This window comes from Salvia miltiorrhiza, chromosome 6, assembly GCF_028751815.1.
Source record: "Salvia miltiorrhiza cultivar Shanhuang (shh) chromosome 6, IMPLAD_Smil_shh, whole genome shotgun sequence".
NCBI lineage: Eukaryota > Viridiplantae > Streptophyta > Magnoliopsida > Lamiales > Lamiaceae > Salvia > Salvia miltiorrhiza.
The window spans coordinates 19560027-19631357 of NC_080392.1; the positions used below are offsets into that span (position 1 = coordinate 19560027).

The 71331-nt window shown below is 36.2% G+C and overlaps 6 protein-coding genes and 2 long non-coding RNA genes across 9 annotated transcripts; 7 read left to right on the forward strand and 1 right to left on the reverse strand.

The window, feature by feature from the left end:
* Positions 1–5942: 5942 nt before the first annotated feature.
* On the reverse strand, positions 5943–7682 carry LOC130990621 (protein FAR1-RELATED SEQUENCE 5-like). Its single transcript, XM_057914840.1, has 3 exons — positions 7378–7682; positions 7158–7272; positions 5943–7064 (listed from the first exon to the last, which is right to left on the reverse strand). Exons 1-3 carry the CDS (start codon positions 7680–7682, stop codon positions 5943–5945), a joined length of 1542 nt encoding a protein of 513 aa, XP_057770823.1.
* A 1043-nt stretch (positions 7683–8725) lies between these two features.
* On the forward strand, positions 8726–16383 carry LOC130990353 (protein Dr1 homolog). Its single transcript, XM_057914572.1, has 6 exons — positions 8726–9011; positions 9110–9170; positions 10965–11054; positions 12975–13069; positions 14286–14354; positions 16042–16383. The coding sequence occupies exons 2-6, from the start codon at positions 9116–9118 to the stop codon at positions 16204–16206; spliced, it is 474 nt and encodes a 157-aa protein (XP_057770555.1). The 5' UTR covers positions 8726–9011; positions 9110–9115; the 3' UTR covers positions 16207–16383.
* A 4988-nt stretch (positions 16384–21371) lies between these two features.
* Positions 21372–23807, forward strand: LOC130990354 (uncharacterized). Its single transcript, XM_057914573.1, has 4 exons — positions 21372–21544; positions 21792–21901; positions 22956–23181; positions 23270–23807. Exons 3-4 carry the CDS (start codon positions 22995–22997, stop codon positions 23737–23739), a joined length of 657 nt encoding a protein of 218 aa, XP_057770556.1. The 5' UTR covers positions 21372–21544; positions 21792–21901; positions 22956–22994; the 3' UTR covers positions 23740–23807.
* A 2358-nt stretch (positions 23808–26165) lies between these two features.
* On the forward strand, positions 26166–33427 carry LOC130990355 (uncharacterized). Of its 2 annotated transcripts, XM_057914574.1 has the most exons (18): positions 26170–26473; positions 26981–27079; positions 27737–27921; positions 28017–28121; positions 28499–28599; positions 28684–28762; positions 29496–29507; positions 29596–29661; positions 29805–29873; positions 29964–30020; positions 30690–30767; positions 30945–31042; positions 31120–31165; positions 31444–31571; positions 31744–31852; positions 32224–32286; positions 32564–32623; positions 33019–33427. In XM_057914574.1, exons 1-18 carry the CDS (start codon positions 26380–26382, stop codon positions 33196–33198), a joined length of 1629 nt encoding a protein of 542 aa, XP_057770557.1. In that variant the 5' UTR covers positions 26170–26379; the 3' UTR covers positions 33199–33427. The 2 variants fall into 2 exon arrangements, with proteins under 2 accessions (XP_057770558.1, XP_057770557.1); XM_057914575.1 differs by lacking the exons at positions 32224–32286; positions 32564–32623; positions 33019–33427 and having other exon boundaries at positions 26166–26473; positions 31671–31766.
* Positions 33428–44580: 11153 nt separating this feature from the next.
* On the forward strand, positions 44581–47898 carry LOC130990356 (G-type lectin S-receptor-like serine/threonine-protein kinase B120). The gene is made up of 5 exons (XM_057914576.1): positions 44581–44939; positions 45962–46172; positions 46296–46533; positions 46640–46790; positions 47299–47898. Exons 1-5 carry the CDS (start codon positions 44757–44759, stop codon positions 47674–47676), a joined length of 1161 nt encoding a protein of 386 aa, XP_057770559.1. The 5' UTR covers positions 44581–44756; the 3' UTR covers positions 47677–47898.
* A 3224-nt stretch (positions 47899–51122) lies between these two features.
* LOC130990357 (uncharacterized) lies at positions 51123–52803 on the forward strand. The gene is made up of 2 exons (XR_009090943.1): positions 51123–51239; positions 52652–52803. It is a non-coding gene; the product is annotated as an uncharacterized LOC130990357 (long non-coding RNA).
* A 2702-nt stretch (positions 52804–55505) lies between these two features.
* Positions 55506–57790, forward strand: LOC130990358 (uncharacterized). Its single transcript, XM_057914577.1, has 3 exons — positions 55506–55592; positions 56139–57261; positions 57361–57790. Exons 2-3 carry the CDS (start codon positions 56863–56865, stop codon positions 57589–57591), a joined length of 630 nt encoding a protein of 209 aa, XP_057770560.1. The 5' UTR covers positions 55506–55592; positions 56139–56862; the 3' UTR covers positions 57592–57790.
* Positions 57791–62332: 4542 nt separating this feature from the next.
* On the forward strand, positions 62333–62927 carry LOC130990360 (uncharacterized). Its single transcript, XR_009090944.1, has 2 exons — positions 62333–62631; positions 62706–62927. It is a non-coding gene; the product is annotated as an uncharacterized LOC130990360 (long non-coding RNA).
* Positions 62928–71331: the final 8404 nt, after the last annotated feature.

Sequence of the window (71331 nt, forward strand, 5' to 3'; positions counted from 1 at the left end):
GTCCGCCCAGTAAACTTCAAGAAGCAACTTGAAGTTATCATAACGAGTCTTCCACTCATGCAACTTGGCCACGTACTCTTCCAAAGGGATGGAAACTGCATGCACGCTTTGCACGCTGTATTTAATACGTTCGAGGCAGCGGCGGTTTCCAGCGTCGTCGTCATATTTCCACAATCCACGATCCTTTGCAATGGCGATGTCGTGCAACACCATGGTCTCAATGCGCCTTTCCCACGGAGATACGTAAAAGATGTCATCCTGATTGATTGGTACAAGGGGTAATGGTGGAGCCATTGATACTTCTTATTTAGGGTATGAGAATATAGAACTATGAGGCGTTGCCGAAAATTTAACTCAGCCACTTATCTATTTATAGGGGATTTCCAAAAACATACACGTATATATTCTTTTAAGAATATAGAACTTGATAAACCATGGCACTATTTGTAAGTGTAATAATCCAAAAGTGATATAATTTTGATTGCCGATCTATGTGCCAAAAGTTATAGAATTTTGATTGCCGATATATGTGCCGACAGTCAGGTGTACAGATACAACCTCGAAATCATTGCATGCATATAGACAATAGTGGTCATATTTTTTTTGTTCCAAAAACACTGTTATCGTTTGACTTGCCGATATTTGTGCCGAATAATTCAATTGACCAAATGCCAACTAGCATGCATAGTTCAAAATCTGCCAAATCTGCCGCGCTTTATCGACATACTCATAATTGTATATACATGAGGTTTGGTTATGCTCATTTATTTACCTTTGTGTGATTTAACGATATTAGTATATATTTAATCTTCGCATTTAATTTTCATGTATATTTTATGTTATCTTCAATATAAAATATATATACACACGGGTTAAAACATAAATTACAATACATATTAGAAATAACATTAAGCATTGCAATAAATTTTTTACAAATCCCAACAGTCAACAACTATTGCCTACTAACCGATATTTCCATAGAAAAACAAACAACATCAATTTTTCAATGAGAGGACTGCCCCTCTTAACATTAATAACTAATAATATTCCCATTCATATTCATTCTCGTCTACATATCTTCAGCTTCGGCCGGGGATTCATTTCCATGTGAACCCCCTGGGGTCGATGGTGGCGAGGCCTCGAATATGCTTTTAAGGAGAGGCCAATCACTTTCTCCTTCGTCGTAGTAGTATAGCATAAATGGTTTATCCTGGGATGAAAATAGAACTTAATAAACATTACACAAGTTTGATTATTCACATAAAGATTAAAATCCATTGAAGACATACCGCTTGTATATCGCGCCATGTGCTTTCGGTTGCAAGCACTTTGTTATTGACTCTGTCGTACAGTGTAGGATACAAAGACAAAAGCATAGAGAAAAGCCTATAACGACGTTCCCATTCATACAACTTTCGCTCATACTCCTCCAACGATATGAGAGGCTGATATCCTGCGTCCCTAATCGTCTTAATGTTTTCAAGGCATTGACGATTAGTCTCCACGTCGCCAAAAACCCACGCGCCACGGGCTCACTCCCAATGAAGATCACACAAAACGGACGTCTCCAGCTGTCTCGACCATGGTGGAATGTAGAATACGGTGTCTTGGCTAATTCGTCTAAAAGGAGGCGGAGGAACCATCGTAGTTATGCAGTTGTCTACCGTATGTGTTGACAAAAATGGAAATTATTTGCTTCTCTATTTGTAGACAAGCAAATGCATAGTTGAAGTGGTCAAACCTCGTGCAAACTGTCAGCTTGATTTGCGCATGCATTGTTTTCGATATCATATCTTCTAGAATTTAAGTCCAAAAACTGATAAGTATTTTATGGTAACTTTTGGGGCGTTCAAGCTTCGTACTTATTTAGTGCGAGCAGTAACATTTTTATTTATTTATTCTGGAAATACTACACTTAATGATAAATATATAATATTTTGTGACATCCATGCAGTTGCCTTGAATTTCGGCCGAAATTCAAGGCACGCCACAGTCAGTGTACATGCATACTTCAAATCATCTGAAATTGCCAATGAGAATGTGATAAGATGTTGCCTGACTGTGTTGAATAAAAAAAAATATTCATACGATTTCATCGGAACCATAAACAACGTATAAAGTTACATACACAGTAGAGAATAGTATTAAACACTAGATACATCGTCCGATCCGGCGTGCGAACCAATATATTCATAAGACCCATAACCACTATCCGTATTACTGTAAGACCCATTAGTAGGTGCCTCGCCATCATACGAGCCGTAGCCACTAATTTGCGTATGATCGAATGACGCATTACCAGTACTGACGCCTACAGCGTGGTCCACCGGAGCGCTTGTAACTTCTTCGGATGAGGTACTCGAGCTTAAAATCAAGTTGGTTCTACCAGGCGGCGAATGACTCGCAGAGTTGATTTCACAACATGAGAACAAACGCTTCAACAGTTTGAAGTTTAACTCCCCTTCAATAATGTAGCGACGATATTTTGGGTAAACCTACAACATGGTTTAAACTCCGACAAATATAATACGTAACATGATATAATACCATAATATATGGAATATAAGTAAATGGTAAAACCTGGCAATACATTTCCCAATTGAAGTCACTTGCGATGACTTTGTTCGTACGCTCACAGTATTGAACTCCACCTTTGCTAATAATGTTATGGAAATCAAAGTAACGCGCCTCCCACTCTAAGACTTTTTCCGTATATTGATCCAAAGTGATGTTGATATTCCATGGAGAACGCGAAAGACGAGCTTGAACTCTCGCAAGAGCATGTTCGTTGTACTCAGGGTACCCGTTTGCCCATTTCCCAGCGTCTCTGGCCGCATTGAGATTTTTTAACACTAATGTTTCAACTGCACGAGACCATGGAGCCACATAGAAACAACAATCTTGATCAATTGGTTGTGGAGCCATTGTGTAAACATTCAAAATGCATGCTTGTTTGTTTTTTTTTTTTTTTGGGGCTGGAGTCCATAAAAAAGAGGTATATTTGTACCAGACATTTAATGCAATACTACAGTTGACTACATGCAGAGCTCTTACCATCTTGTTACTGAAAAAAGGCATAAGGCTGCAGCCGCAGGGGTATTGTTTGATTTTTAGCGTAGCCTAGACTTTTCCACACATTTGGGTCAAACTGCAATAGTGTCTTCAAAAGTAAAAGCTGTATTGTGTCATCGAAATTTGTCGCCTAATAATTTTGCCAGCGATAATGGTCAATTTGAAAAGACAACACTGCAAAGTAGTAGTAAAAAAAAATGCTAAGGCAACATCCTCAAAATTTCAAGACTTCGGCAACGAGAGATTTGGCAACCTACGAAAATAGTCGCCAAACGAAAAAGTGACTTCGTGGAACGAATTGGACGAATGAAATTTATTCGGCAAATAATGAAAGTGTTAAGCGCTAGTAGGTAGGCCAAACTAAAAATATAGATCAAATAAAACAACAAAAAGAGGGAATATTCAACATCTGCCGAATATATTCGCCGAACAAGGAATACACTTCGCCGAAAAACCTGCCGGAGTTTTACTGTTTTCAGCATCTATAAAAAGCATTGCCATCTCTTCATACTGAACAAGTCATAGGGCTGCAGCCGCAGCAGGCTATTGTTTGTTTTTTTGCTTAGCGTGGTCTTTTATAAACATTTGGGTCAAAATGCAATAGTGTATTCAAAAGTAATAGATGAGTAGTCTCATAAAAATTTGTCGCCTAATAATTTTGCCAGAGATAATGGTCAATTTGAAAAGACAACACTGCGAAATGGTAAAAAAAAAAAAAAAAAAAAATTGCTAAGCCAACATCCACAAAATTTAGAGACTTCGGCAACGAAAGATTTGTCGACCTCCGAAAATAAGCGCCGAATGAAAAAGAGACTTCGGCGAACGAATTGCACGAATGAAATTTATTCGGCGAATAATGAAAGTATTAAGCGCTAGTAGGTAGACCTAACAAAAATATAGAAATTCAGCAAAATAAAAATATAGATCAAATAAAACACCAAAACGACATAATATTCGACAACTGCCTAACCTATTCGCCGAATAATGAAGACATTTCGCCGACAAAGCTACCGGAGTTTAACTGTTTTCGGCAACAATAAAAAGCATTAAACAGAGCTTTAAATATATTCGCAATTTTTCCACGAACATGTACCTTCTAATGATATGTACACTTATAGATTCAAAAACAAAAAAGTTCAAGGTATTTGCTATAAAACTCCTCAAATCCTTGAAAGACTAAAGTTCAAGTCCAAGTCCTGCATCAATACAAACCAAATTTTTTTTAATACATTACTAATAATTACAAAAAGAGAAAATAATTATAGATCTAATACATAATCAGTTCAAACCTCATAGTCGTCATCCAGATTGGGAATTACTGGTTCTTCATTATCAATAATATTTACATATGTCGACAATTATGTGAAATGTAAATTAGACTCTCGAAATTAATCAACAATATACATAACTACAATTAACTAAAAAATTCAATATCAGAAAGTACAAGAAACATACCCTAGAATCAGCATGAATCCAACCAAAATTTTCATCCCAAGTATCATATGGGACATCAATATCATGAGAAGCCGATGGCATAGCGAAGGGTGCAGGATTACTAACATCGTCGGAGTTGTGCAACTTACGTTTCTGAGCTGGACGCCTTTGGCCACCTGTCAAAATACGCTTGATGATACAAAGATGAGAATAATAGTACAATATATTCTTACGACACAAAACATGTAAAATATATTTGACCCCACATGCTTTCTTGCGTGCTATTTGTTGATTAGCCTTGCCTTTAGAGTCGTCAGTTGGAGTGGGATTTACAGGTTCTTCACCAGTAATAATTTTCGCATATGCCTACAATTATACCAAATATAAATTAGGTAAAAAATTACACACAAGGAATTTATAAGTAGTAATAAATAAGTACTTGAATATCACAAAGTACAGGAAAAATACCACAGAATCAGAATGAGTCCATGGAGAAGTAGGTGTGTCATTAGGATTAGCAGTACCCTGAGAACCACATGGCATATCAAACAATGTACAGTTCCTAACATTGTCCGAGTGCTGCAACTTACGTTTCTGAGATGCACGAGTGTCACAACCTGTTACATACAATTGATTGTATAAAAATGAGTACGGAAGATGAGAATAATAGTACAGTACTACAATAAAATCTTCTACATCTATCCTGCTTGCTTGTCCGATACTTTTCGGCCAATGCCAAAAATTTTCGGACAACTCACCTTGGGCAAATATTTCGGCGCGTGGGAAAAAAAATCGGCAAACGCGACAAATTTTCAGAAATTTTCTAAAATTGTTCGGCATATGCCAAAAAATTTCGGACAACTCACCAACTTTCTTCTTCTGTATTTTTTCCTTGCCCTTGCCTTTAGATCTATCCCAGTGTCTTTCAATTCTTGAATTGGTTTCACCACGTGTCTTTGCCACTTTCGGATTTCGAAATGCAACACCTCCTTTCGGCAAGTTAGGCTTTTGTCTTGCCGACACATTTGAGGCTTCTTTCGAACCATAAACCTCCTCACGCAATGATGCTAGGCGGTTCATAATAAGGCCACGCTTATCAGTATGCATTTTTGCATATTCGGCAAGCTCATATGTGGACCGCATCAAGTGATTCACAAAGGCCAAACTGGATATATGCAGCTCCGTATCATTCTCTACAGCGTTGCCGAAATCTACATTCATCGAAATTCTATTCTTCGCCAGCCGAGATAGTCTGGTCAACAAATATTGTTTTGGAATGCTTTTCACATTCATAAGATAATAAATCTTGAAAATGTGAGAACACAGAAATCCCGCTGTTTCGAAAAGACGACACGTGCAGCTAGCAAGCTCACTTGATCTATTGAATTTAACAAGCCTCGGATTCCCACCAGAGTTACCAGAAGACACGGTGAATTCTATGTCATCAGAGAAGCATAATTTGATGGCCCTTTGATTAAATCAACGTTCATTGAATAACTAGCCTCATGCTCCAATTTTCGAAACACACTTCGTGTCAAGAATTTAGCTGCACTATTCAACAATTCATTGTTTTGCACAAATAACCTTGGCATTCCTATACAGAGTGCATCCTCTTCAGCTTCTTTTCGCCGCCATTGAATTTGTACTTCTTCAAACTTAAGCACAAAATCATGTAATGATATGCTTGCACTACAAAGGTTCTTAATAACCTTGTTTGTTACCTCACTACGCGATGTTGCATGTAGGCCGGCACAAAATCGCTGATTTGTAAAGACAGAGGACCACCTCTTTTTCAACCCGTACATGGTATTAAACCATCTATTCTCTTCAAGCCTGTATTCATCAATCATACACATCCAAGTTACTTCAAATTCATCCTCAGTATCACATCCATTCATACAATGAAACCAAGCTTTTTTGAAGAATGAATTCCCATTCAACTTCCCAAAATGCGATGGCGCGTTTTGGTTGATATGCCACTGGCATAGACGATGACTAGCGCTCGGGAATACGAAATCAATTGCATTCATAAGCGATTGGCATTGATCCGTAAAAATTATGTCCGGTTGTTTCGAATGCATAGACTTCAAGAAAGTGGAAAGTAACCATTCGTAAGATCGAGTGGTTTCATCAGATAGGAAACCAATTCCAAACATAACATTCTTCAAATGATGGTTCACACCAACAAAAGGAACACAAACAAGCTTGTATCTGTTGGTCCGATACGTACTATCTACAGACAACACATCTCCGAAATAATCGTAGTCCAAAGAGCTGCGAGAGTCTCTGAAGAAAAAATTCATAAGTCGCCCTTCATCATCTACTTGAAAGTCAAAATAAAAGAATGCCTCACTATTCGACATCTTGCTGAAATATTGAATAAGGCTATTTGCATCACCGTTTTCCACTTTTGTCTTCATCTTTAAGCCATTAATGTGATTATAAGCATCCTTCCGTGTAAACCCACAATTTTGTGGCCCGCCTGACTCCTTCTCAATGAATGCACAAGCCCGAGAGATGCCAATGCCTGCTGAATTCATTGCTTCTATCAAAAGTTTCTTACATTTAGACACAGAACGGGCAGACCGTAACAAATACGACTAGCCAGAGGGGAATAATTCATGATTGTGTTCTCTGTACCAAGAACTCACTTTCCATGGCTGATTACGTCTGCGTGCCACCCTTAGCTTTGCCTTACACATGGTCTTTCGATCTTGCTTCTTGTAAGTAGCCATCCATCTATCCAATGATGTCTTCGTTTCACTCCTACCATGGCAAGAGCAAAGAAATGTTTGGAAACTACATATTTTAGTATGATTAAAGTAACCTTTGTTATCTCTTGTCACACTAAACCCCTTCAGTCTTGCATACTCGCAATATAAAATATGAGCTGCTTCGGATTTTCCAACCTCTAATACCATCTCAAGTACATCAATCCTATTAAGTAGATCGACAAAATTGGCACAATCATGCTCAACATGTTGCTCATCTTCAACATTTTCCTCAACTTCTTCAACGCTTTCATCCTTATCTCCGTCTCCAACATCTGAATTATCATCACAATCTCCTTTTCCATTTACAACATTATTTTCATCAAAAAATGCTTCCTTCCTTGACGATACTTCATCTTCATCGCCAACATCATTAGTTGGATACTCGTTCAAATTAAAATCCATCATTAACCTATAATGACACAAAAATCATTCGCAATACGAACAAAAGTAATTCATATCACTATAACAAGGCAATCGCCGAAATAATTCAAAAGCTGCCGATACTTTTAAAAAAAATCATAAATAATTCATATAGTTGCCGAAACATTATAAGAATTGCCGAAATAAATGGAAATCTGCCGACATATTTCAAATATTGCCGAATTAATCCAATAACTGACGAAAATTTTTAAAATTGCCGAAATAATTCAAAAGCTTTAATTATATAGAAATCATATATCGGCATGTTTTTCGGCATGATTATATATAACTATTACACAGAATTACGCATTTGAAAGAAAAAAACTGCCGAAATTATGAAAAACCCATGAAACATGCAACAAGATAAGAAAATCATCATGTTGAGTTTAAAAATAAAACTTACGAACATCATATTATAATAATCATGAATAACAATGGACGAATCTAATTAACAAAACATAAAATCAGCAACAACAGCCGATAAAAATGGAAAAAAAAAAATGAAACTTCAAACGTGGATTAAGAACATAAAAATTCGCCGTCCTTACAAATCATACAACAACCTGACGATTTAAATTCCAAAATTCGAGCTTACGGAGCTTGCGATTTAATTTTGATATGAAAACAATGAAGAGTTTCAAAATGAGCTGATAGATTCGTAGAAAAGAAAAGTAGTCGAAGAGTCTCCTAAATATATCAATAAAAAAGTGTCATTCCAAAAAAGGCGGCAAAAATACAAATTTCTAGGTTGGGCGAAGGTTTTGCCAGCATAAGTTGCCCAATTCTGATGCCGAATTATAACGTTCCCCGAGAACGTAATGATGACTTCACGGAAGGAGTTAACAGCGTTAACTCCTCTCTACAAAAGAAAATTCAAAATTCATAAATAGGGTAAGGACACGTGTCGACTATCAAATATGAGGGTGCCGGGCACCTATGTGCGCCATAGAACTTACCATTTTAGGTACATAGTCAAAACACAAAACCTTAATTAAGCTAGTATTTTGACCCATAGTTTTCAGATCTTTATTAATGAGAATCGATTGCCACACACGCCAGGGTTAGCGCGTGGCGAATCTTGATTGACTTAGTTCGGTGAAATCTTTGCCCTAGTCGCCTGTCAGGAACCTCTCTCTCTCTCTCCTCTCTCTGACTCTCTCTCTCTCTCTCAAATCGGCCATGAGCCACCGCCTCCGACGCCGGCAAACTACGTCACATCTCTCCATCGGTTGATTGCACTTCGAAAAATATCGTTTTTCATTTATTTATATCTCGTCGTGATCTTGCAGATTCACCGCCTTTTATTCTCAGGTAACAGGAAACTGATTTCGTCTATTCTGTCATTCAATTTACCTAAGTGTATGATCTTCGTATATAAATTTACTCTGCGATTTGTTTCGTTTCTTAAGGTAAAAATGGAACCTATGGACATTGTTGGCCGAACGAAAGAGGATGCTTCCCTTCCAAAAGGTTTTCCCTTTCGCCTGTAGCAATTCAATTTTGCCCCATTTTTATGAGTTTTCATGAATTCTATTAAAAAAAAAATCTACTAATATATCTAAAGTCAAATGGACGTTTTCCTATATCCAAACGTTCGAAATAGATACATATATTGGTTGAAGATTTTGGATGGTGTAAGGTTTTGAAAAAGTCTAAATTTTGCAGCAATCATCTTTACTTGATATAGGGTTAGAATTTCAGGGTTTTTTTTAATGGGTCAGCTGTGTCTTACACTGTTGATTAGTATGCTTTCTAGAGCTTCGCCTGTAGCTGCTAGCAGTCACAGGCCTGGTTCTGTCATTGTATAGGAGATTTGTGTTGAATGTTTTACCAAGTTTGAAGTTTTGTTTGGTTTTTCTAATGACTTCTGTAATAGGTGGTTTAGTTGGGTTAATTTTGCAATCGAATCGTCTGAGCAGCTTGTATAATTAGATACCCTTATGCCCTCCTACATTTATGGAGAGTAATTGTAGTTTCTAACAAAATGTTGTATAAAGACAATTAATTGCATACATGTTTTTGTCCATCGATACATTTAGATTGCTGATCTACTAGTAGCTTTCTTTGTTTGTAGTTCTGGTGCTATATCCTATTCCAGAATGCTTGAATAATACTCCCTCCGTCCCCTAATAAGTGTCCCATGACATCAAAATACACATATCAAGGAGGGTGGTAATTTTACTCTTGTTACCCCCTAATTATTGCATGGAAACTGAAAAGTAAAAAAATTGCAATGCTTATAAGGGTAACATGGGAAGTTTTGTAGTATTTTACAATGGATTTTTGAAATAAGACACTTGTTTAGGGACAAAATTCATTTTGAAATAGGACACTTATTGGGGGATGGAGGGAGTATTGATTTAAAGGTCTTCAATACAGGACTGCTGATATTGAGGGTAGGTACTGCTGTATGGTTTTTGGGGATGATCTAGCAAGAGGAATAGGCTAAGCCGAGCATTATTTTGATGACTTGAGTTCATTGAGAGAATTTAATATGTTGGAGATGAAGTTGTTAATCTTTTGGGTATAGATTGGTTCTAGAAGCAAGTAGAAATGAGAACAGACTTTTGAAGTGCTTTGCATCCATATTTGGAGTTAGTACAGGTTCGACTTATTTGATTTGTTAGGCTTCTTTCTTAAATATGTAGATGTTTTAGAATTAGGGAATTTTGATTCAATCTAGCCACTTATGGGTACTTCAGATTGTGGACTATAGGGGAACTTGTATTGTATTAGTCAAAACATATAGCCTCTAAAGTCTAAATCAGTTCCTTGCGAGTATGGATTCCTTTTCCACCATCTTCTTTGATTACGCCACTGAGAGCTGCCTTTTCTTTTTCTCATTGGTTCCTGATTGTTCTTGTGCCATTATAATCCAAACCTGGAAATGCATCTACTTAAAGTCTTATGCATCAATAGTTGGCATTCCCATTTCAGGATATGTATATATGTCAAGAGAAAAGTATCTAGCTTTCTCTAGAGAAGGCAGCTTTCATGTTCAATCAATACTTCAGACTGCTTAGTTGGAGAAAGATGAGTTATAGGTCTCTATTTGTTCAAGAATTATGATAACATTTAATCCAAGTTACTGATTGCTAGCAAGGATGTCAAAATATTTAGTTTGGAATATGAAGTTTGTCAAGGTTTCTTGGTGAAGCAATTCTGACTACGTTCCACAACACTCTTGTTATTTTTTGTTTGAATCTATGCACATGGGATTAGTTATTTATTTGCTTATAAATAACAACAATAATTCCTTTTCAGCAACAATGACAAAAATCATCAAGGAGATGCTACCTCCAGATGTTCGTGTTGCTAGAGATGCTCAAGATCTTTTAATTGAGTGCTGTGTAGGTATGTAGCCAGGACTTTTTCTTATTTTATCATGTATTTCTTTGTTATACTAATCAGGACTAATTTGCCAGTTATATTATTAGTAGGCCATGCAGACTGTAAAATCAGTAACGATTACTTTTTATTATGAATTGCAGTAGTCTGATTGTGCATATTATCAATTTCTGAATGAAATTACTGGTTCTGAATATGTAATTCGTTTATATAGTATTGATGTGGTGGAATTTCAGTGTGTACAAACATAAAACTCTGGGGATGGACATCTAGGATGTTTTACTTGCGTAGATATAATTGGCTGATTCCAACTTTTTTTCCTATCAAAATATGTGCTAAGGCCATAATGAAGTACTAGACTGATCATTACCACACCTAAATGCAAATCAGATGGTCTTGAAAGTAAACAAGCAACTTCTTATATAAGAATGAATACTCTCATTGCAACACTTGTTGCATTTTATGGAACTTTATTACTTTGTTAGGGTTGGGGGTGTTGCTCCTTCTTGCGAGTCTTAAGGACTGCCAATTTGATTTTAGGAAACCATTTTGATGAAGTAAGATGTAAGTAGCTTGCGAACTAAGTGATTAGTTGAGAAAGTGAAGGGTGATGACAAACAGTTGAACAGAAACAAAGAATGAGGAATAATGGAGTTCTCACAACTCTCAAGCTTGCACCTGCCCAAGCAGAAAAATCGTTTGCTAACTTCTAATATTTAAAATCATATCTGAAATAAAGCATATGAATAGTCCCAACTCCCTACCCATGCAGGGTCCAATGATTAACAACCTGACAGAAATAACCATAAAAATTTGGGTTATGAAAAATATATATTGGTAAATAGGGTAACTTCTTGGTATGTCTCTTCTTCATTTATACACCTATTTTGAGAGGCCACAAATTGATGATGACTTTCAAAAGTATCTACTGCAAATTATATTAGTGAGATGTTTATTAAGTGATCTAGGGGCTTAAGTACTTGATTGAATGGATAAAGAATTTGACCAAAGGCCTCAAGTAGCTGCATTTCCTCTTTTTTGTGAATCCAGTTTGTTTAATATGATGACCATATGAATTGAATAAGTAGCCAAGTCTTCTTTATGTCGTTTGCAACTCTATTGACAATGGACCTAATTGTCTGCTATGACTTTTGGATTGAAGTCTAATTGATTTCACTAGGCTGAAGAAAACCAATAAATTAGACGTAAATAACAACGTACTGCAAGCTTACAATTGCAGCTAACTAGCACCATTATGGTTCAAACTACAATCATTTTAAAATTTATTCGAAATAGCTTCATCCATTAGAGGCACCAACTTGTTCTGCTCCAGATATATCATAAGGTCCTCATCAATATGCATCTAAAATGCCTTCAAAATAGCTTCATCCATTTGAGGCATGGACTGATTCAGCTTTGTATGTAACATAAGGTCCTTATTGTATGGATTTCGTGTACCTAGAATCCTGGTTTTTGGGTCCATTACCTTTCCTGTACACCGCCTTCAATTCCCCTTCGGCTTTCACAGCTCAAGTGCTTGACTCAGCTTATTTGTTTCTAAGTCTATTATTTTATCCTTAACAGTATTTATTGTGCATTAACATTTAACAGGTTCATTGGTTAATTTACTTTTTGCTGCTGCTCATACATTTAACAGCCATGAGGCCGCTTGGTCCTAATAGTGGATATTGTCTTACGTTTCTTTTTTTTTTTTCTTTTTTTTTTTTCTGGATGTTATCCGATATGGTTCATTGCTTATTATTAATAGAAACATCATTTTGCTCTTAGCTTTGTGCAGATTATAATGGATTTAATAGTATTATTTTCACTTCAGTCCCTGTCTTATAGAAGTGTCTTAACAGATTGTAGCATGAGGTGCCATTTTCATGTCTGATGGTAAAATGAAATCATTTTTTCTTCTTGCAGAGTTTATCAATCTTATTTCATCTGAATCAAATGAAATCTGTAACAAAGAAGATAAAAGAACAATTGCACCAGAACATGTGCTCAAGGCTTTACAGGTTTCTGCTCCGTGCACAATAATCTTCTTCTTCACTCTTTCTTATCATATTATGAAAATGTTGCTTTAATGCAGTATTTAAGAGTTTTTTTGTTGGAATTTGTAATAATTGTAGAATGCTGTGTTTTTTTTGGGGTGAAATGTGTTTGGGCTAAGAAATTTGTTTTACATAGTCAATGAAATTACACCAGCATATGGAAAAGGCTAGTTGTATTACGTTATCATTCTCCATTGCTGTTGAACTAAAAGTTTGTCAGCAGAATATATACTGCTGTGATTGCAGAACCCAAAAATTGCTTCAGGAGAGGAAACTGAGGCATGTGTTAATTCAGTCTTTCGATTTGAAAGGTCTACTCATTCTAAATAATACTGTTCAATTGCAGAAAATTGCCTGTGTCGATAATATGGTATTGTCTGTTGAGCACAGAATCTCAGGGAATAGAAGTAAAGCAAAAAAAAAGTCAATTCTTAGTAGGATCAATATCATGGTTCTTATGAAATTTGAATTCCCTGTTAGAATATGGACTGATTTGGAAACTTCGCATTTTAAAGTTGTTGGTTATCACTAGGAATTTTTTTTTCTAAGAACCTATTTAGGATTCTTGTAGAACTAAACCATCCTAAGAAATTTAGTAATAGGAAATAAAAGGACTTGGGAAACCATTGGGGTTAAGGTTTTGAAAAGTTTGGAACACTTTAAGTTCATGTATTAAGATACTCCACAATAGTATATTTTACATGTGAATATAGCAAGATGTGGTTGAGTTGACCAGCTAGGCTGTTATTCTGGGATCGCTTTTATTTTATATTGAATCTTGAATGTCAATTTGTCATTGTTGTGAGTATGTCTTTGTCTTCCCTTTTGGTTTGTGAGGTAGTAAGGAAGAAGGAGGTTGCTTTCGGTTGACTTGATCATTTGTGGGGTGCTGAGCCTTCTTTTTCCCTTGTCTTTTGTCTCCCTTTTTCTTCTTTCTAACCTGCTTTCTATTTCTGAAGTAGTTTTTATAGCCACAATTAAAATCAAGTATGGTTTTCCTGATAGTGTAGTTTGATGCTCAAGTGCTTGAAAGGAAGTTTGATTTGATTGTGAAACTGAATACATATGTAGAACCTCTGACATTGTGAATTTTTGGGGCGTAAGGTGTGAATTTACTACCCTCTCATTAGTTATTCTGACTGTATTTAGTTGTTAATGGCTATTGGAACTTTGGTTTCAGGCACTTGGATTCTCGGAGTATATGGAAGATGTTTATGCTGCATATGAGCAGCACAGGGTTGAGACTATAGTAAGCAGTACTTTCTTCCCCTCTCTGTATCTCTCTTGATTAGGTACACACGCACAGCAATGCACACGCATTGCAGGTCACACATACACAATACTGCCAGTAGATTTGCTACACGGACTCGTTTATTAGTTACGCATGATAAAGGGAAGAAGAAGATAGATATTTATGAAACCTAATATCTTGTTTGTTTCAAAAGCCAATGTCTTTGATAAAGCAACGACTCGGTATCTATCAACCACGTAATGTAATTCTGTGTCACACCTAATGTTATACATCATGCATGATGCAAATGATAAGCATAACATATATTTATTTATTACATCCAAGTAAACAATAAATTAAATATATATATATATATATAGGATGGTGATCCAGTCAGAATGCTATCTTTAGTGAGAAATGAATATATGTCAATATAAATCTACGAGAAAGCAGTTTGTAATGCACGAATAGCCGTAATTTAGTTAATATGGTGAAATTTTCGCCCTTTCCAAGATTCGAAACTCTGATTTGAATGATTATTCGTGCATTACAAGAAAGTTTATTCGTAGATTTTATTGACTTATTTATTATCAATTCTCATTCTCACGAAAGATATCATTCTCACGGGATCCTTTCTTTCACTCTCTCTCTCTCTCTCTCTCTATATATATATATATATATATATCTATATATATAGGGGAAGGCTATAGTATAAACACTTCTTAACATATAAAATACGGACTAATTAAAATGTATGAATTCTATGCAGAACACGTATGAATTTGCTATGTAAATGTATGAATTGCGAAAAATAATTTTTTTGCTACCTATGGGATTCGAACTAGGGACCATTATTTCATCCAACAAGGTGATGAATCAACCATAGATCTTGATGATCTAATGAATGGTTGAAAATGCTTCCTGTTTTATATTCTCCTATTTTATATTTATTGATATATTCTCATAATCTAATTGTTGAGATTTAATCTTTGGGCAATCGCAGTGCAAATTTCTAACTTTTATGTAGAATACATCTGAATTTGTTGTGTAAATGCCGGAATTTCGAAAATTAAACATTTTGTTCTCTATGGAATTTAAACCCAATACCTTTAATTCATCTAACAAGGTTGATTTGAATTTCGAAAATTAAACATTTTGTTTTCTATGGAATTCAAACCCAATACCTTTAATTCATCTAACACGGTGATGAATCAACCGTAGGCTGAAAATGGTTCCTATTTTATATTTTAAATAAATAAAGAGTTTTTATTTTAGCCCATCCATATGTGTGTGTGTGTTTCGATATTTGAATGCATCCGAGCAAACATAATATTCATACCTTACATAGTAAAAGACATCTCAAATTCTCAATCAAACATATCAGGTCTTAACCATATGACATATTGCCTAGCAAACTTCCCTACATGTATAAGAAAATTCCGAATCCAGAATGCTATCATTGGACCTTTAATATGCCTTGTTATGCTTCTCTATGTCTCTTGAATGATTCTAGACTTCTAAATTCAAAATGTTTGTGGGGATAGAGTGACGCAATTTGAACATAGATATGCTGTAGAAAAATCTGTCATGCTTTGGTTTCATTTTCTCTATTTTGAGGCTTCCCATTTCGCTAGTTGCATCAACCACAACAGACTCGATGGCTTGTAAAGCTCACAGCATGGTAACTAAGTGTTGATGGGTACAGGACACCATGAGAAGTGGTAAATGGAGCAATGGAGCTGAAATGACTGAAGAAGAAGCATTGGCTGAGCAGCAGAGAATGTTTGCCGAAGCACGTGCTAGGATGAATGGAGGTGCCTCTGCTCCCAAGCAGTCGGATCCCGAGACCGAACCAAGTGCAAACAGCTAACTCATTTAGATTGTCAACCACTTAGTAGGCTAGGACACTCTTCTCTCAGGACTCCGTCTTTCTTCTCGTATTGTGTACAAAATGCTCGTGGGAGTAATGTTGTGGCTCAATTTAAGTTAAGCACTCAGTGTACTGTATCTATATACAGATTTATCTGTAATTAAAATTGTTTCTCGAGATTGTGCATTTTTATCTTTTTGGTCTAGCAGAATACTGAGTCAGACTCTGTAGACAAAAACAATAGTAGCACTTGAATTATGTGTGTTGCGCAGGGGGCATATATTGCTACTGCCTTGAGCCAACCTAGCACTTGTTTAGAGTGGCTTTATATGTGGTTCGCTGTTTCAGAGTGCTTACCAAGGAAGATGTTTGCGCGTAGCTGTTGCACTGATTGTTACTCCCTCCGTCCCCGAACAAGTGTCTTCAGCCTTCAAAAACTGCATATCAAGTAGGTGCACAAATTTATTTTTTCTGCCCTTAATTATTATGGGGAACAATATGAAGGGTCTGCAAAATTATAGTGGTATTGTAGAATTAATAAGGTTAAATTTGATAGTTCAACATTGTTTTTGTATAAATTTTTTGAAACAGGACACTTACTTAAGGGCAGAGTGAATATAGTGTTAGTTGCCACCCTTGATGTCTCTTGCTTGATGTGTTATGATGATTTCTCTGCCTGAAAATTGTATTAAATTTTTTTTTGACTTTGGGGGAGGGAGCGGTAGGGTTTGAACCCTAGACCTCAATGTTCGTAGACAGGTGTCTCCTTGGTGACGAAAATTGTATTTAATTTTAAGAGTTCAGCATTTTAGCTATTAATCGCTAGGCATTAATTCACTAAACATGGTTTAGTTTCTGCTTGTGTTTGGACAAGTTATACATAGAACTTCTTTTGACTCGTCCCTAATCAACAAAACATCCACAAAGAATTTTCTCAACCTTCGTTTAACATAGGCAAAATAAATTTTGAAGTTTTTCTATTGCCCACCGCAGGTGTAGATTAGTAGTAAGTATAGGACCGATCTACGGTGATTTGGTGTAGTTTCTCTTCGGTCACTATGTAACAGATAAAAGGGAGAGCATGCGTGGTGGGGGGGGCTCAACCAAGCTTCCCCCAATAGGCAATACCGCGTCCCTCTGGTGCGCTCTGGGCGTGCTTCTAGACTCCCAGTGCGGAAGTAAATTTGGTTGGGCGCGTGCTTTGTTTTTAATTAATGTGGTTTGATTTTTTTTTTAATTATTTTTTTAGGGTTAATAGTATTTTATGTCTCGAACTTTTAGCGTTTTTCATAAAATGTCCTGAACTTTTATTTTCTCATAAAAAACCCCGAACTTTCAATTTTTTCCATAAAATGTCCCGATATACAAAATTCAATGACGAAAAGATGACAAAAAACTCCGAACTTTCAACGTTTTCCAACAATGGTAATTTCTAATATGATTTTTCAACAATGATGGTCCCCAAAATATTTCATTAGCAGAGATAAGTCATCTTTTCGTCATCGAATTTTGTATAGCGGGACATTTTATGGAAAAAAATTGAAAGTTCGGGACTTTTTAGGAGAAAATGAAAGTTTGGGACATTTTATGAAAAATGCTGAAAGTTTGGAACATAAAACACTACTCCCTCCGTCCCATTATTCATGGCCTGTTTTCCTTTTTGGGCTGTCCCATTATTCATGGCTTGTTTCCCTTTTGGGCTAAAATTAGGCCATAATTAAGAGCTTAATCACCCCAACATAAAACTCTAATCCTAACCCTAAATTCACTTCTTCCCAGATTTTTTTTTTCTCTCTCTCAGATTACCGCACTCATCTCTCTCTCTCCCTCCCTCTCCCTCTCTCAGATTTCTTTCCCATTATTCCTTCTCTGCCTCATGCCGCTAGCCTCCCTCACGTCGCCCCGCCAGCCACCGCCCAGCTACGCCTCCCCTCTCATCTTTTCCTTGCAGCGCCTCGACCTCCCACCTCTCCTTCGAGTCGCCGCCGCCTCCTTCACTCTCATCCGTCCGCCGTCCATCCCATCTGCCAGATCCAGCCGCCGTTCACTCTCACACCACCGCCTCCCTCTTAATCTTCGGCGAACTGCAACTAGAAGCCGCCGCCACCGCCGCCCCCTTCAAATCTTAACCCCCAAAGTTTTGCGCCTCCTTTTCCAAACCCTAGCTCTCGTTCCATCTATCTGATACTTTCTTCTCTGCCTCCCTTCACTGTTCTCATCATCTTCAATTTCTATTTAATTTGATGTTTCTTCAATTATGTTTTAATGTTTTTTTTATTAAGTATCTTGTTTCTTGGTGATTGATGGTAGATTGATCTCATTTTTGTTTATTCATATTTGTTGCTTTGTTGATTGGGAGGGGGGAGATGTTTTTTGGTGGAGGGAGACGAAGAATTTGGGTCAGAATCTTGTTCTTGTTGAGACGAAGAATTTGGGGCAGATGTTGAGCCTCTGTTGATCTTGTTGCAGCAGTAAAATTTTGAGGCCAAAAATTTGCAACAAAAGATTGTGTTGCTTTTGATAAATTTGCAGTAAAAATTTGTGTTCTTTTGATCTTGTTGCACCAGAAAGAACCACCGATAATTTTGGAGGAACAAATGCTCTTTAATTAACAATATTTAAAACTAATTAATCATAAATTAAATATGTGAGGCATACAACTTATCTACTAATATAACTCTCCTTAGTTCCCGTGCCGAAAAGAAATAGGCCATGAATAGCGGGACGGAGGGAGTATTAACTTTTTTTTTAATTATTGTTTTTTATTTAATGTAAGATTTGATTTTAATTTTAATGAAATTTTTATTATTACTAAATTAGATGTTAAAATTAATTGTATATAACAATAAAATTAAATATAAAATTGAAGAGTCAAGATGAAGGCTCTTCCACTATGTAAAATGAGCTCTTAAATGATGGGGGCTAATTTTAAGAGTTGATCCTGACTCTCCGCTACGGATGCTTATAAACGAATGTGTTTTGGTCAACATAGTTTACGTCTTGGTCAGCATAAGATAGAAAAGTAAATTGAAAATGCTAAAGTAAAATATCAAAATAAAAGACAATATGGATTATAGGCATTAAATTAATGAATATGTACTCGACTTGGCAATTGGTACAAAGATATTAACTACATACATGCATCAATCACTTATAAGTCAAGAACAACCCTGCCCCCAATTATCATGCGTCACACACATGATTGTCTTGTTTGAATCTATCCTTAAATTTAAAACCATGGTCAAAAGCATACCAAAGTCATACACCACCTGCCCATGTTAGTATACTTTCAGGGCGCGTTTCCTTTGATGAAAAATGGGAGGGAAAAAAAAAATCATATTTTTTGTACAATTTTTACATGTTTACTATGATAGAAAATTTTATCCAGATCAAGTGAAATATTTTCTCGGCAACTTTTTTTCACTCATTATCTCTCTAATGTTGAATAATATTATCTTTGGGTAGTGGTGTGAAAATGGTTTCCAACATTTTCTCATCTTTTTATCTCTAGTAAACAATATGATTAAAAAAGAGAAAAAAAAAATATTTTTTTATCCATCTTTTTTAATAAAATTTTTACAACCAAATTAAACACACCCTCAAACGTAAAAGAACTTTGCCTAGTCTACAATATGATTTATTGGTGATCTAATTTAATTAATTAACACGCTATTATGAGAACATTAAGGCTTATTTTGAAATTAGTGAGTAAAATGACGCCATTTTATTACTAGACGACACTATTTTAGTTTTACTATCAAACGACGTTATTTTTACTATCCAAGTCAGCATTAGCGAATCACGTTATTTACAAGCAAAATTTGGTCGAAGGAGTTCATCATGGGAAAAATCAGAATCAACTGAAAGTTCATGTATTTTACGCTAATATTTGAAAGTCATGGTCAAACCCAGAATTCACCAAAAGTTCATGAATTTTAGCGCTACTTGCCATTTATTTTTACTATCAAACAACGTCGTTTTTACTATCCAAGTCAACAATAGTAAGCCACGTCATTTACAAATCAGCAAAAGTTTGCCCGAAGAGTTTGCCGTGGGAAAAAAACAAAAAAAGAAGAATCAATCAAAATTTCATGTATTTAACGTTAATATTTGAAAGTCATGGCCAAAACTAAAATTCGTCAAAAGTTCGTGGATTTTGGCGTTATTTGCCCAATAATGAACATTACTAAAAAAAAAGTGTCACTCAACGAATTTATCTTTCATATTTTCCAAATCCAAAAGAAACTGTTTTGGCAGACATGGCCCACCAGAAAGTGAAACAACACACCTTGTGGCTGTAAATTCTATGCTACCTGGGAGTTCCCTGCACTCTCCGAGTAGATGTCTGCCACGTGCCTCAGCCTGTTTATCAATTTATTTAAATTTAAATTTGATTAAAAGTTAATTCTATTAACTCTGTCTTTATAATCATTGTAGGTAATTCTGATTTTCAAACTTTTATTTGTTCAAGGAGGACCTATCATTTATATTACGAGTGTTCATGGTATCTGCAATGAATTTCGGCAGTCAATTCTATATGCTTGGCAAAGTTTTTTTTTTTTAATCGGCAAAAGTATATTTAAAAGCAATTATATATTTTAACTTATAGTTGTGGGAAATATTAATTTTAGATATATGTCTATTAGGTAAAATTAATATTGGCATGTTTAATTAAATAAATTTCATTAGATTTTTTTTAAAATTAAATTTATGGGTTAATTTATCTATTCTAGGAGTATCTGTCATTCATATTACAAGTTCTTATGGTATTGGTAAAGAGTCTCAACCGCCCATTCTGTATGTCTGACCAACATTAGTTTTGTTCGAAAGATAGTATATATCTATATATTTATATAAAATAGTAAAAAGTTGGTGAAAAAATATATTTTCTCTCATTTTCCATCAAAACAAAACGCATTTGTAATATTTATAAATTTGAACTAAGAAGTCACTAATCACTATGCGATCAAAGTTGGGCTTATTTTTTAATACTAAGCTCTAGTTTGGTAGGCTCGCAGAGTCCTTATTGCTAATTTTACTTGATCATTTTAAACGTTTGGTAGCCTCTTAACACATGCAGCAAGGCCCGCTTGTAAACTAAAGCCCGGCCCTATTTTACTGTTTCCTTGTTATTCTGGAACTAAGCTCCCCCCCCCCTCCATTTCAAGGATTGCTACAGCCTACAGTGCTCAAGGTTATTTCTTTCGATACCATTTTTGCCCTTATTATTCAAATTCAAATGCTTCAAAATTCTCATTTCATCTGCGTCTGTATCCCTGTCAATTCTCCTCGTCGGCTACTGAGGAACATCCAATCGACGTTCGCGTGCATACACCAGGTATAAATTCTCATATGTATCGGGTCGTGCAATTTCCTTGGTCTGCATCCCACAAATTGAGATATGTAGATTTGTGTAAATGAATCATTTTTTCAGATGCGAAAACTTCTAGGGTTTTTTTACACATTTCCCCGATTTTATACGAATTGAAAATTTTTATGGTTTCATACTATGTTCTACAAATGTCTATTGGAGAACGGAATAGATGATTTATTCATTTCTGCTAATTTTTTTTTTGGCAAGCTAGATCTGGGGAAGTATCGCATTCGGGAAAGATCTTGTTCGTCCCTCATTTCAGCTGTGGGTTACTCATTGGTGGATTCACTTTCTTCTTCTTTTCTTGGGCAACTTTCTGAGGTAAATTGCTAATTATCGAAAAGATGATGATACTTTCTTCACACGAGATTTTAGTGAATATCATAATAGTTGTTGCCTTGTGAATCCGAATGATATTTTAATTGGTTGTCTCATTTTGCTTGTTGATGGTAGTGTGCTTGTTCATTGATGTTATTATAATCAGTTTCCAATTGCTTGTGAAATATGTTGGATTTACTGTTACACTTCTATTCACTGATATAGAGCTAAGTAATGTCATGGAAATTATTTTGCTAATAAATACACCGCTCCTTTACATGATTATTTGTTGTTAATGGGCTAATAAGGCATATCATTCCTCTGTTAATAGAACCATTGTAGCTAACTTTTCAGTTGGTGATGGCTGATCTTAATTGTTAATTTATGCTTTCTAGAAATGTCTTCTCCATGCGGTGTGAATGCATAAGTGTATGCCATGTTAGAGGAAATTTTGCTTCAGCTAGTATTGCAACTTCTAGTTGTGGTTGATCACATGATCAAGATTAGGTCCCGAAAGAGAAAACGAAATTCATTGGCTGAGCCATATAGCATGATAGCTCGTATACCAGAACAAGTTAGGCATTTGAATAGACTGATATATGTCAATGATGTTGACTGCATTGTGAACCTTCGTATGGATAGAAACACATTCGGTCGGTTATGTCAATTATTAGACAATTGGGAGGGCTAAGTGATCAAAGGCACATAAGTGTAGAAGAGCAGGTGGCCATGTTTCTGTTAGTGTTATCACATCATAAAATAAAAAAAAAAAAAAAGGATAGTAAGATTTGATTTCATGCGGTCTGGACAAACCATATCGAACTACGTCCATATTGTGCTAAAGGCCATTTTGTCACTGCATTTGTTGTTGTTTGTCAAACCGAAACCTGTTGAAGAAGACTGTGTTGACTCTAGGTGGAGATGGTTTCAGGTATAGGTTATTTGTGTTTTGGTGTTAATTAACTTTATAAAACAGACCCTATACAGCTACTAAACAGCTGTGTTGGGTCATGTTTTTATATAATTTTCTTGATTAATCATTTCACTATGTTGTTAGGGTTGTTTAGGGGCATTAGATGGCACGTACATTGACGTCATGATGCCCAATAAAGATAAACCAAGGTATAGGACACGAAAAAGCCATATATCCACTAATACCCTTGCCATGTGCGATCGATATTTGAAGTTTGTTTATGTCTTGCCTGGGTGGGAGGGCTCGGCAGCTGATTCTAGGGTTCTACGAGATGCACTCACTAGACCACATGGATTGAGGGTGCCAAAGGGTAATTCAATTTATTATTTAGTAGCCCATTTAATTATGATTTCTAAAATGTTTGATAGGTAAATGAATTTATCTTTCTATAATGTTAGGAAATTATTACTTGTGTGATAACAGCTACGCGAACTGTGATGGTTTCTTGGCGCCGTATAAGAGTGTACGATACCATTTGAAGGAGTGGGGACCTATGTGCGCACGACCACAAAACACTCAGGAATTGTTCAACCTTAGACATGCGAAAGCACGTAACATAATCGAGCGAGCATTTGGAATCATGAAAATGAGGTGGGGGATTCTTCAGAGTACATCATACTACCCTGTGAAGACACAAAATAGATTAATAATGGCATGGTTTATTATTAATAACTTTATCCGGAGCGAGATGGCAGTGGATCCTATAGAACAGGAGTTTGATAATCTATTCCAAGACAATGCTGTCCTTGAGACTGAGCACGAAGAGTACATCGAAGGGGTTGAGAGCTCACCGGAATGGAATGCGGCAAGGGATGCATTGGCAACTGCCAAGTGGCACCAATATATTGCAAATTTTGATCACATGTAGAATTATGTATTTTGTATTTTATATGTTTAGTTGTTTTCGAAATAACTTGGAATTTGTGTGCCAACTGAAGTGAATATTGTGTACTGCCTTGTTTTGTGTAATTGCTAAGTAATGTTATGTCTTGTATTATGTGACTGTTTCGGTTGTTGTTTATATGTTAAATTATCCATTAATATATTTTTGTTGGACTTGATGTAGGGCATCCCTTTAATATCCGTATCAGGAAACTCCTTCCTCATCGCCCCCTCCAGCTTGTTTAAGTAGCCTGCCTTGAAGCCATTATCGGCTTTCCAGCCAAGAACGACAAGCTCCTTTAGTGAAGCCAACAATATCTCTTTTTCCCTTGTCGACCAGCTTCTCCGAGTTTTGTCTGTCTTACAACCCTTGCCCCGAGCAACCTCGTTGCTACCTGCAGCTAAACCTTAAACAACACAATCTCATAAGTCATCCAATTGAAGATTCACCAAAACACAAATAACATGCCATCAATTTCATGTAGATGCAATAACTTAAACAAACACAATATGATAATGCGATGTCACGTATGTGAATAGGAAGGCGGAAATATTGATTTACTACATATCTGCAACAAAAAGACCAGACCTTTTTTTCCTTGGTAAAGAGAATCAATCAGTTTGGATAAAGGAGATTAGAAAATAGAACAATCATCACAATTGCTACGATAAACATATACATTCTGACTTCAATTTGTAAATTAAAAGTTACCCATCAACAATTAAGAACTAGAACAAAGAAACTGAAACAAAAAAGCGTAGCTTTGCGGAGTGAATTAAAAAGAACATCAAATAGAAAAGAATTCTTTTCAAATGTGTGAAACCCATATAAATCAAACAAAATTGGAATTTGTTTCACTCAAAGGTAGAATCCATAATAATTTGCAACAGAAATCGACGCCGAATTCGTGTTTGGAACCTAATCTTGTTGAGCCGAAGCCATGATTATTCGGATTATGAGTAAAGACCCAACTGCATTTCTTCTCCACCGAAAAGGTAGTGTGCTTCGAAAAATAAATTTTGTATGGAGTATTCGTTCTCCAACTCCCGCTTATCCCCTTCGAAAATCTTCGTTCTGCCCTAAAAGAAAAAAAATCCCGCTAAAACTGACCTAAATCCCGCCAAGGGCACATATGATTTTGTCCAGAAAATTTCAGGGATATAAAGGTAATTTCATGTGTAATATCTGTGTTGCATACAAGTATACCAAACAGCGAAACTTGCTAGCATTTGTTTAGTTTAGGGAAAATTGCACCTAAATACACAAACTTTGCCGAAAATCCATATTTGACGCGATGTTAGGATTTTACATTTTAATACACCAATTTAACAACTTGTTCAATTTTGACACTTTTTTCATTTTCGATAACCGAAAAATCTGATGTGGCTATTACGTGTCATTCACTTATCCAGCGTGGAATGGAAACGACAACGTATTGCTTGCGTGTAATTAGACGGTGTCGTTTTATACTTACAAAAACGACGTCGTTTTGTTCTTGAAATTAAAAATAGGGTTTCAGATTAAATATGAAGCAGACGACGTCATTTTATTCGAGTTGATAGAGTTAAATATGCCCGAGATCTTTCTCGGCGGTGATGGTCAGAGTCGGATCTTCTTTTTCACAGAGGCCAACGGCGGCTCTGGCGGAGGGAGAAACGCCATCATTCCCTCATCTTTCAATGTCGGAATAGCCATCGCTGTCACAGCCATGGCCAGTCTCGCGCTCGCCGCTACCCTCGTCTACTCCTCTCGTAGGTAAATATGAACACCAATCAAATCAAATCAATCATGACTTTTCATCATCGAGATTGATCTTTAGCTGTAACCCTAGCAGACGGATTTGGGAGATTTTTTTTTTGTGTGTGTGTATAGGTTTGAATTAGATGAAGTAGACACATATAATTAGGTATACATAAATGTTGGTACAAAAACAACCATTGATGAGAGCTTTGAGGCGGAGCCACACCTTTCTGGGGTCAAATAATACGACGTTGTCTGCTTCCTCGCCGTCTTCGTCATCGTCATCTTCTTCGTGGATTCATTTGAGATCGGTTTCGTTCAAGTTAAATTTGGGGTTAAATAATCAAGAGTGTAAAACGACGTCGTTTTATTTAACAAAAAATGACGTCGTTTTGTGTTTACATCGGCGAAAGGAATGGCATGTGCCGGCCAGACACATAGGCGCCACGTTGGATTTTAATTTGGGGAAAATGAAAAAAGTGTTAAAATTGAACAAGTTGTTAAATTGGTGTATTAAAATGTAAAATCATAACATCGCGTCAAATATAGATTTTCGGCAACGTTTGTGTATTTAGATGCAATTTTCCCTTTAGTTTAGTGTGTTTTGTGAAGAATATTAGCCCAAGTATAATTAGCTGGTCATTACAAACGAAGACACCAAACGGGTACTAACACTTCATTTCTTTTAAGAGATAATAACGCTTGATTTAATAACACAGTGAGACCTAAATTAATTTCTACACATTAGTGTGGGATGGACAAACGAGCTGCATGTTCAAATCTTCCGCTTCTTTGCTTGCACCTCTATAGGAACTGTTGATGTCCACGAAATCTAGCAAGGAAACGAGATTTTCGGTGAGAGATTGCATCTGCTTGTTGTAAGAAATGTCTTTCCGGCAAGCAGTTCGTAAATTGTGTAAGGGACTTGCTAATTCTGCATCACTACAGACTAAAGCCTACAATTTTCTTCCAAATGCAGGTATTTTCTGACCTCAAATAGTGTAAATTTAGAATACCGTTGAACCAATTAATGGAGAAGATCATACAACCAATCTCTTAATGAAATGAGATTCAACCAATCTCTTGAAGAAATGAGATTTAGGTGATAAAGGAAAAATCAGAACTAGTTCTTCAAGATTAAGCTGATATAGGAAAAATCAGAACTAGTAGAGCAATTGGATTTGTTGTGCTTTTTTCTTTTTCCTTTTTCTTTTTTTTTTCTTTTTCTGGTTATTTAAATCAACGAATTTTGATATTATCTATCTTTGATTCCCCAACCCACCCCCAATGAGATATTCTAGGTATAGCTGATCCATAGACTTTGCTGTATTCTTGGTATAGCCATATTACTATTTTTGTAAGCCTATTATGGTGTTTGGTGATCCTTTGCGCCTAACATGGTGAATACTGGATAGCATGTGTTACCTATATCGTATTATGAGTTGTTATTTGATTGAATACTTACGAGCTGATATGTTATATCTAGGAAAGCTGATTGGTTCTAGTGAATATGAACTTGGAGGTCATACACGGACTAAATGCCGCTTGGAATTACTTCAATGGCTTTTCCTGTCCGGACAAGCTGGTATATACCATATATTTGGTTATTATCACATAGATTTATTGATATCTCTTATGTATGTTATCATGGCATATATTTTTTGATATCTCTCATGTATCTTTGTTGATGCATGATATCCAAAATTTAAACATCGGAGGGACTTGGGGTATCAAACTTGTTGGAAGAACTTGTTTATAAAGGACATTCAGAGTGAAGAATCTTTCTGGAACGTCTAAATTAAGCGCAAGATTCGCCTATCTTTTGGGGTTATGAAACTTGTAATTTTATTAACCATGGAAGACATCTCCTAGATGAGTCTTGTTGTGTAGTGAACAAGTTTAAAGTAAAGTGTCGGCTAAGAATCTATGCAAATATGTGGTTTTAGACATTATTACTCATTAGACAAGTATATAGGAATCGGCCAAATTTAATGCGCAAAGTAAAGGATGGAAGGATAGGAGCCTCATGATTTGATCATTTGCATAAAAGATGATGCTGGCAAAGATAATATTGGTGCTGCTCACAGATCTTCATTAAGAAATTGTTGATTAATTTACAGATCTAATAGAAATACTCATCATCAGTCAGTTTCTCTGGGTGACAGTTGGACAATTTCAGTTAAGTTTTATTTGAAAGCTGCTTTATATATGGCATATATTGTTGAATATTCTCGTTTTGCAGCATTTATTGTTGGGGCATGTTCATCACCTTCCATGGCAGAAGATGTATCAACAAGTTCTAAAAATGATACGAGCAAGGATGACTTTAGTGGCTTGCGTAAAGTAGAGGATGGATCAGTGATATCGAATGAGCATACATCTAAATGGAGAGTTTTCACTGATAATGGACGGGATCACTTTTCGAAGGCAAGTCCTTTTGTGATTCCTTTTCTAAATAGTCCATTTTTGTGCACTTTCTCATCTAGAACTTTCTTTTAATAGTCTTTTTTAATGTCACCTAGGGAAATATTGATCAAGCTGAGAGATTCTTTTTATCTGCATTACATGAAGCTAAAGAAGGTTTTGGGGAAAGGGATCCTCATGTTGCCTCTGCATGCAACAACCTGGTGGGTCTACCTTATATTGCACTTCGTATTATAATTATAAAATTTAATATGTTTGCCTCATGATGGTTTTCAGGCAACGATAAGTATACTGAACTCTTGCATTATTTATGCAACCCGTAAGATTTGTCGTTCTGTTTGATGTTTCTTTTGCTCTAGTACTGCTTATATGTTGTTGAGCAATGTTTGTTTAAGATGATTACACAAAGCTAGTAACTTACATTAGCGGTTTTTTTCTAATTTAATGTCATTTTAGTAGGGACTAGAAGTTGCATGTTTCCTTTATTTCCAGTTCGTCTCAATTTTTTTTTAAGAATTTTGTCAGCACAAACTCCCTCTATTTTTTGTCTTTCTTATATATTTGGTTTATGTAATTGCAGGCCGAGCTTTACAGAGTCACAAAAGACTTTGACAAGGCGGAACCCTTGTATGTGGAGGCCATTAACATACTAGAGGATTATTTTGGAGTAAATGACGTAAGGTACAGTTTGTTGTCTGCAATATATCAGTTCTATCACTTGACGGTGTATGAGGGTGAGAGATTAACAAAATCTTTGTCTGGTAGAGTTGGTGCTGCCCTTCATAATCTTGGTCATGTCTACCTTGTACAGCGAAAATTGGAGAAAGCTCGTGTATGCTATGAGGTAATAATCACATGGGTTTCTAATGCAGTAGCTTGGTTCATTGCATCTGTTTTAATTGATATTACTACCCAGTTTATAAATTGCTCAATCTAGATATTTTATTGAATTGTCTTAGCTTGACCACTATATAAACGATCATATAAAACGTGAGTAGTTACTTATGTACTGTGTTTTCGTGCTCTTTGTATTCCAGCATCAGATTGCTTCTAATATATAAAGTGAGACCTAAATGTGTCTTTTTATTTGAACTTATGGTCCTTGACGAATAGTAATATATTAGTCAAAATTAGAGGCCATTATAGTTAATGGCTTTGACATGTGAATTGATTGAACTCAACAAATTCCAATCTAATGACTGATACAGTGTGCTGATATTGGTACTATCAAAGTTGAACTATGATAGAACTGTAGAGAAAATTTGGCCCTGGTACAAATTCTCGTATTCAGCTATAAACGTGGAATTATACCTTTTGGCCTTGATTGATGGCCATCTGCAGTTGGGCACCTAAGTGAGCTTGTTAGAGAGGCGATGTTGAATGCCTTCCCTTCATTAATTGCTTTGAGATTATGGGATAGTCATCCGACTCATCCCAGAACCATGAAATATAACTGATAACTCTATTAAGTGTATAATATTTACCCTTTTGTTATTTATGTGCCTTCTTTGAAAGATTGCCCTTTCTCTTCATCTAATACTAACAAAGTTATATTTATCTTTGACCAATTTTGACAGCGTGCATTGAAGGTTGGTCTCAATCACTGTAATCAATCTTTTATCTTTAGTTATGGATTGGGAAAAGGACTTCTTGTTCAACCATTTTTTGATTGGTTAGATAAAGCGGCGTGTTTTGGGTGAAGCTCACACAGAATATGCTGATACTATGTACCATCTGGGGACTGTAAGCACGAAAACCATCCTCCTTGTGAATCACACACACACACACACACACACAAAATCCATACATTTCTAGTAGGAAAGAGGAGCATTACTTCATGGACCATGGAACTGATGCTACTTTCTGGTAAATTTTGTATACTGCAGGTCTTATATTTGCAAGGGAAAGAGAAGGATGCTGAGGACCTAATTGTGGACTCTATAGATATCATGGAGGTCTGTCAATATAGTTTCAAAATGAATGCAGATGGGTCGTCTTCGTTATTTGTAAATATGTCTCCCTTATTGTTTTGCATTATCATGTAGGCAGGTGGCCATGGACAATCTATATCATGTGTCAGAAGAATGCAGTATCTGGCTCAGGTCGTTCCATCTCAGCAGTTTGAAACCTGCCACAGTTTATGCAAGAGAGTCAATTGCACACAAATATAAGCCTAACCCGTGCTTACCAGTGCACATCACAAGTCAATATAACTAACATCTGAAGGACCAGATTTTGGTGGGAGGGGGATGAGAGAAATGAATGTCTAGATATATTCCGGTATCACCCATCGAAAGCAAACTCAGTGCATATATAGTTATATACATACAGAATTTCTCATCATTCAACTTTTACACGGTGAGAAAATCCAAAATTATGAAATAAGACGGTATGACCTGTTTCTTCTCCTTATATCAGGGTGGGAATAAAAAAAGAATAAAAATAATTAAATAAGCAATATTAATAAAGAGAATTGCAATATATGTTATTAAGATTCCTTAAGCCGCTTCCTACATACCATACCAACTTAAAATTGTAGCTCAATATCTTCTTTTGCAAAAAAAAGTTTTCATAGAATTGAGGGAACATGTATAGTTTTTGGTTTGAGTATGTCATGAGTGAGGGACTACATTACAAATTGACAAATAATTCAAACAGTTTTTTAACCATTATACTTTTGTGTTGGCAATGCTTCCTCTTGGAACCTTTTGAAGTGCGCATTTCTTGTATTTTAGGTGTATTCTGTACTATTTTCTTCCTGCTGATTGTAGATATACAACAAGTCCAACAGATTTGCTGAAGCTGAGAATATATTGAGAAAGATTCTTCATATGATGGAATTATCAAAGGTTTATCATCTTCTGTTCTTTTATTATCTATTCTAGAAGATCTTTCAACTTCATTGTAGCTTGGTGACATTTTGTACTTATTATCTACCTCTTCCAGTTACTTTGTTGTTTTAACTGGGAATAGGAATCTGTTATACTTATTTTTTAAATTAATGGTTAAATTATATAATGCCACAGGGTTGGAAATCTTTGGATACTGTTGTTGTAGCTGAACGACTTGCATTAACCCTTGAAGCAGCAGGGAGATTAAAGGAAGCCGAAGAATTGTTAGAGAGGTACATTAATATTAAGCACTGAATGAGGAGCAAATCCAAATGGTTCCTACTGGAGAATAACAATTTCTCTGTAGCAGATGTCTTGATGCCAGGAAAAACTTGCTTCCTCATGAACATATTCAGGTTTAAGTGATTTAGAGCCCTGTCCTTTCCTAAACTTTGCTTCTACATGTGCATGGACATTTACCTTATTCTGCTGGTTCAAAACTCATTGTGGTAGAACACATAAATTGTCTGCTGATTTGTCCTCTAGAAACACCTAGTCCCTTAAAACTTGACCGTGTTTAGCCACATAGGAATTAGAATTAGAAGTGCCTCAATTTATTTATCCATTTTTCACTCTTATCAGGGAACCCCTTATTTTCCTCAAGTCTAATTGTAATTATATTTCTTATTAATAGAGTGCCGCTGACATGCTCCACATTGCGAGATTGAAGATTCTCATCACCAAGGAGCTACTGGAGGCCGACAGTTCGCAAGCTCTAGCTGAGCTTGATAAAGCCAAAAGTCTATTGAACGATTCAGTAAGGTTAGCATGCATGAGCATTATAACTGAACTCAGTACAAGTCGCCCTTGATGGAAGATAATGGAAGAAACTCTAACCTTAGTTTCCGTCTTATGTGGCAGATATGCTAATAAAAACAAATCTTACTCACTTTATAGATGTGGCTTTTGACTATTTAACGGGGTATCATCACAGGATAGCTCGAAAACTCCTTATTCGATTTCAGGAACAGAAAAAAAATAGAGAACCCTTTGGAGTATCCAGAAAAACTGGAAAAGATGGGCATTCAGCGGCTGTGATACTAGTAAGTTTTCCCTGTCTGATACTTGCAAGAAAAATATTTTATATTTGGTTTGAGATATTTGGGGATGTGGTCCTGTGACATAAATGATTATATATCATTACTGCTTTTCAGTACTTCTATCTGTTACTAACAAAATAACTCTAGCATTTTGTGGTACTCTCATCTACCAGAAAAAAAGGAGTTTACTTTAACTTTTCTATCTCGAGCTATTACAAAAAGAGCCTGAAAAACATTTATCTTGGTCTATCTGTAGATGTTTCAACTAACAGTAAAGTCATAGTCGATCATGCAGATATTTGTTTATTGGAAAATTTAAGTTGCTAAGCTTATAAGTGATCATAATGTAATTGTTGTTCTAAACATGCCTGTAGCTACAATCGCTCAATGCTCTTGGGGCTTTGGAGATCACGAAGCAGGGCTTTCTCGGTTCGCAGGTCAGTACTTATCATTTTTTAATTTCTACGTTATGCAATGAGTTCAGAGAATAATAGTTGTAGATAATCTTTATTGAGAATGCTATCAAACATCGAACTTTGATGCAAAGCATATTGGTTCGTAACCATTAGTGATTTTACATTCCTCTATGAGGAAATGCACTGTAGTTCCATTAGTTATTTTAATTAACTTGTTAATTTGTAATTGTACAATTTAGCCATCTGTGTATGCACCCTGATACTTGAACATATGCCTGTATGATTCTCTCAAAAACAGGAGCATATTAAAGCAGAGGATAATGTTGTTCTCCGTCAATGCATTTCCACGTATCAGGAGGTACATTCAACTCAAACCATGGAAGCTTACTCTGATCTTTGAATTATTTGCATGCAAACTACAAGAGCTCTACTTATGCCAAACATGTGATTATGTTTAAAGTTGGTTATATGTTGCTTTCGTGTTTTTTCTAGAAGAAAACCAATGTTTGATGGTTTTATTACATTCAATTTGCTAACATTGCCTGTCCAAGTTTGGTGAGCAACGAACATTCTTAAAATTCTTGATGTAAACTACATCGGTTTCTACATGATATAGCGAGTTCATTGAGAGGTTAACTGTTTCGGTCCACCTGCATATAGATTAAACCCGACTTTCGTAGTCTAGAGTCTATTTCGTATTATCCATATAACAAAGTTGTAGTTTCTCACCCAACTTTTATCTATCTTGTGCAGTTGACATCTGAACAATCCATCTCTGATTCTCCAGAAGTCAAAGCAGAGTATCTGTCGTGTTTACAAAGCCTCTATCTCTCGATAAGCAATGGCACTGCAAGTAAATTAGGTGAAGAAAAAGAAATAAAAGATGAAATTCGACGTGTTGAAGGTGAAGTATCTAAAGCTGGAAAAACCTGAATTTTCACCATAATACATTTCTATAACTTAATTTAGGTGAAACACACCATTAGGGCGATTTTGATTTAGTCAAGCAATATATTTTGTTATAAACCCCAATGGATTTAGGAAACAGCTTAAGCCACATTTCCATTTTTTTTTTTCTGGTTTTATTCAATAATTTAATGGCGTTGGTGCAAAATTATGTATACGTATCCAGATTCTTATTAAATCGATCTTGTTACTCTAATTAGGCTACAAAAACTCAATCACATCGATAGACAGTATGTTGTTCGAATTTTAGAACTCGGTTTAAAATATCGTATGTCTGTCTACGTGATTAGGGATGGCAACGGGCCGGATCTGGACCGGGTCTGGCCAATACCAGATCCAGATCCGTTTTCATATACCAGATCCAGATCCATGGATCTGAAAATTTTGGATCCAGATCCAGATCCGTCAGATCTGCGGGTCCACGGGTCCAGATCCATGGATCAACTATTTTTAAATTAAATTAAAAAAAATTTACAAAATCAATAACATCTAATTTCCATCATGAAAAATATAACACAAATATTTTTATCTAATTACTTTTAGTTTTTATTCTTTTGAATATAATTTAATAATTATTTTTAATTTAGTTAATATTATTAGTAAACTAAATATAAAATATAAGAAATATATATAAAATAAAACGGATCCACGGGTCGGATCTGGGCCGGATCCGGATCTAAAATTTTAAGATTCAGATCCATATCCGTTTTCAAAACTGAGATTCCAGATCCAGATCCAGATTCGTCGGATCCAAAAAATTGAGATCCAGATCCGTAAAAACGGATATGGATCCACGGATTTGGATCGGGTCCAAGATCCACTGCCATCCCTATACGTGATATGACAATATACTCCATTATGGCTAAAATCAAACGGGTTGCAAAAACGACCATATGATGTAAATGTGCAAACATACATGATGAAAACTTTTTTCGAGTCGACGTGACAAAATTGCACGTACCTTTGGACCCATATGTGTTAAAAAAACACATGATTTTAACATCTTCCGTGTATAATACATCTACATAATTATATTACAACGTAGAACTCCATAATTATATAGTACCACATCTCTTATATATTTCCATGACACAACTCACTTTCAACACTAAAAAGAGGAAGCTTCTTTTTTTTTTTTTTCTTCAAATACAATTAATTGCACAACGAATGTAATAACTTACACATGAATACAGTGTTTTTGATTTCATACTCTAAATTACGATTTTCACCATAACCAACTCATATATATATATTTTTAAAAAATAAATTTGAGGGGCTTCAGCCAGCTCCTGCATTTACATTGAATAATGAAAAGGGATAAATCCAAATAGAAAAATTCACATTAAGTTTAGAAATAATCACTCTCGAATTAATGTCTTCCAGCACATCAAAGTGACACTCTATCGCTGAATTACATGTCCTCCCTATTAATTAATCTTAAGTCAAAAGGTAAGGAGACTGAATGTTATTTGAACAAGTTCAAGTTGAGTTTTCTTTAATACTAGTATGACCTTCCGTGCACAATATATTTTATCATTTAAAAATTTAAAATTATATAAAAATACCAAAATATCATTATTTATGTGTTAGATTAATTGGTAAAAAAAAATTATATTAATTTAAATATTAATATTTGATTTGAAGGAATGTATAATAACAAATATCAACTTAATAAGTATAATAGTTAAGGTTTCAATTTTTTTTAGTATAATAATTAAATTTAAATTATCAAGAAAATAATTTAAGTCAATCTCCTATTGAGCAAATTACTAAACCACTAATATAATAAACTTAATAGCTCACACTTAATATAAAATTTTCGTACTCTTAAATTTTCAAACTATATCATAAAAGTTAATATTTTAATAGTCCAAAACATAAAAAAAAAAAGTACAAACAATATAAAATTAAAAATGACAATAAATATATTTATACAAAATAAATAAATAAAACTAATTAAATAATTCATACACAAAACATAACTAAAAGTTAAATAAATATATATAATAATTTAAATTCTAATTGTTAGATATATAACTAATTTTACCTACAAATTTATATTTAAATTAATACAAATTTCACTTTTTAAAAAAAAATTAAAAGTTCTAAAATTAATCAATATAATGTCATTTTCCTCAATTGCATGAAAGATTACTACTATAACTTAAATGTATGTAAATTTAAAAATATACAATTAGACAATCATTTAAACTTTTTGGAAAAAGAATTGCATCTACTTATTTTTCCATCAACAAACGAATACCACATGAACAAACGAATACCACAATGATTACCCAGTTCGGTGATAACACACCTACGTTTGGGGGGCCACGCCCAGTTCAATCAGTTCACTAGTGATGATAAGAAATACAAAGGTCTTACACGCGAAGACTCGATCTTCCTAGCCTCTATTTCTTCCCAAACCTTCACCTGCGTGAACAACGAAGAGCAAGATAGAACTTACTCTTTATGAACGTAATTGCTGCACAATCCACGCTCAACACCAACCAACAATATCACTACAACACGTTGGAGCAATCGACAACACGAAAGAACTAACCCACGAACCACGCTTACTAAAGAAATAAGCAATAAACTAGAACATACTCAACACTAACTGTATGCTCTCAATATGCACGAAATTATTCTCTCTAAGAAGTAGAATATCAGTAATAGCAGCAGCCAAAAACGAATCCTCTTCCATTCCAATATATATGTAAACCCTAGGAAGAGATAGGTTGAGATAGGACTCTTGACGGGCTCTAGACTGCGGCCCATAAGAAGGTCCTCTTGCGGCTGCACAAAATAGGGTTCTCTGAAATCCTGGGTAGAAGAATTCTCATGCCAAAAGGAGATCCAAGAGAAACGAATCGCCAAGTATATCTTCAAACTTATCTTCAAAACCCGCAGGAAACAGACAGCAGAGTGTCTCAACAACGGAAGCAACTGATGAAGCAACAGTTCTGTCCAGTTTAGTAGATACACTTATTGTCTACACAATGACAATTAATTAGAGTATGAAAATGCTCTAACAATCGTTAAGTATTTAATTTTTATTTTATTTTTATTTCGCCAAGGTTGCCGAAAACTCGCCGGAAAATATAGATTGATTGAGAGAGTTGGGGGTTTTCCCCTCTGCCCATAGCCTGCGAGTCGTTATTGCTCATGAAATTGTGGAATCGACAGCTGCGCCGGTCAGGCAACCAAATCGAGCCACGTCTTAGAGAGCAAGAGGCAGTGGACACTTGTGAGCGTGAGTCGCGGTGGTCGACCTCGGGTTTTCTGTTAATGGCCCGTGAACCCTTCTTGCTCGTGAACCCTTCTGTTAATGGCCCATGAACCCTTTTCGCTGAGCTTTGAGATTTATCCCCCACCAGAGCAGATTAGGCGGAGATCGGCGTGCTGTGGAGCTTCGCCATCCTCGATTTGAATAGGCTTCATCTCAGTCGATTAGAGGTCAGAATTGGGGACCCTTAGGGCACGGCGGTGGATGGCTATTCGCCGCAGCACCGACTTTTGCCGGATAAGGCTGCGGCGTGGCTCGAACCTGTGTGGGAGCGTGTCAAGCGAAGGCGTTGCCGATTGGACGAAGCACCGGCCTTGCCGGAGTTCAGATAAGAAGGTGGTGATAGGTGTTGCCAAATTTTTGGATAGAATCGAGCGTTTTTCGCCGAGTTTTCGGTGATCTTGGCGAAAATAAATAAATAAATAAATACTTAACGGTGTTAAACGGTCGTTAGGGCGGAGGCGGTAATTGCACGAAATTAATTAGTTTGAGGGTTTAGTTGGCCCAACTTCGACTATAGGGATCTAAACGTGATAAGGGTCACCATGTTAGGAGCTTATTTGATACTTTTCCCTTTTTAATTTCATAGCTTTAGATTTTTATTGCTTTCCAGTTTTTAGAGCTTGGATTGAATTTCCACAAGATTGAAGATTCAAGTTGTTACAATTGTTTTACTTCCGGTTTTATACAATTCAATTTTTACAATTGCGTTCTTTTTAATTATGTTTCTGTTTTATTTTAATATGTCTGGCTAGTTTTCTTATCTGATTCTAGGGTTTGTAAATAGTTAATTGAATTCATGTGATTTATTTGTTAATACCTATTTGCCTTCCAGTTTATGATTCATAATTCCTGGTGCTTGAATTCGTGTGAATTATCTGATCAATAGTTTGCATGTGTAGATATTCGGTTTGTGACCTAGCGGAAATAACTGTTTAGCAGATTCAGGAATGTATGATATGATTTTAACCTTGAGACCTAGTGGAGATAGGTAGATCATAGGGAGCTATTCTTATGTGCTTTTGGGAGTTAGTAAATTTTCTTGAGACCTAGCGGAGATAGAAAATTTATTAATCTACGATCGTTGTTGCTCTAGCGAGAGTAATTGATTAATTAAGTGATCTCTCATCATAACTGGATTAAATTGGTTAATAGGATTAATAGGTTTATTATGTGGATTTAGTTAATGAAATTATTACCCTAGGATCAGTCGCTTTATCATTTGATTTTTATATCTGAATTTTTATTTGATTTGTTTAGTATTCATTTTATTAAATCTCTCATACAGTTTCTTTGCCTGAATATTACTGGAGTCTTATTTAGGATTACTTCGAGAAATTCGTTCATCAGTCCCTGAGGATACGATACTTGACTTGCTATTTATGCTATGATTACACCGTGTTAGTTGCGGTATTTTTATTGTTAATAAAATAGTGATCACTACTATGTTGGTGGGCCAGAGTATTTCAAAATGTGTGCATTCTTTGGACCTAAACGAATCAAGCATGAACCAAGCCGTGAGGTGATCTATGTCAGTTCCTCAATTCGAACACTAGTTCTTTCTGACGATGAGGATGTAACTTCTCCAGTCACAAAGGAACCGCAAAATGTTGTTCGCAAGCTTTGTCCAGAAGATGACGAATCTGGATTCAACCCCACCACTCCTGCTAAAACTGGACTTGGACACATGTTCTTGCACAGGCCTTTGCTCGAGCCGAACAACATGTTCCCATCATGCAAGCCATTACCGAGGATGATGAAGAAGAAAGGCATCCATAACGGTTCATCCGATGACAGCTCTTGCGCAAGTTCAAGCCCTTTCAAGTAGTTTGGATCTCAAAAGCGTTAATCTTTTATTTATTTTTTTTGCCACCAATTATGCTATCATATTTCCAATATTCATGTGGCTTATTTTGTAGTTGAAAGTATCTGAAACTTTTGTGGTAACGAAGCTTATTATGATGGAGATTAACATCTGAATTTCTTACATTTCAAAGCTATAATATTTTGTTGTTTCATCTCACCAACACAATATGCTGAATAACACCTAAAATGAAATTGACCAAATCCATATAATAAAGCAACATATCATTTGTTTCCCACAAACAAACAATAACATATTTGTCCCAACACCAAAGCAACTAGCTTGAACAAGGAAAAACAACATTCTGCCAAATTCATAAACTACTAACTACTAGATATAGAAATGCATTCAAAGTCCATGCAAGTTCATCAAAATATATAAGACTGCACCAAGCATAATATGTGTAAAGTCTTTGCCGAAAACCTTCACACCACTACCATCATAAATCACTTGAACCTTCCCCCAAGGAAACGCGTTGCATATGCCTCCTTCGCGTGTGCCGGCAGGCCGCGGAAAATCACGAAGCGCTCGACTTTGTCCTCGAGGAGCTCGCACTCATCGAATTTGTCATCCATAGTAAAGCCCGGGATGTCACCAAGCTGATCAAAGACCTCTTGCCTAGCCTTTCCCATGTCAAAGTCATACCCAATTCTATTAGCCAAGTTCTCCAGCCTCCGATCAGTGGTATGGTTGATCTCCCAAAGTACTTCACACAAACCACTCATATCATCCCGTTGCTTGCGTTTCCTGCCAACACCACCAGTTGTGGTTGTTCCCTTGCTGCTTTGGCCAACACTCTCTGCTACAGTTTCAAGGTCCGGAATGTCATCGAAGTTGACATGGTAATCAGACTCAGGAGTGTAATGCTCAGTGTTTTCATGGCGATGCATCTCATTGACTGCATCCATCAAATCCTCAGCTTGTTCTCCGGTTGTTCGGTCTTTACCGAAAGCCTCCTTCCAATCTTCTAGCATCGGCCATGGCTTGTATCTCATGAGCCTTGCATTGGGATCACACTGCATTTCACAAGACATAGCACCACAATTGAGGAAGTAAAATGAGAAACTGTAACAATATTGTTGAAGAAATTTGAAGATTACCTTCACTATTTGCTCCCACATTTCATTTGAGCAGTCAATCAAATAGTCAACATTGGTATTAAACCCAATGCCACTCGTGCTAACATTTGTGACAAGCTGTAGTAATTTTTTTTCCACGCACATATCTTTGAGTTTATGTGCGGGGCTCCCTTCAGATCTGTTTCTGGAAAAGCAACCTTCATCGCATCCTCAAGTTTTGTTAGATATCCCGCCCTAAACCCGTTGTTCGACTTCCACCCTTGAACCACCAACTCCTTCAACGAAGCGATTAGTATTTCCTCATCGTTACCTGTCCAACTCCTCCGTGTCTTATCGGTCTTATTCACACGGACAGAACATTGTTCAGTACTACCTGGGAATCATGCAAAGGTATTCAGTTCGAAGCAAACAAAAAACAAAATGAAATTTGCATGACAATATTATGGATTTGACATAGTATATACCACCAAAATCCATTCTGAATGTTTGGAATAACATCAAAGTTACAATAACAAATCAAACCAACAATCTCAGCGCCAACTTACAAATTCAATGAGAATCTCATGTAAATAAATATGAACATCGAATCATTAAGTACCGCAAAAACCTTTCCAAATGACTGGAAAAAATCGAAGTTACATTTATAAATCAAAGACAACAATATCAACGCCAGCGTACAGATGCAAAGGGATTCTTATTCAAATAAACATGAAAATCGAAACAATAAACCATCATAAAGCAGTGGATATGTCGATGGAAACAAAAGCAGACATCGTAGAGAAATATAACTAAAAAAATGGCGCAATCACGAACCTTGCTGCACCGAAGCCATCGTGCCTCAAAAGATCTCCAAATGAAAAGAAGAACATTAAATGCAGCTATCTTTGAACGTGAGACGTGCAGATATATGAAGATTTTAACTGATCTGGGGTTATATAATACCGCGAATTTGCAGACGTTTCACATTCTCCGCGGGCTTTTTTCAAAAGGATACGCTTGGTAATAAGCTAAAATAGCAAGGACAAAAAAAGGATATCATTTACTAAACCTGCAATTACTAAAGCCAATCAAACGTTGAGCATGCCATAAAAATAGGTTTAATGATTGCTACCAAATACACGCCTCATTTACCGTAACACGCCACGCAACATTAGTTTTCACTGGGTTAAGTTATGTGGACTTAAACCAACTAACTAATGAAACGAGCCCTTACTTTATAATGAATCATTTTCTCCACTCCTAATACACTTATCTAATATTTTATTCAACATTAGTACGCCCACTCGTGCGATGCACGGCCAACATCGAAATTGAATGATATTTAAATATTATATATATATATATATATATATATATATGCTACATAATAAATATAATTTAAATATAAGTTAATGCAAACATGAATCTAAAAAAAATAAAATTATCCACAACATAATCTCAAATTGAAAAAAATGAGAATTTGAAAATATTTAACTTTTCAATTTTTAAAATACCAATTAATTAATTTTAACTGATAATGTGTATAAATATATGGATCATCAAATATCAAAGTAATTATAAATGATAATAAGTATCATTATGTATCATATAATATTCTAAGATGTACAAAACTATTTATTTGCATACAGTTTAATAAATAAAATAAAATCAATAGATAAAAATAAAATAAGTTTGAGACTTTTAATTTCTATAACATTTTTATTTTAACTCTATTTCAAATATAATATATATTAAATTAAAGCTCTTGTCATAATTTTTAATTAAATATATATTGAATATTTTATCATTATTAAATTACAAATTTTAGAAGAAAAAAGAAGAAAACGAAAATAACAAAAATGAAATAGGACTATAAAAAAGCTAAAAAGGTTTTTAGAGTGGAAACGGTAGACAGGAGTATTTGCTAGTGGAAAGGAGAGTTTCTTTTAGTGGCAAATAATTAAAATATGAAATCATTGTGATAAGATTGAGGTAGCCAAAAAATAGGCCTAGTTAGTTTGAAATAAAAACTGATTTTCAAAATTTGCCGGTAACAATTTACTGTTGAATTGCTTCTTTATATATAACTAGTACTCTCATTCGTGCGATGCACGATGAACATTAAAATTAAATGATATGTTTAAATAAATTAGTATAAATAGATTAATTATAAAATTAAATAGTTTATATCAATTACATAATAAAAACCTGAATTTTCAACTCTGTATAAAATATTATAATAATTATAGTTATTAAATGATTTTAAATCATTTGATAATGAAAATTAACATTGTACATTATTATTATAGAGTATTACACATAATAGATAAATAAGCATTTTCATACATAAACCTAAATAAAAAAAATTGTAAAACTTTAACGGGAAGAAAGAAAATAAAATATTTTTGAAGTTTCCATAACTTATTCGTTTTAAATTCATTTTTGATGATTTTTATGCAATATCAAATATTTTTATGCAATATCAAATATTTCATCACGAACTTAAATTTAAGATGCATTTTTCTTCATAAATCAAATTTGATAATATTTAGAAAAAATAAATAAATTATATATATATCAAAATAGAGATAAAAATAATTAAAAATTGATGAAAGAAGAGAAAGAAAAAAAGGGGAAAAATATGGAGGGAAAAAACTCCTCTTTTATATATTATATAGATATAGATTACACATTCACCCAAAAAAATTCAATCATTAATTTCATAAAAGTATTATACCAAAATCTGTTTCTTAATAAATATAAATGTAATAAAATTATAATTATTAAATCAATAAAATGTACATACTTTGAAAAATAAAATACATTAAAAACAAACTACCGTAGATATTAATTAAATACACTAAAATAGCTAAAATTGTTAATTTTTTGAGTACATCGTGATGGTGGGTATTATATTAAGTTTATTTTAATAGGGGCGGCTGAGCGGAACACAAAACCCTAATTTCACAGACACAGAGATAAAAGGATCATGAAGAAGAGGGTGAAGAAATTGAAGAGGACGCAGAGCGATGGGTTCGTTTCTGGCGTAGACCGAAGGGTATTGATTCGTAAGTTGAAGGGATCCAACATTAATGTTAAGGAGCTGGAGTTGCTCATGGAAGAGGAAGGATATCGTTGAACGTGCTGCTCAACAAGCCAAGAGGATGAATGAGCTCTTTAGTCTGCATTACGATACTAATCAATGTATTGCTTTGCTCAGTTTTGCTATGTAGCTGTCACTTAACATTACCTATTTTTATATTTTCATTTGGCATTCTCTTGTTTGTTACTAGTTTTAGTATTGCATTCTCAAAGCTCCAGAGATACCCATATTTTTTTTGAGACTTGCAAAAAAAAAAAAATTAAGTTTATTTTAATATCATTGTTATGGTTTTATTTATAACCACGCTTATTTAAGTCCAAATTATATTGTTGAAATCCGTAATTAAATGGCTCAAAAATCTAAAGCCCAAATTTTTAAAAGTTTATTATAGTACTTAAGTTAACAATACAAAAACAAAAGTTAAAAACAGAAACTTGATAGAAAAAATAAAAATAAATACAATTATTACTCCTACTATAAAATAAGACGTAGTGCAACCCTAATTCATTTTACTCCAATGGTGCCGCGTTTTTCAGTTTTTACTTTTCATTTTGTTTTTGCATCTTTTTCTCTTTTCTGTATTTCTTCTTCTTCTTCTTCTTCTTCTTCTTCTTCTTCTTTTTTTATTATTATTTTTTTTATCTCTTCTTTATCAGCGGATTCATCTTTCCCATCGTCGAGTAAATTGTGCAGCACATTGATTTTGTCAGCCAATGTGTTCAATCTTTCGTCAACAAATTTCAGTGTTTCGTCGCTGTCTGAGGTGTTATTCGCAAAGACGATGATTTTTAAGCGCATGGATAAATGTTGCCTGACTTAATCGTCAGCTTCGTCAAGGATGGCGAGATTGGAGAGCAGAGTAAATGAAGAAAGGAAAAAAAAATCAAGAAGAAATCTTTAGGTAAAATGTGAATACTTGCGTTGTTTTTTGACAAAAGAAAATGAAAATCTAAATTTTCAGGCACCTTTTCTTTAATTTGATGTTTCAACTTTGGAATCGGCCTGTATTTGGTTGATTGACCTTTTAGGAAAATTATCTTTCTTTCTATTTTAGTTCAGATTTTTCTGTTGATTGAGTTATAAATGAATTATCTTTTTTTATTTTTTTTTAGAATGAGGAATTATCTTTTTGGATAAAGAAGATTTGGATGAAAGATAAACACACAGATTCATCAAAACAGACCACACGTTTATTTAAATTTTGAAAGAAAAAAACTGTAAAAAAATTGGTGGGAAAATATAAAATATTTTTAATTTTATATTTATATAAAATTAATACTAATTCAATTATTATACTTGTAAATATAATAAAATATTAAGTTTAATTGAATAGTTGTTGCCTTGGAAAAATAGACAAATTCCTTTCCATAAATCTTAAGAACACACATCAAAAGATCGAGTCAAATTCAACGTCAACATGGTTAGTTAATACTCCCTCCGTCCCACGAATCTTAACATGTTTTTCTTTTTGGGCCGTCTCGTGAATTTTGACACATTTCCATTTTAATAATGCTATTTGGACAAAATTTGTCCGGACAAAATATAGTTAAATACTTTATAAAATATATGTATTTAAAAAATTTGGTTCAAAATAAAATAGAATTTAGCTAGTTTTATTGTTTTCTTTATATTGTAGTAATTTTTTAATAATCTTTTTAATTATTATTATTTTTAAAGTACACAAATTACAAATAAAATAACAAAAAATAAAAAATATTAAAAAATTATGAAAAACTACAATATGGAGAAAACAACAAAACTAACTAAATTTTTAAAAACTTGAATCAAAATTTATAAATAAATTGATTTTTAAAAAAAAATTAACCTTTTTTTTGTTCGGATAAATTTTGTCCAAATAGCACTACTATTTCCATTTTGGGTAATAATTATTACATTCTCTATTCTACTTTATCACTTTTATTACTCTCTCTTTCTTACTTTATTAGTTTTATTACCTTCTCTCTCCTACTTTATCATTTTTATATTTTATTAGCTACACATTTAAAACACTAATCTACAACTCCTTAATCTCCGTGCGTAATTCAAACGTGTCAAAGGGAACGAAGGGAGTACTAATAATCTCAACGTCTTTGACCATTCTTTCTCTTGATCCTTTAATGAATTTGCATTGTAGCTTCCTCAAAGGAAACTTTAACCTGGATTTTAGTGTGGGGGTTTGGAGAAAGCCACCGCAGCTTTCTCTTTGATGCCTCTATGAGACTGTTTTCCGACATGTGTGGTTGTCTTCGCCGCCGGCTGAGCGCCACCGCCGCCGACGACTCCGCCGCCGAGGATACCTCCGGTTTGTTCTACAAGCTCGAGACGCTGCAAATAGCTACTAACTTCTTCTCCGAGCTGAACCAGCTCGGCCATGGCGGCTTCGGCCCCGTCTACAAGGTAATTTAAATCATACATAATTCGCTGGTTTTTGTTGGATCAGTGATTGAATTGTGTAGGTTATTAGGTTTTGTATTAAGGCGCATGATCTATTTCAAATTTGTGATGGAGATTAGTAACTGAAAACTTGTTTGAGTTCCACTTTCTACTTAGGGAAAGGGGCTGTTTCAATTATTATGTGTTACCAGTGGAATCAGGAACATGAGATGTCTTCAAGGATGGATCTAAATTTTCAGGACTTCATAGCATTGATCAATATCTTGAATTATAGCGGATTAAGTGTCATCTTAAGCCAAAAAGAAGAAGAAGGAAGTAACAGAGAGATAGGGAATTTTTACACTCTCTCCTCACCTAACTTAAGTTTCAGAAAATTGTTTTACTGAAAACATGTTATATCCTTCATGATTAACATCGTTTGCTAAGACATTGGAGCATCACCTAGAACAAAGTCATCTTCTGGTGGAAGAATGATATAGGACTGAATGTAGTATGGAACTCGAGGACATTTAGAGGGGCTTTTTGGGAATTCAAGCTCCGGTAAGATATGTGGCAGTGATACTAGTTATGCCCAGAAGTTATTTTAGAATATAAAATTTTTTTGGTAGGAGAAACTAACACTTTAAATGATCGAACTAGAGACCTTTGACCTCAGACATTAACCACTCTATCACTAGGCTATCATACGCACACAAGTTATTTTAGAATTGTGTGTGAAAATGTTCCTTCATTACGTGCTCAACCAACTCATTTTTCTAAGGTTCGTCATCACAAGAGTTTAATATACAGTTCCTTTTCTTAAGAAAAGATGTTCAGGACTTTTTGGAGACTCTATCTGTCATAATACTGCCTAAAAATCCTAGTAAATTTGGATATTCTGTTGAAATCACTGTAACCTATCACAATCTTTTATAAATCATCCTTAATATATCTTTTTAGCAACTATACACCACCAACTCAAGTATTATTTGGGAATGTTGTAGCCAACTTTTAATGTCTATGTCTTCATCTAATTGTTGTTTCAGGGATTGATGTCAAATGGTCAAGAAGTTGCTGTGAAAAAGTTATCCTTGGATTCAAGACAAGGGATTAGAGAATTCACAAACGAGGTGAAATTGTTGCTAAGGGTTCAGCATAAAAACTTAGTCATGTTGCTAGGATGCTGTGCGGAAGGACCTGAAAAGATGCTTATCTATGAATATTTGCCGAACAGGAGTCTCGACTACTTTCTTTTTGGTAGTTGACTTGATTCTATCTAATTACTTTTACGTGCACATATCATACAGGATATCAGATTTGATATGTACATGTCCTACATGGTACATTTGATACTGGGAATGATGCAAAGTTAATTTTCAGATAAGAAACAGTCAGCACTTCTGGATTGGACAAAACGATTCCATATAGTAAAAGGGATTGCACGAGGTCTTCTCTACTTGCATGAAGAGGCCCCTGAAAGGATAATTCATAGAGACATAAAATGCAGCAATATATTACTCGATGATCAGTTGAACCCAAAAATCTCAGATTTTGGTCTGGCAAGGTTGTTTCCAGGGGAAGAGACTCATTTGAACACATTCCGGATTTCTGGAACTCAGTAAGCAGAAATCCATCATCTGTCTCTTTCTTGTTTTGTCAAGTTCTGTTATTTTTCATGAGATTCCATTTCTCCATCTTGTTGAAATTAACTACACTTGATGCAGTGGTTATATGGCTCCAGAGTATGCAATACATGGATATCTATCTGTGAAGACCGATGTCTTTAGCTTTGGTGTTTTGCTTCTAGAGATTGTTACTGGAAGGAAAAATCATGATAAGTTGCTTGGTGCTGAAAGGGCGGACCTGTTGCATTATGTAAGTATATTGCTATCATAAAAGTGTGTAAAAAAATATACTACTAGTTTGCAAGTCTAAATGTCAAATGAGCTTTCTAAATATAGATTTAAATAAGTATTTAATCATTTTTTCTTAAAAAATAAATTAGTTGCTCTAAAACTAAAATATTGTTACTTATATTCATCCTTTTATACTAGGATAAATCAAGTTAATTATATGTATGTATAACTATTTAAAGTATAAAAGAATAAGTTATACCAAGTTAATAATTTAATATCATGCTTGCTCACAACTAACGAGCCGAGTAATGTCAAGTTTGACTGATTTAGTAACAAGCTCCACTAAATAAGCTCGAAAGAGTTTTTATATTATAGAGTTGAGATCTGAGTAACTCACGACTATCTTGGTTCATTTACAACCTCACTGAAAGGTGGTTGCTACTCTACTCTAGATGATTTTGCATGCTTGGGATTTGTGTAGTTTTTTGTTTAGAGCTATTGGATTCTAATGCTAGTTACCTATTTAGGCATGGAGATTATATCAAGCTGAGAAGTCATTAGAACTAGTTGATGAAAATCTCGACAAATATTCCCTAGAAGAAGCTGCAATATGCATTCAACTGGGGCTGTTATGCTGTCAAGCTAGTGTTACAGAAAGGCCAGATATGAATGCTGTCCATCTCATGCTATCGAGCGATTCTTTCACTATACCGAGGCCCGGGAAGCCCGGACTTCAAGGCCGCGTAGGCCGATGGACTACTACGACTTCTACTGCATTTACTAGCAACACCAATGGTAGCAGCACCCAAACTGCTGCTACTACCAAGGCGGAGACAACTAATGTTTTTGTTGAGGAATTCTCCAGAAATTCAATTTCTTATTCATCTATAGATGAAGGTAGATGAACTACTTTTTTAGATGTCATTGAAGGGTAAATAATATGTTCCTTGATTATTCTTGTTTTTTTAGTTTAGATTGTACAAAGCTGAGTATCTTGGAGTTCAGTTTCGTGGGTTCCGTCTATTCATCTTGTCTAATAATGTCATGTTAGTGTCTGAAGTTAACCTAATTTTGGAATATAAACTAGTACGCTAGAATTTTATGGAGTATACATGCAAATTTTGTGAGTAGTTGTCTTTTAACTAACTTATAGATTATTGTTTAGTTTGTGCATTTAGTATGTTATGTGTTATGTATATTGAAATTTCTATCTGTTAAATTAAATGGAACCACTTTTGGAAGGTGTGAAAAATAAATTGTGTAAAAGTCAGCGTTTTGAAAAGTAATTCTTTAAAAGTGTATCTTAGAATGGCATAGGCAAAAATCAGATTTAGTGCAAAGAATTGGTCAAGAATGATTCAAATATTTAAATTCAAATTTGTCTTCGTTTAGACCACTAAAAATATTGTTTTAATGAGACTCGACCCTTAGTCTGCTCTTTCTGTGCTTTCAAGGGTTTTTTTTTTTTTTGGTTTTTTTCTTTTCTTTTTTATATAAAATCGTCATTTAATAATAAGACCACTAAAAATATTGAGGAAATTTTATTAAGTAGCCACTTTTGCTTAAGTAATGATAAATAGCCCACAAATTTAAAGACATATACCGGTCACATTTTGGGGGTAAAGACAAACTTGTCTTGAATGAAAAGGTTATTCGTGTAGTTTTTTTCATAAATTTTATTTTTAAAATATAAATACATAAATTTTGTGCTTGTCTAATTTTTCCCCATATTAATACTGACATGTCCACCGAAGCTGCCTCCGTAGAGTGACCGGTCGACGGTCTTAATTACTTTTTTGAGTCATTTGTATTTAATTACACGAACTTTCAGCATTTTCTAATTTTTCTCATGAACTTCATATTTTTCTTATTTTTCCCACGAAAGTTATTTCCTCCATATTTCTCACTCAATTATAGAATTTTTGGATCCAAATATCATATTAAAGCTTTTCAATTTCTCAACGCTATAAAAATTTAAATTAACATTTTAATCATAACTAAGTGCAAACTCGTGGAGAAATATATCATGATAGAATTTTTGGATCCAAATATTATATTAAAGATTTTCAATTTCTCGACACAATAAAAAAAATTAAATTAATATTTTAACCATAACCAAAATTGCAACATAACCAATATAGAAACACAAACTAATTGACAAATATGAGGGAAATGATTTTTGTGGAAAAATCAGAAGAGTTTTAAGTTCGTGGAAAAATCAGAAGAATATTAAGTTCGTGAGAAAAAATAGAAAATGCTGAAAGTTTGTGTATTTATAGGTGAAGAATGAGGTGAAAGGGGGAGGGGGATGCATTAAAATTTAAATTTGAAATTCAATTTTGAAAAAAAAAATTGGGAAATGAGAATCTGCAGCACATGAAAATCGAGATGATTCCACGGTTCTCCTTGGTTTTTCCTATGGTTCCCAATTTGACCCGTGGAAATCGGCAGTTCTGGTTTAGATGCGGTTCCCGATGTGGTTCCGCACGATTCCGAACGAGGAACCAGCGGTTCGACACATTTGGAATCGGAATCGAACCGCCTAACCACGGTTACAGTTCCAGTTCCAGTTTGAAACCTTCACACAAGGTTCCGGTTCTAGAACAGTCCAAACCGATCTGGTTCAGTCGTTTGGTTCTTGGTTCTCGTTTTTTTAGCATCTCTAGTCTGGACTAGTCAGGTTCTGGGTCTGAGCGGGTCAAGTCTAGAACCAGAGTCAAAACCGTTACTTTGTAGCTCAATTGGTGATTAACGTTTTCCCGGGTTGATCCGGATGAAATCCGCCCATTGACATCTCTAGTGCATCACACGGGAGGTAGAGATGGCCAAAAAAAATCGGAACCGAGAATCGAAGTGGCAAACCGAACCGTTAGGGACGGTTTTGGAACTGGAACTGTGTGAGACGATTCCGAACTATAACCAAAACCTTGGTGAGGTGGTTTGGTTCCGGTTCTAAAGATCTGAAACCGGCAGTTCCCGATTCAAAATAGTAACCGAACAAGAGAGGACCGCAAAACCATGCAGAACCGGAACCGACAATTTCGAAGGTCCGAACCGCGAACCGTGGAATCGTCTCAGAAACCAAGGGGAACCGTAGAACCGTCTCGGACTGCGTGTAGTGTAGATTTTGATTTCCTAAAATATTTGACTAAATTTTAATTTCAAAATCAAATTTTAAATCATTTTCACCTCATTCTTCACCTATAAATACCCCACCCAATCCTCATTATTTCTCACACCAATCTCAAATCTACTTCTCTCTCTCTAAGCTTTCTAAATTCTATAGTTCTTGAGTTCTTGTTCTTTTGTTCTTTTGTTCTTAAGCTTTGAAGAAAGAAAGTTCTTCTTGCATTCTTGTTATTCTTGCTCTATTTATATATTTTTCTTCTTCTATTATCATGTATCTTCTTAATCCTCACAAATGGCTTCTTCCGGTTTAGGTTTTGGCTCTCGTCGTAATGTAATGATATGGGCAAAAGCTCTATTGATTATCAAGCTACCATTAGAAATAGACCACGAGGCTCTCGTTGTCTACGTGGTGTTGTTATTCGAAAAAATCCTCAAAAAGCAACATACCTTCCGACTTCTCAATTCCGAAAGGAGACAGGGGGGAAAGGGGACTTAATTAGTGCATGGCCAAATGACGTTGACATCTTAAATTGGTAGTCAATCAAGCAAAGATAATTCTCCATTCTCGTCATCATGGCCAAAGAGATATTTTTCGTCCCAGAATCAACGGTAGCGGTCAAGCAAGCTTTTAGCGAGGCAGGATACATGCTCAACGAACGAAGATCCCAAATGGCACCGCATAATCTTGAAGCCCAACTATTGCTCAAAGATCATACATTAGCCAAAGTAAGAGAGCAACAAACACAAATGAGAAGATTTGTTCCAAAAATACCCTATAACCACAACCGAAGTCGAAACCAACGATGCTTCAGAGTCATCTTAATGTACCGAAGGCGAAAACTTCGACAATGATTTTTTCTTCGACATGTAGAAGAATTCAAGATTATGCGGTGTCACCTAAGGTAAGACGAAGGTAAGAGAACTATATGGCTTTGATTCCTTCGGTATACGTAGGCAACTTAGGGCGCGTGTGGTAGCCTTTATGGGTTAATGCATTATAAACTTATCTTCATTTTAATAACAGAGTTTATGTTATTTTGTTTCAAGTGGTGTGTGTTTGGTGGGCACCACATGAACACACGACTATAAGCAAAATGTGTTTGGTGTATTCATATAAAATTGAGCTTATGTATTGAAATTATATTTTTAACCCTGCAATTTTCCCACAATGACCGAAATGTCCAAATTTTTCTTGGGCCTATTTTAGGGGGGGAAATTGATAGACCCCACTCATTAGCTATTGAGCGAGAAACCACAAAGGCAAGGAGGGAAAACGAAGCCAGTTCCATTTGCTTTGGGTAGAATCATCGAGCCAACGCAATGAATCCAATGCATTTGGGTGAGTTCTAACTCTCTTTTCGGTTCATTTAAGTTCGTTACTACGTTCGATTATGTTTTCACTCATTCAAAACCAAAGTTCATAGGGTTTTTTGGTCGGAATTGTACCTGAAAAAAATCCGGTGAGTATTGTTGCTGGAATGAACTTGTATTTCTATGGTTTTGTAACACCCCGATTTTTCGCTAGAATAATATTAGATTACTTTTTAGAATAATTGGTAGAAATTAAGGGAATTTGAATTTATTTGGACTTAAAATAAATTAGATTGACAATCAAGAAGTTGAATTATATATTGTTAATAATTATGATTTTATTTATCATAATTCTCAACGTTTTCATAATTATAATTAGTTTGAAGAGTTTTCAAACGCAAGTTTATAGACTCAAGAATTTTTGGAAATGATTGTACAAATAGAATTTTTGGAAATGATTGTACAAATAGTATATATATATATATATGTGTGTGTGTGTGTGTTAATAATTATTTTATTTATAATATATGTATATACGCATGTAATGTCTATGGCTAATTAAAGTTGTTAATTGATATGTATGCATATATATGCGTATAATATATAAAAGTATATATATGATAGTTATCAAATTGTGTTTCATTAAAATAATATGAATTGTTCTCTTTATATTCATGCATGAATTTACGTGGAAAGCTTTTAAAGCAATAACTAAGCATACCTATATAAATAGGCTGCTGACTAATCAAACCTATAGCCTATTGAAATTAGTATAAATAGTGGGTTTGGATGTTATTTTCGAGCACTGAGCTCTTAAAATTGAAAATAAGCTTTTGAAATGTGGTCGTTCAAGAGGATTGAGAATAATCGACAGAAAGTATCACAGCATTAAGGTGGGTTCTATTTTCCAAAGTATATTTGAGTTATTAAGCTCTGATGTAATTATATAAAATGTGGTATGTCCATGAAATGTTTTCACGTTCTCCCACTGTTTAATGCTCTTATGTTAACAATTGTGACTTTTAATAGGTCTAACACACCTATTAAAAGTTGTGCGCACGGTCTTAAGGTAGTGGATTGATCCCCACGAGCCTTATAGACGAAAGGAGGATTTTGGGTTCGCCCTTAATCCGGCTAGATGGTGTAGCTGACATGGGTTCGTCCCGGGGTCCCATCTAGTTAATGATGAATGAATGAATGATTACTTCCCAGGGGTCGCCCAGGGACTACGAATGAAATGATAAGGGTAACAGTGGTGCTACGGTATGGCGCGCGCAATGAATGAAAATGTTTTGTGATTATAGAAGTTAATTGTTTTATTTTAAAACCTTCTATAATTCACGTATGTGCATGGACTATCATATGAAATGATTATTTCAAAAATGCACGACCCACTGGGTACACTAGTACTCAGCCCACAAATCTTTTCAATCTTTTCAGGTTAGTAAGATGGTGGAGACGGAAGCAGCTGTGGCGGGTTGGCTGCAATATGTTGAAATAGCTAGCTATTATATTTTAAAAAAAATATGTCATATTTTTTAGTATGTAAAATGCTAGTTAAAGATTATATATATGATATTATTATTATGCAATAATTTATTTATCGCTCGATGGAGAGTGCATGTAGTCGGCCCCTCTTGGACGCTTGACCAAAGCCCTCATGATCATGTTGTGCTATGCCAATTTCATGAGTGAGCTGGCCGGTCAACTCCTTTTGGCGAGCTAGACTCGGTTACCCCATCATTTACTGCTTTATTAAAATTGTAATTAAATGTCCGATTGTTTAGCCGCACGTATTTGTAGACTGGTTCTAAACCACCAGCGTGCTGAGCCAAGCTTTCCGACTTTAATATTAAAAATGTTATAATACTTAGTCTAATTATACAACAACGATTACTATACATTAATATTCTTTAAGAATATTAACAAAAAGAGATGAACATATATATTATTATTATTATTATTATTATTATTATTATTATTATTATTATTATTATTATTATTATTATTATTATTATTATTATTATTATTATTATTATTATTATTATCCCCTTCTTTCCCGCTTCTTAAATCCAACCCCTAGTCATGTCCCGGCATTCGTGCCTTCCTTCGGGAATTGGGGCGTGACAGAGTGGTATCAGAGCAGGATCCTGTCGGATCTACGCTCCTAGTTTGGTACCCGATTAATATCATAGTAATATTTTTGGCTTTGAATTAATCAATAAATGAATAAAAAAAATAAATGTGATTGAATATATAAATGCGGCAACCCCAGCTAGCTATCTCTCCACCAAGGTATGTTATTTTTACAAAAAGCATGAATTAAAAAGTAGCATATGTTTAAAGATGCTTATTCGTAAAAGCGCACAAGAAATGATTTTTCAGGAAATATTTGATGAGTTCTATTTGAGTTTCTCACATGAGTTTCTCACAAGGAATGAATTATAAAATGCATAATTTATTATGCATTAAAGATAGCTTCAAAATGATGACTGATTCTTCCATGCATTATGGTTGGAAAATATGTGATTACTTTTATGACAAAAGAAAGTGATAAGAAAATGATATAATGAAATGATCCAAATGTTGCATTGGACGTAGTTATGTTAGCTGATAGAGAGACTTATTAAGGATATCTTTTATGACAGATGGCAACAAGAACCCGAGGTAGAAACAACGGAAACCCTGAGAATGATGAACTAGTTAATCATATCCCAATTCGAGATACCGAAAATATGTTCAGGAAACAACACCCTCCGACTTTTGATGGCCTAGGTGATCCTGTAGACGCCGAAAAATGGGTTAGAACGATAGAAAAAATCTTTACCTATATAAGGTGTAACGATAAAGAGAAGGTAATTTGTGCAAAATACCAAATGGTTGATGAGGCTGACTTCTGGTGGGAGTCAGTAGAAAGGACTATGACTCAAGCACAAAAGGACACTTTGACTTGGGAAGACTTCAAGGAAAAGCTGTTTGAAAAATTTATTCCAGAATGCTATAGGCAAAAGAGACAGAATGAGTTTTGGAATTTAAGGCAGGGAAAGAATACGGTAACAGAATATGATCGTCAATTTAATCGATTGTCAAGATACTATCCACAACTGGTGGATACTGATGAAAAGAAGGCGGACAAATTTAGAAAAGGACTGCATCCTGATATTGCAATATCATTGGTTAGTCAAGGAACACTAACCTATGCCCAATCACTAACAAGGGCTTTGAACATTGAGTCATTATTACCAAAAGAAAGAGAGAAGAAATCTATACAACAATTTGATGGAAATAGGGAAAAGAGAAAATGGGAAGCCGAATCGTTCGAAGAAGGAAATTCAAAAAGGAAATTTTTTAGAGAACCACCACCACAACAATCACAACAACAACAATCGCAGTTTCAGCAACAACTACGACAACCGCAGCAGCAAAACCAACAATACCCTCAACAGTGGGGATTTCAGGAACAAAAACCTGTGTGTCCCCAATGTCACAAACCTCACTTAGGAGAATGTCGGATGGGGACAAATGTTTGCTTTAAATGTGGAAGACCAGGACATATGGTTAAAGATTGCACCAATAGAAAAGAGTTAAAATAAACAACAACGAGCCCGGTCCCCGAATTGAGTGAACCAGGTACGCCAATTTCGAGGACGAAATTTTTATAAGGAGGGAGGGATGTAACACCCCGATTTTTCGCTAGAATAATATTAGATTACTTTTTAGAATAATTGGTAGAAATTAAGGGAATTTGAATTTATTTGGACTTAAAATAAATTAGATTGACAATCAAGAAGTTGAATTATATATTGTTAATAATTATGATTTTATTTATCATAATTCTCAACGTTTTCATAATTATAATTAGTTTGAAGAGTTTTCAAACGCAAGTTTATAGACTCAAGAATTTTTGGAAATAATTGTACAAATAGAATTCTAATATATATATATATATATATATATATATGTGTGTGTGTGTGTGTGTGTGTGTGTGTGTTAATAATTATTTTATTTATAATATATGTATATACGCATGTAATGTCTATGGCTAATTAAAGTTGTTAATTGATATGTATGCATATATATGCGTATAATATATAAAAGTATATATATGATAGTTATCAAATTGTGTTTCATTAAAATAATATGAATTGTTCTCTTTATATTCATGCATGAATTTACGTGGAAAGCTTTTAAAGCAATAACTAAGCATACCTATATAAATAGGCTGCTGACTAATCAAACCTATAGCCTATTGAAATTAGTATAAATAGTGGGTTTGGATGTTATTTTCGAGCACTGAGCTCTTAAAATTGAAAATAAGCTTTTGAAATGTGGTCGTTCAAGAGGATTGAGAATAATCGACAGAAAGTATCACAGCATTAAGGTGGGTTCTATTTTCCAAAGTATATTTGAGTTATTAAGCTCTGATGTAATTATATAAAATGTGGTATGTCCATGAAATGTTTTCACGTTCTCCCACTGTTTAATGCTCTTATGTAACAATTGTGACTTTTAATAGGTCTAACACACCTATTAAAAGTTGTGCGCACGGTCTTAAGGTAGTGGATTGATCCCCACGAGCCTTATAGACGAAAGGAGGATTTTGGGTTCGCCCTTAATCCGGCTAGATGGTGTAGCTGACATGGGTTCGTCCCGGGGTCCCATCTAGTTAATGATGAATGAATGAATGATTACTTCCCAGGGGTCGCCCAGGGACTACGAATGAAATGATAAGGGTAACAGTGGTGCTACGGTATGGCGCGCGCAATGAATGAAAATGTTTTGTGATTATAGAAGTTAATTGTTTTATTTTAAAACCTTCTATAATTCACGTATGTGCATGGACTATCATATGAAATGATTATTTCAAAAATGCACGACCCACTGGGTACACTAGTACTCAGCCCACAAATCTTTTCAATCTTTTCAGGTTAGTAAGATGGTGGAGACGGAAGCAGCTGTGGCGGGTTGGCTGCAATATGTTGAAATAGCTAGCTATTATATTTTAAAAAAAATATGTCATATATTTTGAGTATGTAAAATGCTAGTTAAAGATTATATATATGATATTATTATTATGCAATAATTTATTTATCGCTCGATGGAGAGTGCATGTAGTCGGCCCCTCTTGGACGCTTGACCAAAGCCCTCATGATCATGTTGTGCTATGCCAATTTCATGAGTGAGCTGGCCGGTCAACTCCTTTTGGCGAGCTAGACTCGGTTACCCCATCATTTACTGCTTTATTAAAATTGTAATTAAATGTCCGATTGTTTAGCCGCACGTATTTGTAGACTGGTTCTAAACCACCAGCGTGCTGAGCCAAGCTTTCCGACTTTAATATTAAAAATGTTATAATACTTAGTCTAATTATACAACAACGATTACTATACATTAATATTCTTTAAGAATATTAACAAAAAGAGATGAACATATATATATATTATTATTATTATTATTATTATTATTATTATTATTATTATTATTATTATTATTATTATTATTATCCCCTTCTTTCCCGCTTCTTAAATCCAACCCCTAGTCATGTCCCGGCATTCGTGCCTTCCTTCGGGAATTGGGGCGTGACAGGTTTTGAATTGGTGTTTTATTTTGGACTCTGTCACTTGTGATTTTGTTTATATTTTGCGAATCATATGTTACCGCACCTTTTTTATTTTTCACAAGGAAACGGAGAAGCAGGGAGTAGCAACATTTTCTGCGGGCGTGCAAACAAATCTGAGAAAACAAGGCGCAGCTGGACTTATAAGGAAGAGGAAGTACTCCTGGCCTCTCTCAAGGAGTTGGTTGCGAATGGCTGGAAAGCTAACAATGGATTCAGAGCAGGTTATCTGTCGAAGCTTGAATATGCAATGGGAAAGGCCTTTCCGGACACTGATCTAAAGGGAATGCCGCACATAAACTCAAAGATAAGTTCCTGGAAGAAGAGCTACAACTCTCTCATGTCGATGGTGCAGATCACTGGGGTTGGCTTTAGTTCAAATGGTACATTCATGATAGACTGCGATAATGATCAGTGGGACACCATCATGAAGGTACTGTGGTTCTAATCAATTATCTATGTGTGTGTAACATACTTTATAACTGACTGTGTATTGTCTTATAATTGTTGGGCATCTTGTTGGCTTGAGCAGAAGGATGCAAACGCAAAGGGGATGCATTACAAGGCGTGGCCTATGTTTGAAGCATGGAAGGAAGTGTTTGGCAAGGATAGGGCTACTGGCGAGCAGGCTGAGGATGTCATGGATGCATACAATGAGATGATACACAACAACAATGTTGCTGAGGCACGAGCAGAAGGTCACATCAACGATGAGCATGATGAAACAAACGTTGATACTGAGGCTGGTGATAGCACTTGTTAGAGTTCGAAGGCTGACAACAAAGTTGGAGTAAGAAGCAGGAAATGCAAAAATGATGATGATCTCAAAGATGTGTATGCATTTCTTGGTGAAATCATGAGCACTACCGGGCAAAGGCTGGAGATGATGTCAAGTAGGATTGGCTACAAATTCGATTTGGCTAAGGCGAGGAAAGAGGCTTATGAGTTTCTGAACAAGATGTCGGGACTTTCTGTAACAACCCGCTCTTTTATTATATTTAAATCCAGTAATACGATAATTATTATTTCATCTTTCAGTAAATCAAGCCCAGTAATTATTTATTATTTAAATTCAGCTTATGACACTGGATTATATTCTAATTGAAGCAGAGTCATTATTTTATTACTAAGTCAGTTAGCTTCGCGTGAGTAAAACCGCGATGAGAATTATTGAGTAAGCCAACAATTATTCATTTCAGATTCAAAACTGATTTAGCTAAGTCATGTTATTTATTAATCACAATAGAATTATTTTTCTAATTTTATTATTATTTCTTGAGTCGTGAATTTATTCCGGTTTATGAAGAATTAAATCTACGGATTTAATTTAGAATTTATTCTAGCTAAGAAAGGAAGCAGATATAGTTTCATAGAGTACTTTTGAATGAGACCAAGAAGAGAGTCTGGATACAAATAAACATAGATACGCACAGATCAAATCAATTACCCTCAATTATTTATACATATGTCTAAGATAAGATAAAGGAAAGAAAAAAAAATGGGCTGCTAAGGCACGCTCCTCCAACTCTCCACGCCTATACTGTACATCTATTGTACATCTTTTGACTCCAACTCTCCACGCCTATACTGTACATCTTTTTTACTCCAGCTCCAGCAGCATATTTGCAAAATATTCACACCGAACACCTTCACAGATTGAAAGCATATAACCTCCTCATACCCATTCCACACTTAAACGTTTTCATCATTCTCTGCCAAAGAAATTTTCAAGTATCAGTTAATTCTTGCTTCATTCAACACCAACGAGCAGTCCATAAACACCAAGCATCATTCAAGGTATTTCATGCCATCTCAGTCCACTATCTTCATATATGCATTTCACTTTCCTCACTTCATGTTTTAGAAATTCAGAAATATAGGATGAAGTTTATTACAGAGAAACATAGCAAAACACATATGCGTACATGATTAGCATTCAACAGAAATAGTTTAATTCATACATTGATACCTTTATACTGCCTTTGTACTTAAAACCAAGTCATGAGAATTTCCATCAGCAACAAAACGAATTGAAATACAATAGTAGAGAGATAGAACAATAACTTAGCTTTTAGAAAGGCATCGAACGCGGCCCTGCACAGTCGAGCCGCAACAACGGCAACTTCCTCGGCCTCATCGGAGCCCGAGAACGACAGCAGCGACTCGCGGGGCTACTGCCCTGTTCAGTCGGACCGAGAGACGTCAAGTGACGGCGACTCGCGAGGCTCCAGTTGGCGACGGTGGCGGCGGACTCCTCGACGAACAGCAACAGTCGCCGGACGCTCCACGAACAGCAGCAGTCGGCGGAGCTCTGCAAAAGGAGAAGCAGCAGCCGCGACTCCGGGCGAGCAGCAGCAGTTCCAGGCGGCTGAGCGGGATGGCGTGGCCGAAGGCCTAGCGCCGCTGGTCGCGACCCAGACCAGAAAACAGCAGCAGACGGCAGCGAACTCGCCGGAATCCAGTTGCAGTCGGCGGCGGACTCCAGCGGCTCACTCCAGCGGCTCCCAGTCGACGGTGCTCGCCGGAATCCAGTTGCAGCGGCGGCGGATTCCTCGGCTGAATACAGATCGAGAGAGAGAGAGAACCGAAGGGAGCGTTTGATTTAGGAGAGATTAGAGAGAGAGAGAGGATAAGGAGGAAGAGGCAGGTGCGGCCACGCCGGACCTAGGCACAGCGACAGCCAACGCCGGTCGGAGCAGAGAAGGAGCTCGACTGATTTTGAGGAAGGACTCGACTGGATCGAGAGAGAGAGAGAGAGAGAGATGTGAGCAGCATTCCTTTCTTGATTTTAGAGAGAGTTTCGATCTTGATAATTAAGAGAGAGGGGGAATGTTCTACTTTAATAAAGAAAAGGGAGATGTTGAGTGGTGTGAATTATTGAGAAATATTAGAGAGAGAGAGAAACCGATTGGTTAGGGATGGGGAGGATTTTGGGCTTTTATTTTTCTTGGGCCTGGTTCAGTTTATTTGTTGGGCCGAATACTAATTCATTGGGTCATCTTTTCTTTTATTCTATGTGGGCCGAATTTCTTTAATTCTATTGGGCCTGTTTCAGATTTGTTTAGTTCAGCCCATGTCACGACCGCACTTGCTAAGGATAGCAAATTCGGGGAAACCGCGACTAAGGGAGGGAATTTAGGAGCGGGAGTAAGAAAGGGGCATATTCGGTTTCTTGATGACTCGACTTGTATAAGGAAATCAATCGAAATATCTAGATATCAATGAAGGCCACAAGGGGACCGTACATAATATTATCCCAAAACGGGTACTCAATGGTTTTAGTACATTATTAAATAATACATATTGTTTGACAAATGACATAATATCTTTAACATAATCAGTGTTCGCAGCGGAATAACAATTTGAGTATATGTATGAAGACATATACTCTACTCTGAGGTAATCATCCTAGTTTGACAAAGCTCCGCTTGCACACTACATCCTCGATCACCGCTCAACCTGCACATTTAAAAATACATGCAGGGCTAAGTACAAAAGTACTTAGTGGACACTTGCCGAAATTTACATACATGCATAATATTTTATTGTCAAGCCTTTCAACAGTAGTAAGATACGAGGGTTTTCCTTTAAAGACTCGTATTTACCAAACATAATATCATTTCTTTCATCAATAACCCGCGCAGGTATTTTATATCATTAATCACCATATCAGTAACTCGTGCCGAGAGGGAGGCCTCCCTCTACGGACACTATGATCGGCCAACCCGCTAGATGACTCACGATCACAAGGTGTACACTAATTCCGAAGGGATTTGCGGTCCCATCCAGAATCCGAATTCGATTAACATCAGATAGGCAATTAATAATAAAACATAAAGCATTTAGGCATTGACAATATCATTTAAATTCATAAGCATAAAGTCTTAACAATTCTAATATATAATTTTAGTTTATACGTAGAAAGCCTACCTGAATAGCAGACTCACGGTTTAGCTCTAACTCTGGTGCTTGACCTTTAATTCGAGAAAATAAAATAAGATTCTAATTCTCGAAAAATCTCAATAAATGAGGATGCGTGAAATGATTATGCATGACTCATATTCCTTTAATTAAATTATGAGATGCTAATCCTATTTAAGGAATTAAAGCTCGTCTTATGAGGTCGGATTATTAATCTTTAATAATCTACTCATCTTAAAATAATCTAATTCACTTACTAATTAATAATTAGTAAGTCTTAAAATCTTCTCTAATTAAATTTAATAGAATAATTATGACGACCCAATTAAAATAAAATAATCAAGGCCCAAAAGGAATTTAATTCGAGCCCAAAAGAATAAATTCGAAGCCCAGTGCATTAATAATATTAGGCCCAACATCAATTAATTTCTAGAGCCCAACAAATGAGGCCCAAGATAATAAAATCATGAAGCCCAATAAGTGAGCCCATCATTACCCTTAAAAAAATTTAGTAATTTTTAATATTAATCACTAATTAAAATAATTAGGATTAATAAAGAAGCCTAAAATAATAATTCTTATTGGGTTAAATAAATAAATTTCATTGGACTTAATCAATTAAATCGTAGGAGCCCAAGTAATATAAATTCGAGACCCATTATTAATAAATAATAGGAGTCCAAGTAATAATTAATGTGGACTGGAAAGAATTAATCTTATCTCGTCAAAACCTTAAACTCAAACATTATCACATAACTATCATTTAGGTTCGAAACTATTTATTCGAACATCAACATGCGCATTAATCATAACTCGTTCTATTTATGCCATCAAGTCAAATATTCCGTCATTTAAAAACAAATCCTATAATATTACATAGATAAATTATATCATCATAGATCATGCTTTCTTATTTTTTTTTTAAAATCGTTTAATCATTTTCAAATAATCCATATTAATAAGTCATTTGAAAAGAATTAATTTAAATGAGAGTTTAACTCGAAATATTTCATTTTATAATCCATTTATAAATACTTGAAATAAAGAACTCCATTTAAATAATTAATTTAAAGGTCAATATATAATTAAATTAATCAAGCTCAATTTAAATTAATTATTAAGAGCTCAAATAATTTAAATAGATATAAGCCCAAATTAATTAGATAAATTAAGTCTATCATGTTTTTCTTTGAATAAGGCCCAAACAATTTAATAAAATCGGCCCAAACAATTTAATTAAATCGGCCCAAACAATTTAATTAAATCGGCCCAAGAGTTTAATTAACTCGGCCCAAACAATTAAAAAAAAATCGGCCCATACCCGGCCCAAATCCTAACCTAAATATACACACACACTAAATACACTCAAACACACACATAACACACCAAAACACACAAGCTTCTCTCTCTCTCTCTAACTCTCGGACCTCTCTCTCTCCCGACTCTCTCTGCTCTCTATCGTTCTGCCGCCGCCGCTGCCGTTCAACGGCGCCGTCGCCGCCGGCGAGCGGCGCGGCCTCTCCTCCTCTCTCCCTGAACTCTTCCCCCCCTCTTCTCCTCTATCTCTCTCGCTCAATCTCGGCCGCTGGAAAGGCACAGCAAGCGCAACCACGCCGCCGCTCCGTCGCCTCCGCCTCTCCTCCATGGCAGATCCGCCGCCGCCGTTCAACGCCACGGATGTTCACGGCCATCGCCTGGCCGTGGAAGAGCACGGCCGCCGCCTGCCCGCCCTGATTCTCTCTCTCGGTTTCTAGATCTCTAGATCGGAACAGGGCATGCGCCCTCTCTGCCGGAGTCCAAGCCAGGCCGCCGTCTCTTCGTCCTCCATCGCTGCCGTTCGTCGTCGGATTCGCTGTGAGGAGCCGAGCACCGTCTCACAAAGGTAAGCCCCGGATCTCCCTATTCTCATTTCATTTTAAATTAAAAACTGAAACTCCTCTTTCCCTTTCTTGGCAGATCGGAGACAACGGCAGGTTCACCGCCGCCGCTCCGTCGCCGGCGACGAGCCACCGCGGCTGCCGCCTCCCTCTGATTTCGACTCACACACACAGTAGGTTCAAGCCACAATTTAGTTCACAAAATAGCATAGGATTTTGAGCAGAAATCAAATACTGTAAATGCTTATTGAAATCTGAAATTCTTTTCTTGAAACTGAACTAGTCTATAAATTTCAGTTCATATGTGCATATGTAAACATGTTGTGAAATATTAGAACAGCCGTATGAATTGGTATGAATTGGTGGTTCCCTGAGGGTGATGATACCTTGAGTTGGTGGATAATAGTCTCTGCAGATATTGTATATCACAAAAATTAGAAATCAATTTGGGAAGAGAATGGAAAGATGCAGAAATTTCTTTGTTGCATTACCTTAAAATTGGCTGTGAAATTGGGCTGCAGTAGTTGAAAATGGTGGTGTGAGAATGGTGAAAGTGGCTGTGGTTTTAAAGAAAAATGGGGTGGTTTGGATGGATGAGGATCGTGGAATTTTCAGCTGACAAGTATGAACACTTCAGCTGGTATGTAAGACTGAAGAATTTCTTCAGCATGCGCTCAAAATTCTTCAGCATGCTTAGGATTCAGCATGCTTAGAATTATATATGTAATAAAATATCTAAGAGATTAATATATTAATCATATGGTTCCAAACTCATTTAAATACATTAAGACATATAAGCCTAATTCTTATTGAAGCATAAAATCCATTTGAGCTTGCTTCTAACATAAATTAAATTACTCATGGGCTTGAGTAAACAATCGATAAAAGATTCATATTTAACACTTCAGTGTTAAATTCTCCACAATAAATTAATGGACTCAAAATATATTTTGAGTGCATCATCTATTGAAAATAAAAAAAATAAATCATCACATATATAAATTATCAAATTCATATAAGTTCGTATTTTATAAATGGATGCTGAACTCTAATTACCATAATCAATCCTTAAATCAGTAATTAAAAGTATATAATCCTTAATAAAAAGTCGGGTCATTACAGCCCAGCTGTTAATTCGTCATTTGGGCCGATTAAATTGTCTAATGGACTAAGATTAATTCTTTCCAATCCACATTAATTATTATTTGGACTCCTATTATTTATTAATAATGGGTCTCGAATTTATATTACTTGGGCTCCTACGATTTAATTGATTAAGTCCAATGAAATTTATTTATTTAACCCAATAAGAATTATTATTTTAGGCCTCTTTATTAATCCTAATTATTTTAATTAGTGATTAATATTAAAATTTACTAATTATTTTAAGGGTGATGATGGGCTCACTTATTGGGCTTCATGATTTTATTATCTTGGGCCTCATTTGTTGGGCTCTAGAATTTAATTGATGTTGGGCCTAATGTTATTTATGCATTGGGCTTCGAATTTGTTCATTTGGGCTCGAATTAAATTCCTTTTGGGCCTAGTTTATTTTATTGGGCCGGAGATTAATTCAATTGGGCTTTGCTTATTTTATTTCCATTGGACTAATATATATATTGTTTGGACTCTATTATTTTTATAAATGGGCTCTTATTATTTATTTTGATTGGGCTTCTATTAATTGTTAATAATGAATTTATTATTTTTATTAATTGAACTCCTACTATTTAATTGATTAAGTTCAATGAAATTTATTAGTTAAGCCCAATGAGATTTATTAATTTAGGCCCCATTATTAATCCTAATTATTTTAATTAGTGATAAATTTTTAAGACTTACTAATCATTAATTAGTAAGTAAATTAGATTATTTTAAGATGAGTAGATTATTAAAGATTAATAATCCGTCCTCATAAGACGAGCTTTAATTCCTTAAATAGGATTAGCATCTCATAATTTAATTAAAGGAATATGAGTCATGCATAATCATTTCACGCATCCTCATTTATTGAGATTTTTCGAGAATTAGAATCTTATTTTATTTTCTCGGATTAAAGGTCAAGCACCAGAGTTAGAGCTAAACCGTGAGTCTGTTATTCAGGTGGGCTTTCTATGTATAAACTAAAATTATATATTAGAATTGCTAAGACTTTATGCTTATGAAATTTAAATGATATTGTCAATGCCTAAATGCTTTATGTTTTATTATTAATTGCCTATCTGATGTTAATCGAATTCGGATTCTGGATGGGACCGCAAATCCCTTCGGAATTAGTGTACACCTTGTGATCGTGAGTCATCTAGCGGGTTGGCCGATCATAGTGTCCGTAGAGGGAGGCCTCCCTCTCGGCACGAGTTACTGATATGGTGATTAATGATATAAAATACCTGCGCGGGTTATTGATGAAAGAAATGATATTATGTTTGGTAAATACGAGTCTTTAAAGGAAAACCCTCGTATATTACTACTGTTGAAAGGCTTGACAATAAAATATTATGCATATATGTAAATTTCGGCAAGTGTCCACTAAGTACTTTTGTACTTAGCCCTGCATGTATTTTTAAATGTGCAGGTTGAGCTGTGATCGAGGATGTAGTGTGCAAGCGGAGCTTTTGTCAATTTAGGACGAGAACCTCAGAGTGGAGTATATGTCTTCATACATATACTCAAGTTATTGTTATTCCGCTGCGAACACTGATTATGTTAAGATATTATGTCATTTGTCAAACAATATGTATTATTTAATAATGTACTAAAACCATTGAGTACCCCGTTTTGGGATAATATTATGTACGGTCCCCTTGTGGCCTTCATTGATATCTAGATATTTCGATTGATTTCTTTATACAAGTCGAGTCATCAAGAAAACGAATATGCCCTTTCTAAATCCCGCTCCTAAATTCCCTCCCTTAGTCGCGATTTTCCCGAATTTGTTATCTTTAGCAAGTGCGGTCGTGACAGAATGGTATCAGAGCATTTCTTTTGCTCTGAGTACTACTCATTCCTTCTAAGTTGAGTCTAGATTAAGTAAGTAAATACACTTTGAACTAGTTGACAAAAGCTTGGCACTACATCTCGTCACGCTCAACGGAGGTTATGGTAAGTACTTTCAAGTTTTAATTAAGTTAATTTCTTGAAATGTATGAAGCATGAATAAGTATGACTATGGTATGAATCACAAGAACTTAGAACTGTTAAGTTATATATGCTCACTCTCACGACGGAACATAGAAGAGAACTTAGGGAGATGCCTTAATTTTTTCTTCATGTTACGATGACATCGACAATGATGGTCGAAATAGAGAAAGAAGAATTACACGAAGGGTCGCATGATGAAACCACGAGCATGAAGATTGAGCAGCGTAACGAACGCCAATAGTACGTTGATGGCATGGGCATAACTTAAATATTCGAGTGTTTTTCTACGATGAGATCTCGAATTAGCTTGGCCTTTTGAACTTATTTTGTTGAAACTTTTAGTGCTCGTTGCTAGATTTAAGAAAATATCATCATCACATAACAAGCCCTAAGTTCGGAAAACAACGACACTAGAACTATATGATAGTCGAATTGGTAATCTGTGATTAAGTATTAAGAACCTGTATGGCTTGTGTAAATGCTAGATTTAGATGATGAGGTGTTTTTGCACGTTATGGTTATTGAACCGAACTTGTTTTCCGATTTTAGATATTTAGAACCTTATCGCCTTAAGTTACTTGTCGTGTGCTACTTTTGACGATAGAATTTCCTTTGTTAGATGGCGAGGACTGTTTTCACCCGACGACGACCACTGCCCCCATGGGCTAGTCCAGAGGAGGTCGAGCGGTCCTACCGCACCTATGCTCCATGTCACGGGGATAACCTCGGACAGTTCCTCGCAGGTTTTCACAGACACTGGGTCGAGGCAAGTGCACATGGAGTATCAGGGTATGACGGTATCCAGAGGTTGATCTTACTGTTACCTTCCGAGTGGCAGGGATGGGCTAGGCAGATCTCTGCCCACTACATCTTTCGCCGAGAAGATTACCACGACCTCGTGGGAGACTTCCCTAGCTTTATTGCGGAGCTTCAGATCTGTTTCACTTTGTGGGGCCGCGCCCCTCTAGGGCCCTACATCCTTCCGGGAGACTACGTACAAGTGGGGACGCCTTTGCCAGCGGAGACACCCGCTACTGCCCCTGAGTCTCCGATGGCCTTGCCACGAGACCCTCCACCACGTGCCTCAGTTCTAGGGCGCCGTGGTAGGCACGATGACGAGACAGGCCCTTCTCGTCCACGGGCTCGTAGGGATTTCCCATCGCCTCCTGACTCAGCGATCCGAGCTACTGCTACTCCACCACCACTGATACCTACGATAGACGCAAGGTTTGAGGCTTCCATGGCAGATGTCGACAGGGTCATGGCCAACATGAGAGAGTTCCTAAATAGGGACAATTACCCTATGCAGGAGGATGATGATACAGCACAGTATGGTACGATGAGGATTATTCGTCCTGAACCCGTGCCACCTCCAGCTCCAACCGAGCCTCGTGCCACGGCCAGGATCAGCACCAGAAACGATCCGATCCGTGAGATTGTGGACGATATCTTCCGCTCAGCCCAGATCATGCGGGAGACAGACGAGGGCCAGGGAGAGACTCCGTTGCCCAGCTGGGAGCCGGGCGAGGATGAGGAGGAGGACCCCGAGGAGGATGAGGAGGAGGACCCCGAGGAGGATCCAGAAGAGGACCCCCTGGCGTCACCGAGGAGCAGTCGTACCGCGACTCAGAGTTCACAGATTTGATAGTTTTAGCTTGTGGATGTACTCCGGAAACGATAATTCGTTCCAATGACTATGTTTTTATTTATGTTGTTTCTAGCTAGCATTAGTACGGAAATGTTGGTCTCTAGGACATTCCGCGAATAAAAACCCTTTTGTGATTGCTTAACTAGTAAGCCAATACATCATAGGGAGTACTAGATAGACTTTACTTACATTTTGGGTTGACGATGTAAAAGCCCTCGATGAGGCAATATTCCATGATATATATATGACCCTAGCATGGGCTTTCTGCGACGTTCTCGTATATGTTTTATGTTTCTCTACGGGTTCTTATTCTTCACGAGTCAGTTAAGAATGTAGTAACTTTGAATAATGTGACTCGTGTATGCAACGGATCCTGTTATATTTTTGGAGTTATGATAAGTTAAATTTGACAAACAGTTCTTTATTAATTGCCTTAGAGACTCCTGTATAGAATGCGTTAAAATGGGTGTTTGTATTGTACAGAATGCCGCCTAAACGAGGTCGCCCCGCTAGGAGGAACATTAACAACAATGGAAATCGTGATGAAATACCTGAGGGACGGCGAAACGACAGGGAACCTACCCCACCCCCTCCACCCCCTGCTAGAAGGACTGAAGAACTGTTTCTTCGACAGAATCCGCCCACATTCACTGGGACAGGCGACCCAGCCGAGGCCGAAGCTTGGATACGCGCCTTGGAGCGTATCTTCACCTTCCTACACTGCACAGAAGAGGAGCGACTCTCGTGTATGTCTTTCCAACTAGCCGGATCGGCTGACTTTTGGTGGGAAGCCCGCCGAAAGACTCTGACTCCCGAACAATGGGCAGCATACACTTGGGAAGACTTTAAGACGGGATTATATGATAAGTATATTCCCAAAAGCTACAGAAAGAAGAAGGAGGCTGAGTTCTATAGCCTGAAACAAGGGAAGAAGACGGTGACAGAATATGACAGAGAGTTCTGCGATCTATCGCGTTATGCTCCGCAACAGGTGGATACTGATGAAAAAAATGGCGGAGAAATTTTGTGCTGGTCTGAGGCACGAGATTCGGATGACTCTAGCTAGTCATGGTGGACTCTCATACACCGAGTCTTTGAACAGGGCACTGGACATCGAAGCTGCGATGCCAGTAGAAAGGTTGGCTCCGCCACAGACCTCAGCGCCAGCCAACCCACCTGCACGCCCTCAGAACTTTAAAGGGAAGCGCAACTGGAACGACCATGGAGGAAATGAAAACCAGACTAACAAGAGGCCATGGCAAGGAAATGCGCCGTTGGGACAATATCAGAAACAAGGACAAGGGAAGCAACAGGGTCCTGCCCCGGCTGGAGGCAGCCAAAGACAAAATGAAGTTCCCCTTTGTCCAAAATGCCACAAACCACATCGTGGTGTCTGTAGGGCTGGAACTGACAGTTGCTACACGTGTGGCCAGAAGGGCCACTACTCCTCACAATGCCCCAACAAACAGCAGGGCGCGGCAATCAGGGCCACTTATGCCCAGCCCCTGCAAACAGTTCAAGGGCAACACCAGCCCCGCCAACAACAGCCATACCAGCAGCAATACCAATACCAGCCCCGCCAACAACAGCCATACCAGCAGCAATACCAACACAAGCACCAACAGCGCCAACAGCAACAGAGGCGGCAGCAACCATTGCCGCAGCAGGCGAGAGCCTTTGCTCTCACCCAAAACCAGCCCGAGAAAAACCAGGGAAACCTGGCAGGTATGGGCAAGCTTAAAGGTTCTTCCATAATAATTCTGTTCGATACTGGTGCCTCGCATTCTTTTATATCTGCCCCTTGCGTAGATACCGTAGAAATCGAATCAGAACGAGCTAAGTGTGCCTTAAGAATCACTACACCCTCAGGAGAAAGATCTACCACCACACATGTTTGCTCGAACGTAGAATTTGAAATAGGAGAACTTAAGATGGTAGCGAACAATCTTAATATTCTGCTCATGTGGGACGTAGATATGATCTTAGGAATGGACTGGCTAGCTGAGAATCACGCCACCATCCTTTGTAGTGAACGAAAAATTTCTATTCGACCACCTGGAAAGGAACCGACGGAATTTCACGGCATAGGTATGAAGAAAAGAGTACCAGTGATATCCGCATTACAAGCCAGAAAAGAGATGATGAAGGAAGGAAGCACAGCTTATCTCGTCTACCTAAACGGGGAAGCTAGTGAAGACAAGAAGGTGGAAGATGTGGCAATAGTACGAGACTTTCCAGAAGTTTTTCCTGAAATATTGCCAGGACTACCTCCAGACAGGCAACTAGATTTCACCATTGATCTAGAACCTGGATCTGCCCCAGTATCAAAGGCACCGTACAGGATGGCCCCAAAGGAACTACAAGAATTAAAGGTGCAACTACAGGAACTCTTGGACTTGGGTTTCATCAGACCCAGTGTCTCGCCTTGGGGAGCGCCTGTACTCTTTGTCAAGAAGAAAGATGGAACCATGAGAATGTGCATTGATTATCGAGAGTTGAACAAACTGACGCTTAAAAACAAATACCCTCTTCCAAGGATAGATGATTTGTTCGATCAACTCAAAGGAGCCAGTGTATTCTCAAAAATAGATTTAAGGTCTGGTTATCATCAACTGAAGATCAGACCAGAGGATATATCTAAGACCGCTTTCCGCACAAGATATGGTCACTATGAATTCATTGTCATGCCATTTGGTCTAACCAATGCACCGGTAGTATTCATGGACCTCATGAATCGAGTTTTCCATCCATACTTAGACAAATTTGTCTTAGTGTTTATAGATGATATCCTCATCTATTCTAAGAATGACCAAGAGCATGAAAATCATTTGAGAATCATCCTGGAGACATTAAAGACGGAGAAGTTGTTCGCCAAATTCAGCAAGTGCGAATTTTGGTTGAAAGAAGTAATGTTTCTAGGGCACATCGTATCAGCAGATGGAATCAAGGTGGACCCCGCCAAGGTGCAAGCAGTGCGCGAGTGGAAATCACCAACCACACCTAATGAAATCCGAAGTTTCTTAGGTTTGGCAGGATACTACCGGAGATTCATCGAAGGATTCTCTAAAATAGCGAGACCAATGACGCAATTACTTCACAAAGGAATCAAGTATAAGTGGAACGAAGAGTGTGAAGCCAGCTTCCAAGAGCTGAAGAAGAAATTGACAACTGCACCAGTGCTAGCAGTTCCAGCAGCCGATAAAGAATACGTGATCTTCACGGACGCGTCCAAAAATGGACTAGGTTGTGTGTTGATGCAAGAAGGAAAGGTCATTGCCTACGCCTCGCGACAACTAAGGCCACATGAATTGAACTACCCCACTCATGATCTGGAACTGGCAGCAATTGTGCATGCTTTGAAAATTTGGAGACACCATCTATACGGAGTTAGATGTGAAATCTTCACTGATCACAAAAGCCTTAGGTATTTTTTCGAGCAGAAAGACTTGAATATGAGACAGAGGAGATGGCTCGAGCTCGTGAAGGATTACGACTGCGGTATCAACTACCACCCGGGAAAAGCTAATGTAGTAGCTGATGCTTTAAGTCGTAAAACTCAATCCGAGTTAGGACTTCTTCTCACTCAAGAGGACACGCTTGTAAGGGATTTTGACAAATTGAAGATAGAAGTGGTTCAGCCACCGGCAACGACAAGAGCAATTATTGCAACTCTAGTAGCCGTCCCAGACCTCAGAGAAAGGATCGTCAGTGCCCAGAGAGCGGATGAGAGCTTGGAAAAAATTCGTCTCAAGATTCGAACAGGCACGCCAGGAGGCTACCAAGAGGCAACGGATAACGCAGTTCTTTTTGAAGGAAGATTGTGTGTTCCCCATAACGAGGAACTCAGAAACGAGATCATGAGTGAAGCTCATGACACGCCCTATACCGCTCATCCCGGAAGTACCAAAATGTACCA

Coding starts and splice junctions, on each gene's coding strand:
- LOC130990621 (XM_057914840.1), bottom strand. CDS start 7,682: ATGGATTTTAATTTGAACGAGTATCCAACTAATGATGTTGGCGATGAA. Junction 7,273..7,377: donor GCTCATATTTTATATTGCGA/GTATGCAAGACT, acceptor TTGCCATGGTAG/GAGTGAAACGAAGACATCAT. Junction 7,065..7,157: donor GACGTAATCAGCCATGGAAA/GTGAGTTCTTGG, acceptor TCTAAATGTAAG/AAACTTTTGATAGAAGCAAT.
- LOC130990353 (XM_057914572.1), top strand. CDS start 9,116: ATGGAACCTATGGACATTGTTGGCCGAACGAAAGAGGATGCTTCCCTT. Junction 9,171..10,964: donor GGATGCTTCCCTTCCAAAAG/GTTTTCCCTTTC, acceptor ATTCCTTTTCAG/CAACAATGACAAAAATCATC. Junction 13,070..14,285: donor ATGTGCTCAAGGCTTTACAG/GTTTCTGCTCCG, acceptor CTTTGGTTTCAG/GCACTTGGATTCTCGGAGTA.
- LOC130990354 (XM_057914573.1), top strand. CDS start 22,995: ATGATGCCCAATAAAGATAAACCAAGGTATAGGACACGAAAAAGCCAT. Junction 23,182..23,269: donor TGGATTGAGGGTGCCAAAGG/GTAATTCAATTT, acceptor CTATAATGTTAG/GAAATTATTACTTGTGTGAT.
- LOC130990355 (XM_057914574.1), top strand. CDS start 26,380: ATGTCTTTCCGGCAAGCAGTTCGTAAATTGTGTAAGGGACTTGCTAAT. Junction 26,474..26,980: donor CAATTTTCTTCCAAATGCAG/GTATTTTCTGAC, acceptor TGTTATATCTAG/GAAAGCTGATTGGTTCTAGT. Junction 32,287..32,563: donor AGGGCTTTCTCGGTTCGCAG/GTCAGTACTTAT, acceptor TCTCAAAAACAG/GAGCATATTAAAGCAGAGGA.
- LOC130990356 (XM_057914576.1), top strand. CDS start 44,757: ATGAGACTGTTTTCCGACATGTGTGGTTGTCTTCGCCGCCGGCTGAGC. Junction 46,173..46,295: donor TCTCGACTACTTTCTTTTTG/GTAGTTGACTTG, acceptor GTTAATTTTCAG/ATAAGAAACAGTCAGCACTT. Junction 46,791..47,298: donor GGGCGGACCTGTTGCATTAT/GTAAGTATATTG, acceptor TTACCTATTTAG/GCATGGAGATTATATCAAGC.
- LOC130990358 (XM_057914577.1), top strand. CDS start 56,863: ATGTTACCGCACCTTTTTTATTTTTCACAAGGAAACGGAGAAGCAGGG. Junction 57,262..57,360: donor AGTGGGACACCATCATGAAG/GTACTGTGGTTC, acceptor TGGCTTGAGCAG/AAGGATGCAAACGCAAAGGG.